The following is a 72,089-nucleotide window of genomic DNA, read 5'->3' as shown; positions in this document are numbered from 1 at the left end:
ACTATAAAGTTAGAACGGTCTGATAGAGAGCCACCGGTAGGGAGTCAGATAATAGAACATCCAAGGGCTGCCCAACTAGATGAACAGGTGGATGCTATAGGTAGTTCTGAATTGGCTTTGACAAATAATTGTTTACAACTAATATTGGAACCTCAATATCACTCTAGGGGACGATTTGATATCTTAAATAGAGGAAATATACTAAAAGTATTAAAAGCTATTCCTGCACTAAAAGATATAAAATCTACTGATATTGTCTCCATAGAGTTTCTACCAAGGAAAATACAAAAGAAAGAGGTTTAAACAAATTAACCCTGGTAACCTGGGGGTCATCACATTTGGTAAAAAGAGTTGTTAAAGAAAAATGCTCCTTCTTAAAATGTGGAATTCATTTTAGCATACCCAAACAAGTAAGCTATCCTGACCCGTTAGAGGAACAATTTGTCTAATCAATCTAAGCCAAAAGAGTTGGATAAACCTTTCTCAGTTCTTAGATCTGCAACTGGAAGAATGGAAGATTACCCCTTAGCGCGTACCATATCTAATACACGCTTACCACAGCTAGATTTAGGCTGGATATCAGAAATAATCCATCTAGAAAAACGTCAGTGATTTATGAGTAGTAGGGCGCACAATAAGTTGACAATTTTGCATGAAAACCCTCTCCAAGTTTGCTCCTGGAATGTAAATGGGGTTAGATTAAATACCAAACAAAAAGATCTATCAAGCTTACTAAGGAAATTTCAAATTATTTTTCTCCAGGAGACCTGGGCCACCGACTGTTTTTCAATTGATGGATTTATGGGATTTTTTTCCCCAGCAATAAAGGAGAAAAGGTATGGACATGCAAAGTGGGGAGTAGCAATTTTTATCTCAGCAGGAATAAACATATTATGTACTCGATTATATGAGGAAAACAAAGACTTCTTGCTAGTGAAGCTAGACAGGTGGGATAAGGAACATTCCAGCCCACTCCTGCTAATTAATGTCTATATCCATCCAGATGCAAGATCTAGAAAACATATATCTTCCAAATTGATAGATGCAATTTTAACTGCCCATCAGGATTTAGGATCCCTGGAGCTTTTAATAGCCAGGGACTTTAATCTGAAATTATTAAACCCCTTTGAAAGGGATACACAAACTATCTTGCAAGATCTATTATGGGCAGTACCACAGCAGTCCCTGGGGGTAACAGAGAAAGAAAAAGCCAGGACAGTAGCACTCTCTTTAGTAAAAGATCTTGAGGCTCTTGAGCTTAGACTTCTAAATGGAAGATATCCGCAAGATGATCCGCCGGCAACTACCTGCTACATCACTGAAACCTAAGCGACAATTGATTATACTGCGGCCTCCTTATTTTTGCTTACGCTAATTACAAAATTTTACATCAAAAAAATCAGATATGAGCGACCATGGCCAGCAATGCCTGGAGATAGGATGTGGCCTTCTTAACTTTAACCTTGCAGTAACTACACCAAGGAATATTAATACAACAAACTTTAAAAAACTCAGATGGACTGAAAAGTTAAAGAAATCCATTGGTGAACGGTCAATGGCGATAATCGACCAATGCCATATGGACATAACCGGGGACTCAATAACGATCTGGTCATCTTTCCTAGATAGATTTGCGGCTCTTCTTCTCACAGATTGATCACAAAAGAGGTATCAAAACCAGGGGCGAGGTGGGAAATCAAAAAGGAATATACATTTTTCAGCACACATGATTAAATTAAGAAAAGAATTAAATAGAGCTTTAAGATTATATAACAAGAATCCAACAAACTGCTATTTCAAGGCTGACTTAAAAAATCTAAACAACATATATCAGAAACAAATATGGAAATACAAGCATCAGGAAAACCATGATTTTTGGGCAAAGGCCCTATTCTTAAGTAAAAAATCAAATACACAAGGTTTTTGGAAAATGGTGAATGCCCTGAATAAAGCCCAGCTGACCCTGACCAGCTCTAATATCTTGGAAGCCGTCTGGTTTGATTACCTAAGTCACCATTTTGGTGAACAAAAGAGAGCCAGCAAAAATTTAGAAGAGAAAGCAAAGAAGTTAAGCCTAGAAAGAGTAAAATTAAAACCCCTCTCGCCCCAAAAGGAAACAATGGCTGAAATTATGAGCTCAATAAAAAACAGCAGAACTGGGGGTGCTCCTGGTCCAAATGGGATCCCAAATGCCTTGTTTAAACTGAATCCTCCCTTTTGGGGTGAAAAATTGGCTTTGACTTTCAACCATTGTATGGCGCTAGGAAGTATTCCAAAATCCATGGTGATAATCCATCCAATATTCAAAGGAGGTAATAAGTCACAAACTGAGAGTTATCGACTAATTACCTTAATGGATATAGAAGCTAAATAATATGCAGGGATTTTACTGGAGCATCTTCGCAGGTGGGCAGTCGAAAATAGCATTATTCCCTCTAATCAGACAGGTTTTGTAAAGGGCCTGGGTACTGTTGCAAACATTTTACCTCTATCCCTGACTATTGATAAGTACAAACAAAAAAATCAACCCTTGTATCAGTGTTTTGTAGATTTTAAATCAGCCTTTGACCTGGTACAGCGACCTCTCCTATGGGAGAAATTAGTCTCCTGGGGGATACCAGAGAATCTGCTAAAGGCTATTGAACAGCTATACACAGACACATGGATAAGAGTTAAGGTAGGGGATGGATCTTTCCTTTCAAGAGAAATTAAAACAAAACAAGGACTGAAATAGGGCTGTGTGCTGGCACCATATCTTTTTAATCTCTTTTTATCAGACTTGACTGCGGAACTAAATGAGGTAAATGCGCTCCCCCCAAAGCTTGGTGATATTACTATTTCAAACTTGCTATATGCTGACGACGTAGTACTCCTGAGTCAAACTAAGGTAGGGTTACAGCAGCTCATCATAAAGATATTTGAATATGCAGAGCAAAATGGATTGGAAATAAATCAGAAAAAAAACAAAGTAATGGAAATTAGCAAAAAACTTTTAAAGTTATAAAATGGAAAACACAGAAGGGTGTTTTGGAACAAGTAAACCAGTATAGATACCTGGGTGTACTTTTTGATGAACGGGGCTCCTTTCTTCCCCAGAAACAGGAGCTATACAGAAAAGGAAATGTTCTACTGTTCACTTTCCGCACTTTAAAAAAACTGCTTTCCGGCCCTAGCTACCAGCCGTTGCTTCAAGTCGTTGCAGCCAAACTAATTCCAACTTTAGGATACGGAAGCGAAGCTCTGTGTGGACAAGATGCCATCATCCTAAATAAAATCACTGGAAAGATTTTTAGGTCCTTATTCCAGCTACCGGGGTATACCTCCCAAGCACAAATTAGGCTGGAGTTTTGTTATCTAAACCAATGTATAGATAGGAAAGCCAGTTATATCAAAGCTTGGAAACATTTACAGCTAACAAAGGAAAATCAGCTCTGCCAAGCACTTTGGAAGGAGATTAGTGCAAACTCTAAAGCTAAATCTCGAAAGTACTTAGATCAGGCACTAACAGACTTGGAAGTAGTGGAATTATGGGACTCAAGCCTTTCCTACGTTGCTTTTAAAAAAATCCTAAACCGAATAACAAGGAAAAGATCAGTGAACATGGATAAGAGTTTATTGGCCTTCATATCGCATTCCTGGATGGTAATAAACGAGTATAAACTTTTGAAATGTCAGCCTTACTTGGAAGCTGGGTGGACAAAGTTAGACAAGGATCATTTCATCAAATACCGATTTGGCATCATTCCTGGTGGTGCCTACCTAGTCCCTTGGGAACACCCCGCAACAATCCCTCAGTGCAGGCTGTGTGCCCAGAGTAAGGAAGATATAATTCACTTGATCTGTATTTGTAATGGCCTACGAAATGATCGCAAATCTCTATTGAAGGCAGCATTCAATCAAAGGAGGATGCGGACTTGCAGGCAAGCGGTGATTGCCTGTTTTAAACCTTCTGACGTTGTTCTTAATGCTAAATTTACCAAGTTTTGACGCTTAACATCACAAAAACAATTAAAATAAGATCTTATTTAGTACAGATATATTAAGTTGTTGTACAGAATTTACAGAAATGTTTTAATTCTCTTTAAAAACAATAAATCACTGTACAGTATTCACGAAACGATTTTTAGGCCTAGTTAAGTAAGGTATTAGACATATATGGGTAGTTTATACTGACCTCGGAATAGGAGGTACTTATTAGAAAATTCTTAAATAATATTATTTTTATGCATATTAGATTTTATAGTTTGATATTCTGGACTGTATATTTTTTGATTTAGATAGAATGATGTATTGTTTTTTATTAACTATGTATCAAATAAATAAACTTGAACTTGGCCATAATAACTTAAGGCCTCTGATACATATGAAGCGCTGGGTGTGGGTGATTGAGACCCTGAATGCAGCCCGTTGGGGAGTGCATTAGAAGGGGCACAGGTCGTTGCTGTGGCTTCAGAACTCTCTACCAGACCAGCTAGTGCCTTTAGAAGTCCTATGCACCCAGAATATGGATCCTCTATGGGGCTATCTGTTTCCATGCATTTGTCATGTAAACGGGGAGGGTTAGTTATACAGGCTGCCGGTACTAGGGCGTTGCCAGACCCAACTATATTAGACTCCTCAAGCGTTGAACATTTCGAACGTGGTGGGCTATGTGGAACAGTCTGAGCCTTAACAAAAATTTTAAAAGACAGGTCTAAAGGCAAGGCTTGTAGCTCAGGGGTCTGTAGCTTCTTCTTGCAGTTCTTTAAGGACAACTGATTTATTTTAGGCTTATTGCACTGGTTAGGGTCCCAACCAGAGGTTCTACAAGGTACAGGATGGTGTGTGTCTGTAAGCCCTATGCTATCACATTGTCCAAACCCTTGTACATAGGTAGTTACTTTAGAATTGTTTGCAGTACTGGGCATAGCCTTTATTACTGTTGATGCGGTGTAGTTAAGGGCTGTACCTGGGCCATGACCGTTGTCTGTAGAGCCGATGAACGGTTTGTCCTGGTGTTCAGTGTTGTTCACAGATGCTGCTGGTACCATGGGGTTTTGAAGGGTCATGTTGCTGTCCTTTAAAGACGATGCAGTCTGTTTAGCCTGATGACCGACTCTTCCAGAACTCTTTTGTGCTGACTCTAGGATGTAAAGATCACAAAATAAATATTAGGTGTTCCTATAGCCGCTATAACTAGGGGGTGAAAGAGGTCTGAGACACACTAAGGATTGAATTCATCTAGCTCTACAGTTTCTAAAAACTCACCTGAGGTGTTGTGATGTGATGGGCCTTTCTTTATAATTGGACCTTCCTTAGATGCTGGGGATTTCCTTTTGCGGATTGTCTTGTTAATGCCCCATACCACATTCTGAGTCATTACCACAGGAATCGCTTGTACCGCAAGGGGGCGTTGGGTTGAAAAAAAAACAATGAAATGTTACATTTACAATATAATACACAGACTATACAAGATCTCTGAGGATTCCTTCTATGCTGTTTTTATGGGGGCTTTTTAGGTTTTCACAGCGTTTACACAAAGACTCCTTTTATCTACCCGCAAAAGCTGCATCCTGAGACATTATGGGGCATATTTATACTCTGTTTGCGCCGGATTTGCGTCGTTTTTTTTTACGCAAATCCGACGCAAAGCTAACTCCATATTTATACTTTGGCTTTAAACGCGTCTAGCGCCAAAGTTCTTGGAGTTTGCATCATTTTTTAGCGTGGACACCTACCTGGCGTTAATTATATGCAAGGTAGGCGTTCCCATCTAAAAAATGACTCCCAGGCCTGTGCGCCTTATTTAAACTCCCGTGCAAAAATGACGCACGGGAGTGGGCGGGTCAAAAAAAATGACGTCCAGCCGCGTTTGCGTCATTTTTTAACGCCTGCTCAGGGCAGGCGTTAAGGGACCTGTGGGCTCGGAAGAAGCCCAGAGGTGCCCTACCATGCCCCCAGGGACACCCCCTGCCACCCTTGCCCACCCCAGGAGGACACCCAAGGATGGAGGGACCCACCCCAGGGACATTAAGGTAAGTGCAGGTAAGTACATTTTTGTCGTATTTTTTTTGTGGCATAGGGGGCCTGATTTGTGCCTCCCTACATGCCACTATGCCCAATGACCATGCCCAGGGGACATAAGTCCCCTGGGCATGGCCATTGGGCAAGGGGGCATGACTCCTGTCTTTGCTAAGACAGGAGTCATGTCAATGGAGGGTGGGAGTAAAAAAAAATGGCGCAAATCGGGTTGAGGCAGATTTTTTGCCTCAGACCGACTTGCCCCATTTTTTGACGCCCAAGCTCCATTTTCCCCTGCGCTGCCTGGTGTGGGTAATTTTTTTTGACGCACACCAGTCAGCTCTGCTGGCTAACGTCATTCCATAAATAAGGCGCCCGCATGGCGCTTTGGAATGGCGTTAGCCGGCGTCAAAAAGTATAAATATGGCCCTATGTTTGGATCATCTTGAGCCTGGAGGATTTGTTGCAGAGCACCAACTGCAAGCTGTAGTTCCGCATCATAACCTGTAAAAGCACCCAAGCCATTAATGGTAAAATAAAAAAAAATAACAATCAAGACAGCTATGTTTATGGCGGATGAAGACATGGATCTCTGATGTCTAAATCTCTAGTTACATATACCTTTTTGCAAGGGCTCCATTTCCTCGGAGGACAATGTTAGATCTTGGGGATCCTACGTACAGAAGAGACAGAGAAGACTTTTAGCCCCTAGTGTTTTTTTTTATGCTACATTCATAATTGCAAGGTAGCCACGCAAATAAATATTAGTGGAAGCTTTACCAATCCTCATGACTGTAAGCCTTATTAATTATCATGGTATACCACACTTTTAGAGGTATATACAGCACAAATGTCACAGTCAAGACTTTTTACATACACATTTAAAAATAGAATTCATTTTAAGCATTCTCGCTCATGATGCTAGCTGTTAAGTATCCTTGCAATCCATGCATAGGTTCTCTGAAGTACAAGTCAGAAAAAACCTAGGTGGTCATTACAAGCCTGGCGGTCAGTGTTAAAGCGGCGGTAAAACCGCCAACAGGCCGGCGCTAAACAAAATGGAATTACGACTGTGGCAGAAACCGCCAATATAGACAGCCACTTTAACACTCCGACTGCCACAGCGGTACAAACAAACACTGTGGCGGTAACCGCCAACAGACAGGCAGAAGACAAGGTTCCGCCCACTGTATTACAACAGTCCAATCCGCCACCTTTTCCGGGCCGGATTCACCGCGAACAAAAACACAGCAGAAACAAGACTTGGAAGGGAAAACGCTCACCTCTACACACCCCACAAGGAATCAGGACACCATGGAACCCGAGCTCCAGATACTCCCAGCCTTTGTCTTCCTGCTCCTCTACCAGGAACATCACAGACCGCGGCGAAGACCACGGTGAGTACTGCACCTACGACACAGGGGAGGGAAAAAAAGAGTGACACACACACACAACACGAAACACTCCCACACACACCCACTACAACACACACAAAAGTACATGTTGATACATCACATTTACAACCCCTAACCCCCCTGGAAGAATGCAAGGACAAAAGGAAATGAGTTGAACGTTTGTAATCTATTAAAATACAGTAATCAAATATATATATATATATATTTACACTATAAACAAATTTATACACCAAGACTACAAGTCCAAGGTATTCCACCATTAAAGTCCGTGGGCCACTGTGCCCAAAATGCATAGGCGAGGCCCACACTCAATACCGATCAAAGCAGAGAGAACACTGCAGGGGCACCAGATCTAAATACAACAGGCACTTCATGGGGAAGGGAAGGGGGAGACCTCAGCTGGATGAGTGCACAACGCCAGATCCATGAGGGGGCTACATGCTCATTGATGTATTCTGGGGAGTGCAAAACCACAGTCTCACAAGTCTTTACAGTGGGTGGTTTGCCCACTGCTGCATCCTGGGGAGTGCAAAGCCACAGTCTCACAAGTGGATAACAGTCTCCACTGGTTCTGGAGGGGGCTTGGTGCCCAGAGTGCTTCATCCTGCCAAGGACTGAGGTAGTGGATGCCTTTCTCCACTGGTTCTGGAAGGGGGCTTGGTGCCCAGAGTGCTTCATCCTGCCAAGGGCTGAGGTAGTGGATAACAGTCTCCACTGGTTCTGGAGGGGGCTTGGTGCCCAGAGTGCTTCATCCTGCCATGGACTGAGGTAGTGGATGCCTTTCTCCACTGGTTCTGGAGGGGGCTTGGTGCCTAGAGTGCTTCATCCTGCCAAGGACTATGGTAGTGGATGCCTTTCTCCACTGGTTCTGGAGGGGGCTTGGTGCCCAGAGTGCTTCATCCTGCTCGTGGCGGCCTCAGTAGCATCAGAGCTTTTGGCGCTCATTGGCCTGCGGTGCTGGTCGCGGCGGTGTCTTGTTCAGCGGTGCTTGTGGCGGTGGTGTCCTTGGCAGCGGTGCTGGTGGCAGCAGTGTCCTTGGCAGTGGTTCTGGTGGCGGCGGTGTCCTGTTCAGCGGTTCTGGTGGCGGCGGTGTCCTTGGCAGCGGTGCTTGTGGCAGCGGTGTCCTGTTCAGCGGTTCTGGTGGCGGCAGTGTCCTGTTCAGCGGTGCTGGTGGCGCGGTGTCCTTGGCAGCGCTGCTTGTGGCAGCGGTGTCCTGTTCAGCGGTGCTGGTGGCGGCGGTGTCCTGTTCAGCGGTGCTAGTGGCAGCGGTGTCCTTGGCAGTGGTGCTGGTGGCGACGGTGTCCTTGGCAGCGGTGCTTGTGGTTGCGGTGTCCTTGGCAGTGGTGCTGGTGGCGGCGGTGTCCGGTTCAGCGGTGCTGGTGGCGGCGGTGTCCTTGGCAGCGGTGCTGGTGGCGGCGGTGTCCTTGCCAGCGGTGCTTGTGGCGGCGGTGTCCTTGTCAGTGGTGCTGGTGGTGGCGGTGTACTTGGCAGCGGTGCTTGTGGCGGCGGTGTCCTGTTCAGCGGTGCTGGTGGCGGCGGTGTCCTTAGCAGCGGTGCTGGGGGCGGCGGTGTCCTGAGCAGAAGTGCTGGTGGCGGCGGTGTCCTTGGCAGCGCGGCTTGTGGCCGCGGTGTCCTTGGCAGCGGTGCTGGTGGCGGCGGTGTCCTGTTCAGCGGTGCTGGTGGCGGCGGTGTTCTTGGCAGCGGTGCTGGTTGCGGTGGTGTCCTTGGAAGCAGCGGTGTCCTTGGCAGCAGTGCTTGTGGCGGCGGTGTCCTTGGCAGCGGTGCTGGTGGCGGCGGTGTCCTTGGCAGCGGTGCTTGTGGCGGCGGTGTCCTGTTCAGCGGTGCTGGTGGCGGTCTTGTCCGCTGTGCAGGTTTTCGGCAACTTGCCTGTTTTTCTGTGCCCCTTCCCCACCTTGGATGGTGGCGCAGCTGTCTTCCCACTTTCAACTGTACTCCTGAGAGAGGCTTTGGTAGTAGATGTTTTGCCTCTCTCCCGCCGGGCAGTGGCCAACTTTTTGTGCTTTTGAGGTGGGGGACTCTCCGTGGTCTGGCTCCTTGGCACACTGGCTGCCCTGTTGCCTGGTGCACTCCAGAAGCCGGTTACTACTGGCACCACTTTTCCCGCAGATGTTGTGGCTGAGGTGCTGGGTTAGGACCTGGAAAGGCGGGCCCTAGGGGACTGAAGAGGTGGGGGAGGTGAGGGGAAGAGGTCAAGGTTGGACAGGAAACGTTTTTTGGACACACTGGGACGGGTAGATGGAGGGGGTTTGGGAGTGGAGGAAAAGGTAGTGGTTGTAGGAAGTGTACGTTTGCTGACTTTGGGTGAAGGTGCATGGGCTGGAGGCTGTTGTAAGGTGGATGGCTGTTGGGTGGGTGTGTGGCTACGTTTGTGTACCTTGGGAGGTGGGATCACAGACACACTGGGAGAGGACACAGGGGATGTGTGAATGATAGTGGGGGTGGTGAGTGCAAGTGAGCGGGGTGTGGTGGTGGGTGTGCTGGTGATTGAGGTAGTGGCTGAAGATGTAGTGCATGCAGGTGTGAGTGGAGACGAGACTGGGAGGGAGGAGGGAGATGAGGAGGAGGGGGACACAGTGGAGGCAGTGGATATTCTGCATGGGTATGATGCTTGTGTGAGTGCCTCTGGGATGTGCGGTGCTTATGTTTGCCTGAGCTTCCCTTGTGTGTTGAGGTGTGTGCATGCTGGTCTGATGGTGTGCTTGGGATAGGCTGAGGTACAGGTGTTTGGGTCTGGGTGGGCGAAGTTGGAGGGGGGAGGCTGTACACAGGGACAATAGCTGCCATCAGTGCTGAGGCCAGAGTCTGAAAAGCTCGCTGTTGGGCTGCCTGACCAGAATGAATGCCCTCCACGTATGCATTGGTCTGTTGCAACTGCCTCTCTACACCCTGGATGGCATTCAAAATGGTAGACTGGCCAACAGTGAGGGACCTGAGGAGGTCAATGGCCTCCTCACTGAGGGCAGCAGGGCTGGCTGGGCCTGAGGTGCCTGGGGCGAAAGAGATGCCCACCCTCCTGGGTGAGCGGCCATGGGGCACACGCTGAGGGGCTGCTGGGAGGGCGGTGCTGGTAGGGGAGGTGGCGGCTGTACCTGTAGATGCAGCGGCACAGAGGGGCCCGCCACAGCAAGGGAGCTCCCATCAGAGGAGCAGTCCGTGTCACTGGTTTCAGCTCCTGTCCCTGCCGTGGAGCTCCCCTCGCCCTCCGTCCCGCTGGTGGCTTCTGACTCTGTTGTGTCGCCCTCCAGGGCATGTGGGATGCAGCTTCCTCCTGCTCCGGTGCCACTGTTCCTCCACATGATAATGCTAATGCACACAAGAACAGGTAGACCACAAAAAGGGGGGAGAAGACAGAAGAAAGACATGTTCAGTGCATGCAATACCGCTACCATTGGCAGACACTACAGACACAGAAGCCCCCCGCACTACGCTGTGCACTTTGAGTTCCCTAATTAATCACAGGGACACGGGGTACAAGGCCTATGCCCGATTGCTGCACACATTGAAGTCAGAGGATCCTGACTAGGTGTAGTTGCCTCTGAACACAGGTGGGGTGGGGTGCCCCATGGCCTGCCTTAAGAAGGGACCTTGCCTACTAAACTCGCCCTGGCCTAGGGGAACCCACAGCCCACCTCCTCCACCCAGACACCTACATTGCGCGCTGAATCAGCAGAAGGAGAGTGTATTCAGCCCCTTGTGGCTGCTGTGATGCCCTCAAGCGCCCATCCAAATCCGGAGATGCCACCGCCAGGATCTGGAACATCAGGGGGGGTCATGGTGCGACGGGTACCCCTCCCACATTGGGAGGCCATCCCCAGCGGGGCCTCCGCTGTCTTCTTGCTCCGGCGGCGAATGTCCTCCCATCTTTTACGGCAGTGGGTGCTCCGTCTGTGGTGGACCCCCAGGGTCCGAACTTCCTTGGCGATGGCACGCCAAATATCCTTCTTCTGGTGGGCACTGACTTACAAGAATAGTACAGGGGAAAAGGAGAAGATATAACCGTCCACACCGTCACAGTCATTGGCCCGCATGCCTACCCTTGCCATGACGCACATGCACTCACCGTCGTTTCATGCAGGCCTCATTCTCCCCCCCATCTTTCACCCACACCACTCCACACAGGCATTGCCCATTCGGCATGCTCACAGTGTACTTACCTGTTTGTCTGGAGGACCGTAGAGTAGCGTGTACTGGGGGAGGACCCCATCCACTAGTTTGTCCAACTCCTCCGTGCTGAAGGCAGGGGCCCTTTCCCCAGACACATGAGCCATTGTCTCTTCCAGACTGAGGTCACAGCAGCACTTGCAGTGTAGGTCCTCTCCTGTCGAAGATCAGGTATCAAGTGGGTGAACAGACAGAAAATGGCAGTGACGTCTGCGTACCATCACCGCCGGCGTACATCGTCATTGGCTCCTGGAACCCATAGGGTCCAATGTTAACCAATGCAGGATTGCGCCGCAGTCTTCGACCGCCTACCGCAACGGTGTACGGCGCCAGCGCAGTTACATCATATCCCCTTGACTCACCTTACAGATCAGGCAGCCGCCATTTCAGGGGGCCACATAGCATTAATTTTGACTGCGTCACACATATCTAGGCCTTGCATAAACCCTAATACAGGCATAGAGCACGTCCGCTGGGGCAGGTGAGGAGATGGCGACATCCTCCGGTGTACAGACCGCTGGTGGACCTGTTGACAATGGAGGAGCGACATGTAATTGTCACATACAGACTTGATCGTACCACAATCCTGGAACTGTGTGCCCAGATGGAGCCAGACCTTATGTCAGCTATCCGCCATCCCACAGGAATCCCCCCTCTAGTGCAGGTCCTGTCAGTACTCCATTTCCTGGCAAGTGGTTCCTTTCAAACAACAGTGGCCATTGCATCAGGGATGTCCCAGCCTATGTTCTCCAACATGTTGTCCAGAGTGTTGTCTGCTCTGCTGAAACACATGCGCAGCTACATCGTGTTCCCTCAGGTGGAGGATTTGCCTACAGTGAAAGGTGACTTCTATGCCCTGGGACATATCCCCAACATCATAGGTGCCATTGATGGGACACATGTAGCATTGGTCCCCCCCGCAGGAGTGAACAGGTGTACAGAAACCAGAAGAGTTACCATTCTATGAATGTGCAGGTGGTGTGTTTGGCCGACCAGTACATCTCCCATGTGAATGCCAAGTTTCCTGGCTCAGTGCATGACGCTTACATTCTGCGGAATAGCAGCATCCCTTTTGAGATGGGGCAACTCAAGAGGCTCCATGTGTGGGGCTATTAGGTGAGGACATGGACCCAATACAGTGTGACTAGGTGTCTGGGTCTGAGGATGTCCCTAAGAGTTAGTGTGTGTCTACCAGTTGTCCCTCGACATTTTCAGGTGACTCTGGCTACCCCAACCTGTCATGGCTACTGACCCCAGTGAGGAATCCCAGGACAAGGGCAGAGGAACGCTACAAAGAGGCCCATGGGCGAACAAGGAGGATTATAGAAAGGACCTTCGGCCTCCTGAAGGCCAGGTTCAGGTTCCTCCATTTGACAGGTTGGTTCCCTATTCTACTCACCAAAGAAGGTGTGCCAGATCATCGTGGCCTGCTGTATGCTTCACAACTTGGCTTTGCGACAACAGGTGCCTTTTCTGCAGGAGGATGGTCCAGATGGAGGTGTTGTGGCAGCTGTGGAGCCTGTGAACAGTGAAGATGAGGAAGCAGAAGAAGAGGATATAGACAACAGGAACACAGTGATTCATCAATACTTCCAGTGAGACACAGGTAAGAAGCCAACACTGCCTGCTACATCTGATTTAATTATTCTACTTCTCATCTGTCTGTCACTTTCACCCAGCGTATGGACCCCGATGTGTCACTTTCCCTTTCAAATTCACAGATGTGGGTCCCACTATGTGACATCTGGTTTGTTTCTGCATGGACTAGAGCTGTATGACATTGGTATGTTGACAATACATTGGATATGGCATTTTTCCACAGTTATTGCAAATACACATTTTCAAAAGCACAGACTGACTACAGATTGTTTTGTGATTTAAGGGTGTTTATTTAAGTGCAAAATAGTGGAGGGAATTGTAAATTGGTCAGGGGTGATGATGGAGGAATGTCCATGGCAGAGTCCAGTCTATTAGTCTCACAGGTGCATTGTCCAAAGGGGCATTAGTAAGTGGAGCTAGGGTAGTTTGAGTATGGACAGAGTGACAAAGTGGGACAGAAGGATGACATTCAGGGTGGTCTCATTTCTTGGTGGGGGTCTTGGCATTGTTCTCTGTCTTTGTCCTGGATCTCAGGGACCGTTTGGGGGGGGGTTCTCCATCTGCAGGGGGGGGGGTGCAGGTGTTGTGGTCCTGTAGCGGTGCCTCCTGTCCACTAGCGCCGGTGGAGGTGGTGGGCAGTTCATCGTCCAGGCTAGTGTCAGGGGCCCCTTGTTGTGCCACAGTGTCCTTCCTGGTGTTGACGAGTTCCTTCAGCACCCCTACAATGGTGCCCAGGGTGGCGTTGATGGATTTGAGTTCCTCCCTGAACCCCAAATACTGTTCCTCCTGCAGCCGCTGGGTCTCCTGAAACTTGGCCAGTACCGTTGCCATCGTCTCCTGGGAATGGTGGTAGGCTCCCATGATGTTGGAGAGGGCCTCGTGGAGAGTGGGTTCCCTGGGCCTGTCCTCCCCCTGTCGCACAGCAGCCCTCCCAGTTTCCCTGTGTTCCTGGGCCTGTCCCTTGAACCGTGTGCCCACTACCACTGCCCCCAGGTCCCTGGGGTTGTTGGGGTGGTGGGTTAGTCTGGGTTCCCTGTAGTGGTGGACACACTATTGCTTGACGTGTCCTGGACACAGAGGTATGGGCCCGCTGGGTGGGTGCTGTGCTGGTGTTTCCAGAGGGGGGAAGCTCTGTAGTGGCCTGTGCCAGTGTGAGGGGAACCGACTGTCCCGAGGTCCCAGATGGGCCGGGCTGGTCATCTAGATCCAGTTGGACAGAGCTGGTGTCATCACTGTGGGCTTCTTCTGTGGGTGGAGTGGACATATCTGGAACCTCCTGTCTGGTGAGTAGGGGTCCTGCAGGGGTGTAAAGGCATGATTATTGCATCTGTATGTGCCATGGTGTGCAATGGGTGGGTGACCCTGTACCCCAGTGCTTGCATTCTTGTGTGATAATGGTTTGGAGGTGTATGGGTATGTGCAGTGGCCATGCCTTGGTGATGGGTGTTCATGCTTTGGTGTTGCATGCAGGGCTTGGGTTTGGGATTTGTGGTTTGTGATAGTGGGACATGTGTGAGGAGTTGGAGTGATGGGGGTGAGGGCGAGGGTGGGGGTATGTGATAGCATGCAGGTAGGGTGGGGGATGAAGTAGTTAAGATTTTACTTACCAGAGTCCATTCCTCCAGCTACTCCTGCGAGGCCCTCAGGATGCAGTATAGCCAAGACTTGCTCCTCCCATGTTGTTAGTTCTGGGGGAGGAGGTGGGGGTCACCGCCAGTCCTCTGAACTGCAATCTGGTGTCTTGAGACCACGGAACGCACCTTCCCCCGTAGGTCGTTCCACCTCTTCCTGATGTCATCCCGTGTTCTTGGGTGCTCTCCCACTCCGTTGACCCTGTCCACGATTCTGCGCCATAGCTCCATCTTCCTAGTTATGGTGGTGTGATGCACCGTTGGTCCGAATAGCTGTGGTTCTACCCGGATGATTTCCTCCACCATGACCCTGAGCTCTGGGGTGTGGGTGATGTGTGGGGTGATATTTAGGGGTGTGTTGTGTGAGGTGCATGGATGTTGTGTGAGTGATGCTGTTGAGTCAATAAATCAAAAAAGGTTACACATGGTTCCAAAAAATACAGGTTTCTTTCAAGAGGGTGGTTCAATCAATAAATGGAAACCAAAATTTTCGAAGCAAGAGCCCTCACTCACCTTCCGGTGACATGCTTCATCATAGGGCCCAGCTCCTCGTCAGGCTGGCGCTGCAATGCCTGACGGGCCCCACAAGGGGGCTCTTTGCCGGAAATCTTTTTAAGAATGGTGTATAACCGATCAAGAAAAATATAGTGAAGGATTGGTATAAGGGAAAATATTAAAAATGACTAGAGGTAGCTAATAAAAATGGGTACAAATCTCATCTAGGAAAAGTGGATTAAGCTGGGTATACCTTTTCTGTGTTGCAATACCAGCACCTTGGCCAATATTTTCATATCTGTGTTTATTAAAGAGATGGGGTGGTAGCTGCCACAGAGAATGGAGTCCTTACCTGCTTTCAGTAGAGGGCTGATGATGGCTTTATTGAATTCAGGTCGGAACCCACCCTGAGCTTCAGCCTCCTTGAACACCTTACGTAACAGTGGAAATATCGTTATCTTCTATTTAATCCTATAGAATTCCATGGGGGATCCAACATCTCCTGGCACAGCCCGACATAGTTAATATGACGTCTAATATCTCATCCTCCGTTATGTCCTCCTCTAACAGGAAAGATAGTTCTACCTGGTGGTCATCCTCTGATTCAGCACTGTATAAGATCTCAAGAAATTGGGCAAAGGTATTAGCTAAATCCAACAGGTGGGTGATGAGACTGCCATTAGTAGATCTGACGGTAGGTACTGCCAAGCGAACTTCACACTGGCGGAGCTGCGCTGCTAGGAGTCGTCCTACCTTTCCATGCTGCTCGTAATGCCTTCTTTTTAAGTGCATGAGGGCACTCTCTACTTGTGTAGTGAAAAGTGTATTGAGAGCAAATTTCTTCTGCTTTACTCCTTTCAGCAATTGAAGAGACGGTCGGGTGGTGTATTCTCTGGTCAGATCCCGAATGTCTGACTCCAGTCCTGCCTGGTTGTCACTAGTTAAATGTTTCCGGAGGGCAGGATCTCTCATTAATTCACCCCTTATCATAGCTTTACCAGAAGCCCATAGGGGTTGTGAGGGTGACACAGACGCCTCGTTGTCATTGAAGTACTGATTCAAATGTGCAGTTAATTTCTTCTTGGCCTGGGACATTTTGTACTGCAATAATAAGGTGCCAATGCTTAAAAGCCGGGGCTACGTATCCTAGTTCAAGCTCTAAGAACATTAGGCATGGTTATTCCCCCCCTCAATAATCTTACAGTCCTGCAGCACCAGCAACGTGGAGTGATCCAGAAGAAAATAGTCTATTCTAGAGCTAGTCCCACATACTGGTGAGATACCAGTGTTTTATTATCACACAGATGTGTCAGGCGCCAAGGATCTGCCATACCATTATCCTTCATAATGTCTGGCAGCGCTGCAAGGTCTTGGGCATTATTGTGATCATATGGTCCCGTTCAATCTACATAGGGATTCACATCTAAATTCCAGTCACCTCCCGCCACGATTCGTGTCCTCCCGAACTCTGCAAGGAGCCTAGGAATGGATGTGAGTAAGCCAGATCTATCACCATTAGGCACATACATTAATGCCACCACTAGAGGAGTGCCCATGGTCTTCACCTTTGCAAAAATGTACCTTGCTATCAGATCAATCCATTGCTTTACACTGTGTATGGCAGTTGTAAGGAAATGCTTTCTTTGCATGATCACCCCCAAAGTTTTGGACTGATGCTGCTCATTTTTTGAGTGGACTCAAGCCTGCTAACCAAACTTCAGTGCCATTTTGTAACCCCTTACAATAAATATGTCGAATTGGCCACCCACAATTGGCTACAGCTGACTTACCTATAAGCCCCTAGTATACCGTACCAAGGGTGCCAAAGGCATGTAAGACAGAATGCACCCATTCCCCCATAGCCCTCCAGGGCTACAGCACTGATTGTGCCACCCTGTGTGACAAAGTACAAACATTCTACCAGACTGCCACTGCAGTCTTGAAGTTTTAAAACTGCTATTTAAACTTTGCCATTTGAACTAATGGCAAAGCCCCCATTTTTCTTAACAATGTATGTTAGTCTCCCTTACGGGCGGCTTAGAGCCCTAAGGCAGGGAGCTGTATATTGTTAAGTAGGACATGTACTTTCAATTTGTCTTAACAGCAAAACTTCCACATTGTCATTTTGCTGTGGAAAGGTTTGTAGCCCCATTGGATAACACAGAGTTACCGGCTGACCCTTCAATCAGCTGACTTCTGAATGGGACTACTAAGATGGGTACTTCAAGATATCTAACTAATTGTGGTATTAAACCCAACTTGATGCCCAAGTCGAATTTACAAAGTTGCCACATTGTTGCCCAGTTTGTCCAGTGGCCTTGTGTGATTGCTAGCCACCAGAGAACCTTCTTTCCCCCTGGGGAATAGTGTGAATTACTCCTAGGCTCAGGCACAATAGTAGCCTGCTACAGAGGGAGGTGTTACCTACCCAATGCAACAAGCCACTCGAGGTGTTGGCCCCAAAGGCAAACTTCAAGGGCAAAGCTGCTTTAAGTGGGCAAGTGGTGAATACATTCCTGCAAGGTTGCCCCTTTGTTCAGGTAGATAGGCTGGCGGCGGGAACCGAGAGGGGAGCCCAGTGTCCAAGCCAGTTTTCCCTTGGATGTGTAGCCCCCAGGTAACCACAAATCTAAGGTGAGCTACCAAGCTCTTACTATCCAAGGAAGGGTTCAGACATTTTGAGCGTAGGCAGAACAGTGCAAACTGGGATTGCTAGATGCTACACATAGCCAGACGTCGTCACAGGGTGGGAGGGATCCTGGTTGCTCATTGGCTAGTGACTGCATCTTCTCCAAGAGCAATTTCTATGCATAAATATAACACCCTGAACCTTAATTCACCATGGATTTGGAGAAAGGACCAAAGACAGTCTGCGGTGCTCACCCCTGGACTGGGCAAGAGAGGCTGCACCGACTCCTAGGCTCCACCTACTGCACTTTGGGCTAGCAAAGAGAGGACTGTGCCTGTGGCTCCTGGCTTGTGAAAAAGTCTCTCCTGAGGGCCAGACCAAAGAAGAGACTCCAAGAGTCAGTAGGCTCCTGGAACCAGCACCAGGGCCATCAAAGCTGAAGAAACCCACTCCGGCAAGTCAGTAGCCATAAATTTCAGATTGTCGCAGACTGCCACTGGGCGACCCTAGAGACCAATCCTCAATGGTCGAAAGTTGTACTCAAGTCTGCTAGACCCTGGGGTGTTGTTTGAGTCCAGATTGGTCACCAAAGAGGGACACCAGCCTTCACCGAAGGATATCGCTGAACCTGCTATGTATGGAGATTTGTAGCCCAGCCTCAGCTGGCCTTCTACTAGCTCAAAGAAGACTTCGAGGGACACCGACCCCTGTGGCCAAAGTCGACCCACCTTAACCATGGACCAAAAAATAACCGCAAGGACATGCCTGTCAACCGCACAGCACCCAGAGCATCTTTCAGCATCCTCAGCATACTGCGTCTCCAGCATTAGGACCACTTCATTGACGTCTATGGCGGCCGTGATGTTAAGTGTGGAGCTGGACTTAAGAGTACTTTGGTGGCCAGGTAACTGTTCAAATACTCCTTTTGGTCCTCCTGACCTTCTCTCTGCAGGAACCAGTCACCCCACTCAGACCGGAGTAGCCAAACACAACTCTTTCAAGCTTTTCAAAAGTTTCTTCACTTTAGGGTTACCTGTGCTTGGTTGTGCTCATCTTGGTGTCTAAAAAATCATAAGAATATAATCTATTTTTATAAATTGGCTTTGGATTTCGTTTGCTGTTTCTGACTATCTTATTTTGTTGTTTGGTGGTTTCTAAATGCTTTACACTAGTTCCTTTATTTAAGCCGCGCTGCTCGAAGCCAAGGCTACCCAGGCTTGAACCAAAAGTTTTGCAAAGGAGCCTGACTGGACCCAAGACAGGTTTGCAGGTGTATTACACAGTAAGGTCTCACAACCAAACCTTATAATACCCCACAATCCTCACTGCAGTGTTTTGGCGAAAAGAATGGCCATGCCACATTTCTTAGAAGAATGTCTCGTGATCTGAGTCACTAAGTGAGCGTCTGCATGTTTAGTTTAACTAGAACTGATGACCGGTCCCACCCAATCTCTCTCGATTTTCTATGATTCTGAATCTGATGAATGCATTCCTTGCAGAAAAGTTTTGTCAAGGGTTGGGATGGCCAGATATGCCAGAACCATCTTTTGTTTAATAAAGTGACCCAGTCCATGTACACTAAAGGAGAGTATTCAAATGGATTTCAAGTAGTGGAGTTGGCTGGCCATCACTGCGCTGACGCTGAAACTGGAATTGTTGAGATATGTCTCAAACAGAAAGGGACAGAGTGCACCAGGTCAAGAGATACAAACGAGAATAAAGGACAAAGCTCACAGCACCACCCTCCTGCAATAAAGCATGCCTTAGCAGCAGCACTGGCCTGCAGTGTAACCCACAAGAAAACTGTATGTGTGTGTTGGGAGAAGGGCACACACGGTATCAGAGCCTGTAAAGGCAAAAAGTTCTATTCCGGAACCCCTGAACTCGACAAACAGCTACTAACCAAAAACTTTATTAGGGTGAGCGAGCGACTTCCCTCCTGTCTCTTCCGGTACTACCATATTAGAACTCCAGCTCCCCTAGTCCTGTATAGACACCAACAGTCACTGGGGTCTTGAGGCTCAAGGTGGTATCATTGTAATGCCATTCTCCAAATTATTTTTGAGTAATCCCCAAAAATCAGAGGAAGTTCACAAAAATAAGGACAGATTTCACAAGGAGTGACCTAAGTGATATCAAAGTCCGTAATGCTAAAAATAGGGTTGTAACTACTTCCAATTGTGTTACTGCAATCACACCAATCAAATGTGGTTTTATTGGGAAACATGTTTACTATGGTACCATTTATGCAGGAGCCGTGGTACAGCAACACCTAAAACCGCAAAATTCTAATAAAAAACGCAAAGGGGCTTATTTAAGAAAAGTGGCGCTGCACTGTGTGCAGCGCCACTTTTCTTGTGCCCCGCCAACGCCACCATGTGTGTGCCGTATTTAAAATACGGCGCACCATGGCGGCAGTTAGGGGACTAGCATCAGAAGTTTTGATGCTAGTCCAGAGCTTTGCAGGATTAGTGTCAAAAACTTTGATGCTAATCCTGCAAAGCTCATTGGGGTCCATTCTAATCAATGGTGTGCCTCCTTTTAACACCTGCTCTGTGTAGGCATTAAAAGTGCCCAAAAAATGACGCAAAGAGATCTGTTATGTTCCTTTGCTCCATTTTTTTCATCCCCTTCCCATCCCCCAATGGGGGAATGCCCCCTTTGCATACCTTATGCCTGGTGCAGATATAATCTAGCGCAAAAGGTTACAAAGTGTCGCAATGCATGCATTGTGCCACTTTGTTAATAAGGCGCTGCGATTTTGGCCTTGTTGGGCCACATTAGTGAGGAAAATAAATGACGCTAATGTGGCGCTAGGGGCTCTTAAGTAGGCCCCAAAATGTCTTAGTTATTTGGTCCTGCCAGGAAACCCCCTGGCTCAAACTTAAAATAAAATGACCTTTTGATAGTAAACTATGTATTTTTTAAAACTCTCAGGTCCTGTGGTAATATCGGGGGACCTGGAAGAGGACGTAGAGATCTCACAGGAGTGATGCAGCACTTTTTCAGTAGCTCAAAGGGTCTCGCAGGAGTATCATGACGCCGATAGAAATACTAAAAAATAAAAGCAGGCATTTTATTGGCCAGTTGGAGAACACTTCTTTAAAAAAATAAGCCCACAGCATTTAGAAAAAATGACCTAATTAATTTTCTGAACACCATTACCAAGCTGATGTTTAGCAGAGCTACATTGCTGTGCAACCAATCAGTGTTCATCATGGCATCAGAAGATGTACACAGCAGAAGCCACCGCCCACACCATCCACCAGCTCCTCCACAGCTGGATCATCGCAGTATACCGACCCTATTGTTCTTCCTTTGACATCTGCAGCAGCACAACCGGCTAGACCTGAAAAACGAATAGGTGGTGTGGTATCAATAGTTTCATTTGAGCGGTCATCAACGATGCCAGTTAACAAGTCATGAGTGATTTAATATAATGAAGACATGAGTAGGGCACGCCATTGGATGCAAGTTCTGGGTAAATTGGCTTTCAAACATAAGTTCTTATCTGATTAAAAAAACTCACTCTGTTGTTACTTTAACCTTTGCTTCTTTCAATGAATTTGTTTTTTAACGTAATTTCAGATCTTGTTAAATACCTAACTATCGCATCACTTTAACCACACGCACACCCAAAAAAACACACATACAAAAAGGAGGTTTCCCCCTCAACTCTGGCCCTAACACGTGTCTCTCCACTGAGGGACAGGAGCATGACTCTAAGGCTGGCTGTCTTCATTTGATCTGGTGCATAAGGGGCAAGCTAAAGAGTTTGCAGCCGGCTATATCCTTTTTTTCTCTGATGCATGAGGCAGGCTCAGGAGTATGCAGCTGGCTATCTTATTTGGCCCTTACACATGGAGGACAGCTGGAGGAGACCTTTTAGGTTGGTTCTCCTCTATGGTTCTGGTTGATGAGGTTGGGCCGAAGGGAAGTGGAGAAACATGCTTAAGCTTGTTCTCTCTGCCTCCGCTGTATGAGGGCAGGAAGTACAGGGATGTAGGGACAGCATGTTCAGGTTGATACTTGCTTCTGGACCTGGCCAATGAGTGGGCAGTATAGGGAGCTAGTTACTGGAGGTTCAAATATGTTCTTCTCTGTGGAGCTGGGGATTGAGAAGGGAGGGGCTGGCAGTTCAGAGGCAATCTTTAGAGTGTGGCACTACATAATAACATATCTGTTTGCATCCAAAGAGGGCTTCAAGTACTCTGTTCTACCCCCCACACTGGCACTTGTATGTGTTCAGACCCATTAACCTTCACTAATGTTTTTCTGATTTCAGTGATTCAAAAACCATCACTGGTTTTCAGTCCTTTTGCTGTTTCATGGGAAAAAGCTGGTCCATAGAACTTCACTTTGCATAAGGTGTCGTTAGGCATCAAGGCATCTTCCTGAGCTGTGATATACATTATGCTGGTGACTCTCAGGGCCTTACAAGGCAAATACATGTTGACATTTTGATTTTGCATATCTTTTTTATTCAGTAGTTTAATGGGTCCCTACCATTGGAGGCAGAAACCAAGGGAGTGGATTCTGGGTAACCTCATTACTGGCTTAGTATCGAGTTGTAATTAAGCCCAAAAGTGGAGACTCTTAGCACATCTTAAAAATGTATAAGACCCTCATTATTGTGAGTAACTGAAGACCATGCCTTAGACTCACCCATTATGCCATAATCTACAATTTGTTGTAACTCCAAAACATGATTTACGTAAATCCAATTTTATTGAAAATGAATTATACAAAATCCATGTACAAAACGTAATCAAAAATGTACACAAAAAATTCAAATATCTCCAGTTCACAACTGTACAAAATATATACAGGATACTTCTCTATATCCACCATCTTGGACTAAGTAAACAGCTACCATAAGAGTGTGGGACCAGACAGAAACGTAGATTGTTTTCATGTGAATCATCCCCGTTCGTTCATTAATGCTTTGAGGCCATTGTGTAGGATTCGCCTTTAGGAATTCGACAAAGGAGGCAAGGAGAAGTCATGGGATCGACAGAACGCTTCACACCCCTGGGAATGGGAGGATTATGAAGGCGAGAATTCGTACTATGGAACAGATTAGATGGACCCCTTTTCCCTCCCGTTGTCGTATATGATCAGCGCTTCTCTTAAACGTATTTGGGTGAGGCAGATGTTACTGAGAAACTAACAGCTGTTTATTTCTACAGTTCTTGAGATTAATTACGATATAATCAACTGCCTCCATTGGCTGAAAGACTGTACTTCAGACATTATGAATACACTAGATTGGAAGCTGACAACTAAATAATTTTAACAGTCGCAGCCCAGTCAAGCTTGTTTGTGGGTGAAAAAGCTCCCTAGCATAATGCAGTTTATATTAAATGTAACCTCCAATCGAAAAAGCATCCACTTCATGAGAGGAATGGCCTTGATTACTCTGACTTCCCCCCACGAAAAACTTAAATTCAGTTTGAGCCCTTAGAAAAAAGAAGCAGGAACACACAGCATATCACATACAAGACCGACTTGCTCTCTCTGATATGGAACTACACTTTTTAAGTGTACAGTGCGGTTGCATACCTGAGTGACTTGTTCTTTGACTGAAGGGAGAGGCAGTTGATGCACTCCAAAGTGTTGCTTTTTGAGAAAGGGAGACTTTTGGGATCGAAGACACTGGTTTATAGCCCTTTTCTCCCCCTTTAATGTGTCCCCTCTTTCTGAATGTCCTTGTACACACAATATGTCAATTATTCAGACAAACCCAGGCTGAACACCCCATGTCAACTCTCCTTGCTCAGTGCTGATGTACATTCGAAAGGCAGAGGCATGTAATGCAGACCTAATTTTCCTCTCTGTTTGTGGAGGAAGAAAAAGTATGTTCTCAGTTGATGCAAAAACCTTCTATGAAAAAATGCAAAATCTAGCCTCCCCAAAAAATAAACAAAAAAAAGGCCGCTAGAGGTTTCTATTTCTTGTATTTTTTGTTTATCTTTGTATTTACATTGTGTGCTTTTAAATTTAGAAGATTTTTTTTTTTATTTAAATTTTTGGTAAAAAATAAATAAATAAATAAATAATGGCTGAATGCCTTAGTGGGAGGACAGATTTTGCTTTTTGTCTGATGTTTCAGGACGTCATTCTCATATGCAGTATTATGAAGGCTTGGCTCCAGCCCATTGCAACGCAGAAACAGAAGGCACTTTTAGAAGTGACAATACACTAAGATTTCTATTGATTGGGCGGGGGGCAGGGATTAGGCCGTTTAGCACTGCTAACTCTATGACTGCCTTATCTTTGTATCCCTTTAAATAAAGTTTTTAATTTTTAGATAATTCTGGGATTTGGCCACATTTTTGTAACTGTATAAAAATATGCAATTCAATCAACGAGATCCATAATGCAAATGTATTGCTACATATATCATGCCCTGGCAACAAATAAAAGAGGAATGCTCATGCTACTTTCCAATACTTTTCAGCAAGCATGCAGCAGTTGTTTTGTTCATGTGGCTATGAAACTCTCTGTTTAGGTTGGAAATATTTATATAGTTTTTTTCTATAGTAATCCAGTTTCTTAGAGCTTAGCGAAAAGATAGTGATGCTATAGTCTTTTAGGTTTACTATAAATTGTGCACAACATCACATTATGTGATAACTGTGATTGTGCAATAAGTTACATTTTTGCAGTTGTTTCACTGTAATGTTCAATTTCACAGACCCACAACTGGAAAATGAAGAAATACATTGAATGACAAAAAATGAGCATTTGTTCCCCCTTTAGGATGCATCAGGAGTGCATTTTATATTTGATTGTCTATGGTTTGCAAAGTTTTCATAGTGAAATTACCCGGTGCACAAGTGGAAAATGTAATAGTGGCTAATTTTTTTGTTAAGTAGTGGCTATACCGTTTAATGCAACATAATTGTGCTAATATCCAGTAGTTAGGTACAGTTACAACCATCTAACAAGCTCATCACACCATCATAAACCCCTCGGGAAGACAGAGCCTTGTTGACATATATTCACATTATAAGCATGATGGCATTCAAAATCCGAAAGACACTGAGAGATTCAGAGGAAATATCGCTGAGCAGTGTATTCCACTCTTGAAATATGAGCGGAACGCTCAGGTTTTTGAACCCACGGCCTCTATTTGATCGCAATATCTCACATAGGTAGCAAGGAGAATATTGCAATACATGTTAGAGCATTTTAGTGCATTGGGTCCTTTCACATGTATGTGGAGTAAAACCAAACATTCATGACTACCATTGGACTCTACATTTCAACTCTTGTTTGGAACAGAGGTCTAATAATAAGATATTGCTTTCACATTTTACATAAAAAAGTGAGTTCAATGCAAAAAATGTGAACATCCTAATTTGTCAAGAGCCTTTTCAATGGCAGTCACGCACCTACGTTTTACCAAACATCTAATCAAATGGCTGGTCTTTGGAGGAATGTGGAGCACAACTTCTGGTCCTTTCCTTGTGATTACACACTTTTGGACTTGTAACTTATGGAAACTGTTTACCAAAGACACTGATTAACCGGCTCAGCGGATATGCACCATCAATGGCTTTACATGTACAAGTCAATCTTCAGTTTGCTACATTTCTTCAAAAGAATAAACTCTCCTCTTCAATTTCTTTCTGTTGTTGCCTGCTTCTGTCCCGCAGAAGTAAAGTGTTCTGAAACCCGTTCTGTGATAGAAATTTTTTAGCACCGTCCGGGATTCTGGTTTGGCTCTTGCTATGGCACAATGTCACCCTGAGGGTTGAAGAACACAGCAAGGACCTGGGAGATGAAGTGGTAGACGTGCCACATGAGGGGTACCCGGTGCCCCTGTTGTTCCATTGCCTGGAAATGAAAAGAATGATAAAAGATTAGACTAAACAGGCAGAAGTTTGTTTATGGCAAACACAGCAATTAACATTCTGTAACTTGTCCAAAGCAATGTTTAATGTAAATAAGCAAACTTTTAATTAGCAAAGAAGAAAGTGCCCCTGAGCAAACTACCATCTTTATTAGCCTTGGACATACTGTCACACAAGATTGTGCTCAGGGAAAGAGCAAGGAGGCACTACTTGCAAATGGTTTCAGAAGGCTAATAGACAGCAACAACTGAGCAACTGCTGCTATAACATGACATTAAAACCGTTTCTGCTTGTTGTTGAGCAGATTTTGCAGTTGTTTATTGTAGCAAATGTGTTAATTGTGCGCTTTTGTATATGACTAAAATAACAAGGAAGAGGAATATCTCTTGTTCTCTGAGGGCAGCAAAGGACTACCTCTTACGAGAAGATACACACGTACCTTGATGTTCTAAGTGTTGGTCATATTTTACTGAAGCTATATTATATACAGTGTAAATATATTCCTGTTCAGAAACACACCTAGTTTCTAAAAAGAAGTCAAAATAGAAGAATTAAAAAAAATAAAGAAGTAAAAAAAGGATTTGTCAAGTGGGAAGTAGGTCTTGAATGACAAAAACTCTGCATTCTGCTCGAGCTACTTATGCTTAGCGACTGGGGTAATTAAACCACTTACCAAAATGGCCACATATGCTTTCTTGCTCTTAACACTATTTAATAATATCTAGATTCTATTCTAAGTGAGTTACTTAAACTACTAACATTCTGAAAACTCATCTTTTCAAAGAAACCTTTCACTCCTGCTCCGCAAACTGTCCTGCATTATCACTCGATGCACCCAACAAACTAGCTAAATTAATCTCTTTAGCAACCACCAACAGCTCCCTTCCAAGCTTTTATGATTTGCCTTAAGCTGTGTTGTTGCAATATCTGTTAGCCTCTATATGCTTATGTACTTATATCTGAAGGCTGCACTGGCTACAGTAAACAAAGGACCTTGCTATGTTGTTGAACTGGGCTGGAGTTTGCTGCCAGCACCTCACACCTGTATTACACTCACACACGCCTTGCACCATACCTGGCAGTCCTCCAGACACCTGGGAAGCTTGGATGCTGTTACACAGTCTCCTTGAAGGTGGCTGCCAGCAGAGTTTGCCAGGACCGCAGGGCAGGGTGAGTAATTTGCGCATAATGACTGTATGCACTGGAATTATCTAGTCCTTATCTGCTGGTAATGTCTCTTCGGCAAGAAGCAATCCACTACTGAGCTGATAATTAGAGTGAATAATATCACCCAGTTCTGACAGTTAACAGTCATATTTAGAAGTAGAATTACTAACTCACGAAATATGGGGTGTGGAAACAATAACTGGTGACTGTGACCGGTTCACACTTTTCTCAGCCATCTCCCTTAACTCTGATATCTGCATACATGCTACTAAGTATGAAGAACTAGACTGTTAGGGCACATCAGTGAAATCTCAGGCCTCTGTATGAGAATGTGGAAAGCAAAAAAAAAATAGTATAAGATGCCTCACTTTACATGGTCAGTCTTCTGTTAAGCATCTCAACACTTGCCTCTTTAATAGAGACCAATTCATTGTCTATGTTATGAATGAAATAAGGCATGATTCTCTGGGCTCCTTGTGCATGAACCGTGTGACATGCCCAAGTAACACGCTGTGGGTATGATGAGAAGAGTTTGCAATCCTGAGTTGCTTCTATGATTGTGACGTTCAGGAAGGTTATGGTCTGGGACTTCTGGTCTCTGGAAACCATCTATGTATCCAAATGATGCGTGCTGTATTGGTAACAAAAACACTGTATGGCGCAAGTGCCACCTCCATGTCCTTTTCCATGAAAGGAGGGGCATAAGTGTCAAATACATGGCACATGTTATGAAGTCAGACCTTTCACTGCTTTAAGGCCGTCTAATGGTGCCCCTGAAATTGAAGTATTTACCAAAACAAACGTCAACTGCAAGCCAGACTCAGAGAACACCAACATATCCGATAGTGCATGTCTTGAGTATGATTCATTGGCCACTGCCACCATGAGATGTGAAGTAGAGATGATAATCTCCATGTCATCTTCTTGACTCATTTTTTGGGGGGGTTAACTGGGTGTTAACATTAAAAAACTGCAGAGCTGCAGACTAAACTGCAGTAGCTGACGTCCACTAGAAACCATTTCAGACTGTACTGGTTAAGGCACTAGGCCTGTAGACTCCTGCCGCATTCACAATAATGCCATTAGAAATTACTGCTCATTTCATTTCTCCAGTCACACCTTACATTTTCGTAAACAAAATCGGGTACGAACTACAAAAGTTGACTGTGGAAATAAATCTCTTCTGCAACCTCTTAGATGGTTTGAGGTGACCATAAGTTGACAGAACAAAGCACTCTACAAATACTGAACACATTAAAATGAAGACTACAATAATAAATAAATAGTACCACTGAAAATGTTTTTCAGAATTGGAGGCAAGTAGTTGCTCTTCGTCAATTCAACGGGATTTGTGGTCGATAAATAAACAGAATACGAATAATTGAAGTGAATTTTCAGCTGTGTGCACTCTTTTTCTGAGGCCATCATTCCACCTTTACAGAAACAGGGCACTTTGTGGTGTTTCCAGACAGTGGGATGTACTTTAACCACCCTGATCATAGTTTATAATGGGAGTTTTATAAAGATGTGGTGCACAGGACAAATATGTATGTGTGTGGTACTCGTAAGGCACAAACATAGCCAAAAAGGCGGGGTAGTGCTGTACATTGTTAAATGCCGACATACAGTCAAATAGTGTTGAGAGGTCGGCAGGTATAAGATTGTTACGCCATTATGATGTAGTGTTCTTTTAAGGGGTGCGTATTGAACTGTTTACTAAATTGGAGAAGCGTTGCATATGCATCCTTATGTATATGGGGATGTTGTTCCAGAACATGGGTGCATAGAGGGAAAGTTTTGCTGCTTTGTTTTCTCTATTTATTATTACTTTCGATAAGGAGGACTTGCACTGAATTGTATTTTTCATTCTATTTTTCGGACGTAGGCATATTTGAATGTTTTGGCGCTATTATTTGATTATTAACGCATAAACGTGTCAGTACACTTTCTTGGGCTCATGTGCAGTCTTTACACATTCAGGCTTGCATGCAGATTTTTTACGATTGGTATGGCAGATTCGGACAGATGGCACGTCTTGTGTTTTCTTTATCAATCCATGCAGATGGAGCTGCCGCTAGCTGCCAAATTTCTTAAGCGGAGCACATAACTTTATTCTAGTGACATGTTTGCTAGTGTGTAAAGCATAAAATGTGTTCTTAACTTGTTTATATGGACACCTCCTTTAATACTTCTCATAAGAGAAATATCTTCTGTCAAAGGACAAGAAGACAGCTTAACATTAGATAGGGCCTGCGCTAGTTTCTGCCAGGAAACAAGGGGCTTGGCCTTGTTTTGCAAGAGAAACTGCTGGGAGATGTTTGCAAATTAAGCGCACTTTCATTCAGTAAATAAGGAAATGCAGGGTGGTTTACGAAACTGATGTAATAAAGAATATATGCTAACATAGATACCACTTTGGTGAGAGTAAATGCACCTCGTAAACCGCAGCAGAGGGACAAATGCACCTACAAACACAGGTATTGACTTTGGGCAAAAAGGTAAGAAAACTAAATGCACCAATAGACTGAGCAATATAACAGTAATCCTTAAAGACTCTAGTTGCACCAAATGTCAAGTCATTCTATGGCAGTGGTTTTCAAAAAAATAATCAGGCCACCTCTCAGAATTATTCACAATTATTCTACTAAGTTGGCAATGTTTAAATATGTCTAGATTTGATAAACATTGCAGTTAAGTTATGTTACCTTTTTAAAAATGTAATAAATATTTGTTTCTGCTTAAAACAAAGCACGGTTATCTGCATAATGCTTTCTTTTGGTCAGAGCCTGGCACCAACCCCCCCCCTCCCCCCCCCCCCTTGGGTGCACTCTGAACATGGGCCTATTCTCGGTGTGGTTTATCATGTTATGGGATGCAGTGCACTGGATGATGAAGTGTAAAAGACAGACATAAAGTTTATGGTTTTCATGTTAGCTTTAATGAGCCCTGTATTTATTATATTTCGTTGATATAGGGCCCCATTGCGATTTTGGCAGATGGAAGAGCCCATCTGCCGAAATTAAGACAGGTAGGTTGCCGCCATTGTGACAGCCTCCCTGCCTGGCCTATTATGAGTTTCCCACTGGGTCAGCGGGCAGAGACCTCAGTTTCTGCCTGCTGGCGCAGCAGGAAACACCTACAGCATTGCCTCCAGCTCATAACAGAGCAGGCAACTATGCTGTAGTGCACAGGGTGCACCAGCACCCTCGCAAAGTTCCCTGTCTGCAAAGTAGACAGGGAACATTGCAAGGGTGCTGGCCTGGGGGTCTCCTGCACTGCCCATGCCAATCGTATGGGCAGTGCAGGGGACCCCTTGCAGCCCCCCTGCACCTGTTCTCTGCCAGCCTTTTCATGGCGGTGAAACCACCATGAAATTGCTGGCGGAGAACGTAGTTATAATCCCCAGCGCTGCCCTGGCGGATTAGGACCGCCACGACGACTAATCCTGACAGTGCTGACGGTCCAACCGCCTCAGTCACAATGTGCCATTCAGACCACCGCATTTGGCAGCGGTCCATATGCCACTGCGAGCCTTGTGGTCAAGAGAACGCCAGACTCATAAGAGGTCCATAGTCTATTTAGCTTAATACTGAACTAGGTAGTCCAATCTTGGAATAGTGTGTATAGCTGTGGGCCTGAGCGGCACGGTTGGAAGGAGAGATAGGTGGATGTCAGAATGACCAAACTTAAACACTCTCATTGACAGACACATTTTAGTGACTAACAGGAAGAAGTGCTTAGAAGGCTTCGCGTTAATTTAGCATCGCCTCTACACATTTTGTGCGTGGGTTTTATGCCCAGAAGGAACCAGGCCCCGGGGACCACGTTTTTGCCGGCACGTGTCTTAAAGCACGGAGCTGTAAAGTGAATGATTTACTGTAATGGCTCACGGGCTCGCTGCCTGCGACTCTGCAGTCTGCCGGCAGTGGGCGCTGTCCCCTGGAAAAACAGGCGCGCCGAGTGTGGGAAAGGGCAGGTGCCGGAGGCCGCGTCTCAGACCACGGGCAGGCCCTGTGTGCGCGTCACGGCGGTGTGGGCGGGGCCAAGGCCCGAAGCCACGGGGCGGAGCGCGGAGAGACAGCACGAGACCGGGAGCTGACTCACCAGATATTAATAGCCTGGGATATATAACCGCGGTTCGCAGCCGGCACAGCGTCCGTGGTCCAGGGTAGGTAGGAACTGTTCCGGCCCAGGGCGGTAAGGTCGGGTAGGCCCCTCTTTTCTCGGGCGGCTGTTCCGCTGCCAGCATGCCTCTCTGCGCGGGCTGTCCGCTCCTCTGCGCCTTCCATCAGGCCTTGTAGTACTGCGATTTGAAATCAGTCCTGTGCCCTCCACTGGCTTTTGGATTTGTTTTTAATGTACGCTAGACAATGGTTTGGTGTTTGCACGATTTAATTCGACGCCCAAACAAGTTTTAAAGTAAACAAACGCTGACAAAACGTATACGTGGGCTATGGCTGCTGTTGTGAACTTGTCCTAAGTTTTCCTGGTCCTGTGGACTTTATCTCCCACTTTCTGTAGTATACTAACAGCGTGAATTGTATGCGCCCGTAAATGTGACCTGTCGACATATATACAACATTATTGCATCTGCTCACTCTATATTTTTCCGATATGATGAAGATCTGATTTGCCATCCGCCGTTTGTCATGAGGAAGCAATTCGAAACGATTTTAAAAACTATTTCTTGGGACGATTGTGAGCTCGTCACTTGCCTACCTCTAAAGCACGGATATTATCAATGCCCTGTGGTAGCATGACATCCTGAGATAATTTGTTCACAACTGCAGAAGATAATGCTCTGAAAGCAAGGTAATATAGGAGCCAACTAAAAGAATGCCTTATAATTCTTCATAATCAGATTCCTGTCAAAACATGTATACATTTGAGTGCTGTACACATACGAATGTGTACATGTACCGACTGTATCACCTGTGTTCTTGTGCCATGCCACGAGATGCTCAGGAAATGTTATCCTTTACATAGAATATGTACATTTGACTTTTACCTACGTTCTGAGTTCTCACTTGCTGGGCTTGTTAGAACCCATTTAATTCTGACTGTGACTCGGGAGGTTAGTTGTGGGCACTCCTGTGTGAGACTTAATAAAGTCTCCATCGCTTATTTTTGCGTCTTCCTCTTTATTATTTGGAACTAAACATTTGGCAACGAGGATAGGACACTTGTGGGCTATATACACAAGAGAGAAAGGCCAAAACTGCACCCATATCAGTCAAAGCTGCTCAAGTATCCCCATAGCTGAGCCTCACCGCCCACAGTACTGCACATTATAAACCTCCAAGGGAAGACCGTCGGAATAATGTACAATACAACCAACATTGCTAAGAGGCATAATATAGGTGGACCACATCGAACTCACTACAGTACTCCACTTCTCATAAAATAATACACCTCTCTAAGAGACACGTAACACACTAAGCAAGCATCCCAAAGCTATATTTGTTTTATTGAGATATTGTGGACCCCAACAAGGCACCAAGTCTGTTTTTATTCTGATGAGCATAGGTCAGTCAATGCACTTGCCAGTATTTCACATGGCATGGCTCAGAGATAGTAAATATTTCTGACCACACATGTTAAACACCAACCATTGTAACACACAACCAGAAACTTAAGTATTAGCCACACCAACACAATTGACGGTTCTACTTAAAAAGAAAACATACTTTAGTCTGTGTAACGGAATCTGCGATTGCAGATGATAAAGGTTCCCACTCCCGACAGCATAAGGAGGTCGTATTAGTAGTGGTAATACAGCACTATTGAAATTTATGTTAAAGTAACAAGCGTTCATATTACACAGAATTTTGCACTTTTTAGCTATAAGAACTCTGTACTCTGGGAAAGACTGGCAAACCCGTACATTCTAATAAGTAGATTGCTTGACAAATATTTGCTCACCTTAACCTAAAGGAGTTGCTACGCGTTAAGGTGTATCTCTTAATGGAGCAGTGAGGCTGGGACCCAGAGGTATAACCTGACCTTTGTACCCAATTACAGCGGTCTTGTAAAAGCAGGATCCCATTTTCTTTGTGTGCAATATGACCTTTTGTATATTTGCTACATCACTGGTTTTATACATACTTTTTATCCTCAAGTCAGTGCCACCTTTGAAAATTATGGAGATGAGGTAAGAAACAAGTTAGGCACCTTTACCAATAGTAATATTCATGACTGTATTCCCTGCAACAGTTTATATAAATACTAACAGGCTGCATAGAGGGTACCCATTAAAGGCCATGAAGAGATTAATTTGGGTGTAGGTGTCCCATGTAGATCCAGCAGGGATGGATCCAAATCAGATATTAAGGCAATCTAGGTAAGCAGAACTTAGACTGACTGCCGCTCTACTACACAGTGAACGGAAGGTCATAAAAGCTCACAATTTACCATTTCTTCAGAGGTTGGTGATCTGTATAAATACATCTCACGCAGACAAGATTATCAGAGGGATTCCTGCCAGATGCCATCAATGCTATTCGTCGCCTTAATGCAGACCTAGCCTTCGTGTCCCCACGGAGTCTGATCTAGAGACCTGATTCCAAGGTAATGAGGTTTGGGGGTCTCTTCTCATGGACATGGTACTGGCAGATTAGGCTTAACGCACCTAACTCTCTTTAGGTTAGAGATTAGGTTCTCCATGCTAGGGAATTAGGCCCTATTTTACATCCCATGTTGTTGCAAGATGGTGAGGGTCTTCATATTCACGACTCTAGTTTTTACAGTTCTGTTTCATGCATTGTTTATTATCATTGCAGCTTATACATTTTACAGTAGATTGCAGTCTTGTTAATAAACCTATTGAAAACTTTACTTCATCTCTTTCATTGCCTGTGTATGAAAGAGACTTGTTGCTCATGTGCGAAAAGGGTAATCACCTTTTAACAATGACTCCCCCGAGATTTCGCACTCTTGAATCCATGGGTAAAGGCTGCCGCAAATCACCTTTTACTATTTGGGTTTTTGGTGAGGTACTGCTTGTGAGCCAGGAGGGTAGGGCCGACAGTTGCGACTTATTGTAGGATTGGCTTAGTCACTTACAAACAAAAGTGCTGTTATCCCTAAAGCAGTTTTGCTAGAGCAAGAGTCCAACTACGACCGGTATCATTAAATTGGGTACCTGTAATATCTATATTTTATAGTGCTTAGAAATCGCATAAGTGCGTCAGGAAGCCCAGTATTAAAGTTATTAAATTCCATAGGCAGAGTCTTGTTGTCTTAAAAATCTGGCATGGCTCTGGACTTTCTGACCCTACAGCAGCCATCACGGAATTCGAGTGTATTTAAATTCAAAAGCAATGTTTTCTGTGAGGCCAGATCTACTTAAGTGTTTTTGATACTGCCTTGATTTTTCCATGAACTGAGTCTTTATGAACATTAAATATTTCTGCAGATTGTTAGAGTATATCTGTGAACCCGTACTATGTTATTGGCACGCATTCTTGTTTCTGATCTGAGTGATCAAATCTACTTGACATCAACTTGCAGTTCAGGCTGCGAGCTCTTAAGTACATTTAACTTGAACTCCTGCCCCCAACTCCTTCGCACAACACAATCTTGGACAAGTTATGATCTCCTTGCACCCTGATAGGAAACTGCATTTGACTGGCATAAGTCAAGTAAATACATACGTGTACACTAACGCATAACCCCGGGGTTCTTTTGTTTGCCTACTTTAAGAGGCAGGATACAGAAGAAACAACTGTTTCACCAAAAATATTTCCTTCCTTACCTCAGTTCTAGCCACGCCCAGCTCCAAGCAAGCAATCACATCATTGCAAAATCTGACTTAAATAAGGACCTCCGGCTGTAGTATCAAGCCAGGATTCTAAAAATAAGCAATCGGTTTGGATGTTACAAGTACTAAAACTAAGGCAGTGGTTACAAATCTGCCTCTGGGGCTTCAAACCAAGGGTGGGTAGCAAGTGCAGTCAAAAGAGCAGGTGAAACCTGGAATTTTCCAGCTCATTGAGACAGCAGGCAACACTAAGCACTGCAATATACAGGGAGTGCAGAATTATTAGGCAAATGAGTATTTTGACCACATCATCCTCTTTATGCATGTTGTCTTACTCCAAGCTGTATAGGCTCGAAAGCCTACTACCAATTAAGCATATTAGGTGATGTGCATCTCTGTAATGAGAAGGGGTGTGGTCTAATGACATCAACACCCTATATCAGGTGTGCATAATTATTAGGCAACTTCCTTTCCTTTGGCTAAATGGGTCAAAAGAAGGACTTGACAGGCTCAGAAAAGTCAAAAATAGTGAGATATCTTGCAGAGGGATGCAGCACTCTTAAAATTGCAAAGCTTCTGAAGCGTGATCATTGAACAATCAAGCGTTTCATTCAAAATAGTCAACAGGGTCGCAAGAAGCGTGTGGAAAAACCAAGGCGCAAAATAACTGCCCATGAACTGAGAAAAGTCAAGCGTGCAGCTGCCACGATGCCACTTGCCACCAGTTTGGCCATATTTCAGAGCTGCAACATCACTGGAGTGCCCAAAAGCACAAGGTGTGCAATACTCAGAGACATGGCCAAGGTAAGAAAGGCTGAAAGACGACCACCACTGAACAAGACACACAAGCGGAAACGTCAAGACTGGGCCAAGAAATATCTCAAGACTGATTTTTCTAAGGTTTTATGGACTGATGAAATGAGAGTGAGTCTTGATGGGCCAGATGGATGGGCCCGTGGCTGGATTGGTAAAGGGCAGAGAGCTCCAGTCCGACTCAGACGCCAGCAAGGTGGAGGTGGAGTACTGGGTGGGCTGGTATCATCAAAGATGAGCTTGTGGGGCCTTTTCGGGTTGAGGATGGAGTCAAGCTCAACTCCCAGTCCTACTGCCAGTTCCTGGAAGACACCTTCTTCAAGCAGTGGTACAGGAAGAAGTCTGCATCCTTCAAGAAAAACATGATTTTCATGCAGGACAATGCTCCATCACACGCGTCCAAGTACTCCACAGCGTGGCTGGCAAGAAAGGGTATAAAAGAAGGAAATCTAATGACATGGCCTCCTTGTTCACCTGATCTGAACCCCATTGAGAACCTGTGGTCCATCATCAAATGTGAGATTTACAAGGAGGGAAAACAGTACACCTCTCTGAACAGTGTCTGGGAGGCTGTGGTTGCTGCTGCACGCAATGTTGATGGTGAACAGATCAAAACACTGACAGAATCCATGGATGGCAGGCTTTTGAGTGTCCTTGCACAGAAAGGTGGCTATATTGGTCACTGATTTGTTTTTGTTTTGTTTTTGAATGTCAGAAATGTATATTTGTGAATGTTGAGATGTTATATTGGTTTCACTGGTAATAATAAATAATTGAAATGGGTATATATTTTTTTTTGTTAAGTTGCCTAATAATTATGCACAGTAATAGTCACCTGCACACACAGATATCCCCCTAACATAGCTAAAACTAAAAACAAACTAAAAACTACTTCCAAAAATATTCAGCTTTGATATTAATGAGTTTTTTGGGTTCATTGAGAACATGGTTGTTGTTCAATAATAAAATTAATCCTCAAAAATACAACTTGCCTAATAATTCTGCACTCCCTGTAGAAACAGCTCCAGACCAGCGCCCCTCGAAATGTCTGGGGGTTGGTTCAGCCAAGGTACGACCCTGTGATCTATCCTGAGCCCACTGGAGTGGAGTTTCACCCAGAGTTCCCAACTTCCAAGCCCAGGTTTGAATAACTCATCCCATCCTGTTTTCTACACATTCTGGAATTTATAGTCCAGATTTTATAATGGGGTGAAAGGGAAACTTTAGAACTTAGACAATCTGTATTGTAAACACATCTTTATTTTACATCAAAGAAGTAACTGCAAACATCAGGAGATGATCTACTTACTGTAGGAGGCCAGCCAATAACACTCTCTGGCCTTTGCAACGCCAGTATGTCTCTTCTATAGATACACTTTTAGCAGTATCACAGGCTACTTGAACAAACAGCTGCCACAAAACACAACAGACTAATTTCCCCGAAGTTAATTTACAAAGAACTGCATGCAATGGGAAGTTAGGTCACCAGTGGGCCCTCAACATAATTTTGAAGCTTTCTATCGAATTAGTCACCTCTTTTCTTGCCCCTCGGCCTCCACACTCTATTACTCCTCTAGTCATAGTCATAGTCATAAAATGTTCGTGCATACTGTATGTATGATGTTAGTGCTTTATTGTTGTACACGTTAATGTGGGTGGTTTACGCACTTTCCTAGCTCTGCAGTTCTGTTAAGCTGTTGCCCTACCATTTCCAATTCGCGTTATCTATCAAACATACCCACCGCCGGAGGATGCACACACGGTGCATGGCATTACTAGCCCAGTGCAGAACTTTATACTGTGCCACATGTGTGGTCAATGCGACAGAGGCCTCAACAGAACATAAGTCAGAGTGCCTGCGGCTTGTGGTGTACGGCAGCCGGAATGACCACTGGGGACGGCCTTATTATAGAGATTTACTTGGGACACCAAATGTCCAGTTTCTTCTGAACTGACGGGACGGGGAGGTGGGTGAGTAGAGTACACGATGCGGGAATTCCTTCTTTGCAAATAGCCACTTCCGACTCCAAAGAAACAGACGATAACACGCGAATGAAGTGCTGACGACCAGACAAAAAGAAGCTGCCTAAGAACACACAGTGAGTGAGGGGCAAAGGGGTACCGACTTCAAGCAATGTTGTCACCGGGCTTTCTCTTAAGTCGATCCTGTTATTCTGTTCACTCAGCCGATAATATCTAAATAACGCGTGAATAACAAAGGTGATTAAGTTGTGCAGAAAACACGAACAAAACCTTTCCGTTGGGTCAAACTATTTTAGTATTCGTTGTGTTGAACAGGCTGATACCTTTCTCCGTTTTAAAATTCCTGACAGACCCCCAGTCTCTTATCGGTCCCTGCTCGAGATAACCGGGCCTCTTCTGGTTACACAGTCATTTTAGTAACTACTTGACAGACCTCAGCCCTGACTGAACTTCCAAAGAGCTGCCAGACAAACATGGTACGAACAGAGCTCTCCCCTTATTCCTCCAGCCACCTCAGCAGACAAAAGTCCTCCCCCAAGAGAGCTGCCTTGTTTTATGAAGTCGAGACACTAATGGCGCATAATTACACCCAGGCAGAGATGGTGAAATCATTTTAATTAGCTAAGCAGTGAAGACGAGAAGACATGAGCTTCGGGTCAGGCCGCCCCAGGGCTCGGGCCTTGTTCCCTTCTTAAAGTGAAAGCAGGGGTGGGAGGGGTGAAGGAGTTAGAGGGCGCACACCTGTGGCAAGGTTTGAGTTTATGAAAAGTGGTCCGGTGTCGAAAACTGCTGGTTTCAACAGTAAGGAGGCAACATAAGCCCCAAATATCCTGACTCCGTTCGAAAGCTCTTGCTCATGCATCTTCCACAAGTGTGGATGAATAACTCGCATCATCGAAATAGCCATGCGTACGTACATTATCTAACAAAACCTACGTTAAGGAATATGATGGTTCCAACTGGAAATTTAAAAAATCCTGAAATTAGCTACATTGACGACCACAGCCCTCCAATGCACGCTGTTTCCGCCTCCGTTTGAAAATGAAGGTGTCACGGTTCTGGTAGTGACCATACCCACAGACAACCAATTTCATTTTTTCATTCTTGTTTCTAACCATAACATTCCTATATTTAAGTTTTGTAAATGTATTTCGGGGCTTCTGAATTAATAAACGTATGTAAGCTTGACTGCAGAACTACATATAAAATGTACTGTACTTCATCGGTGAGGCCCTGAAGTGCATTCATTTAGTGCAAGTCATAGTTAGCGTGACTGGTTGTGATGTTCAGTATTGCTTTAGGGACCCTTCATACAAGTAACATAAGAAGTCCTCCACCCTAGAAATGAAATATTCTATGTTTTAGATGTTCAAGGAACGTGGTACTCAAAGCATACACTTTTTGTAGCACATTTTGCCTTTTCCCACCCTTCTTGAATGCGCAGTCATATCCTCTGTGGTAGCTTAAGTACCTTGCATGTCCCACACAGGCCGTTCCAGGGACCCTCACATTTTTTCTTCAAAGTCCATAAGCTTTAAACGTGGCAGAAAAAGGGCCTACTCAGTTCTTAACAGTCAATCAGTTCCTAGTACTTCATTACATCTCTGGACAACCATTGTGCATTGCTGTTGCCAGCGCATATCTGTAACCTTGACTCAAAACAGAAATCATTGAATGGGTCATGACGCCCCTCCCCTCCCCCAACTGCGGTAAAAATAGTATTATAACCATTTGCAATTTTACACCTTGTGTTTACACCAGTCTAAGTGACCTGTGGCATTTAAACATAAAGGGTTTGCTAATGGTTGGGTATGTGTTTTTGTAAGCCAGAGGTCTTCAATCTGGGGAATGGAGCCCCCTTTAGGGAGCCTCAAGTGATTCCTGGGGGTGACAGGCTCTGGCTAAAAGAAGCTTAATGTTAATAACTGGGCTTTGCTTTAAGCTGAAAAAATGAGCAGCCATAATGTTAATAACTGGGCTTTGCTTTAAGCTGAAAAAATGAGCAGCCGTAAATTGCTCAGTAATGGGCCATCACTAATAGGGTTTGTCATTTATATCCAAACAGTATGTGTAAGAAGGGAAGGGGCTCCAAATACTCTTCAAAAGATCCCACCCTCACTTCTAATAATCACGCTGTGAATACTTTTACACGTTTACGAGGCCTGCCTGACCAGAATATACATTTTAAAGTTTTCTTATTTTTTGTGAACCAACGTTTACATTCTAACTTACATTCATTATATAAAGAACTGTCATCCTCCTAACGAGAAGAGCGCCACAGTAGGATTAGGAATGAGGAATACTAAAACATAAAGTTTGTGTGATATTAATGATCTGATAATTTTTCTACAGCAATTGTTACCACAGCTTTGCCACTTCATGTAGTGGTAAATGGCAATGCTACTGTTTCCAAACTCAGTAGTACTATTATAATTGACCTTAGAAGAATGGAACATTAAGCCACCTCCTCAGGGATTCAATTCGGTGACGTGCAAGTTGTACACAGCTACAGCAAGGTAACACTAAACTTTCAGAGTCGACTCAGTGAGCTACAGTTGTATGAGATTCCCATAACAGAGGAACAATGCTATATTACATGATATGGCGAACATCAGCATTAGTCAAATTTGAAATGTATCTGTCTTCGCCTTGTTTGATGGTCACCTCTGCAAACTGCTGTTGTAAATCTGCCTGACTGCCAACTGCCCGTTTTGATCAGAAAGAACATCTTCATTTTCGTAAAACGGAAAGCTTGGGAAATGGCCTTTATCTCGATAAGAAATGAGTAGGAACTTCTTCAGGGCAAGAACAGGGTTTGGGAGAGCCAAGAGGTTTGATTTTCATTTTGAGCCCTGACTAAACTACTTTTTTTTTTTTAAACAAAAAAGCCTGCTTCAGTGAAATAAAAAACAAAATAATAAATGAATGTTGTCTATAGGCAGTGCATTTCTGAAATATATGATTTAATGCGTGACGTTTCGGTGCATTTTTGAGGTGTAAAAAAGCCCCTCATGTCTCGCATTGCTGCCACTCCAAAGAAGGTGGAATGATACAGCAGACACTCAAACAGCCAACAGCATAGAATGAGCAAGAAATACTGCTCTCGTTAGAACCACAGGCCCAATTGATGTATTTATTAGAAGAACTGGAAAAAAACAGGTCTTGGACACAGAGGAACTGTAAAGCCACTTACAGAAAGGAGAAAATAAATGTGTGGCAGAGTTATAAACCTAAGGTTTCATTTACAGTTTTCGAACCCTGGCCTGGAGGGTACATGTCATCCTTATACTACGCTGAGGGGGTAATGAGCAGCTCTCAGAGCTTACAGTGTTAAATTAGAGTGGGATACTCCTTGTGTGTGGCACTCATCCATCGCCTTGGCACAGACATCTGTTTTTTCAATGTCCCACAACAACTGGCGGGAATCGCCAACAATGGAGCTTTACAGAGAACCCGCTGCAACAACAAGCTTGGTGGAGTGCTGAGGCAGATCTACCCCGATAACCCTTTCAGAAAATCCTTCTGGCTTGCTGCACTCTGCTACTTCCCAACGACCAGACACAATGTGACAAACTCTGGACATGGCCGACTGGTGGAAACAGTGATCACGGCCAAGTGAAGTTTTACAGCAGAAACCCCTTTGTCTTCGAGGTCATGGCCAGGGCTTTTCCGCCCGGGGACACGCTGCACTTCAGAGCCTAGTTGGAGCATGTATGTGGCAGTGCAGGGGGACACAACAGGTACAAGAGGAGACAATTGCTATTATGCTGCTCAGCTATCAAAACACTTGAGCTGGCAAATTTCCAGCTGCAACCATTGAAAGCCAAGTTCCTGCTGATGCAGCGTCAATCCAACTAGGGACATGTTCTCAGGTCACTCAGTGTTCATTGAAACAAAAAAGTAATTGATTACACCTTTTCAAAACTTACACCACATTGTAGAGCTTAATGTGTAGATTACATTTTTGGAAACAATGTGCTTTGGTCTAGAGTTCTGGCGACATTAACAAACTTCTCAGCTTGGACCTTTGAATGTTAAAAGCATATGGGAAATTGGCAATTTAGTACAAGTTACCACCACCTATAATGACTCGCTAGGCAAACAGCAACTAAGAGGCTTCTCCCCACCTTGCTACTTATCCAGACAGCACTTAATCAATCCTAATATCACCTGTATACAGTGCTTCACCCTACATAATATCCATATCATATCAAACGTAACCACTGATCCACAATGCACCATTTATGCCCATGAGGCAACAGAGTAATTTCTCATATGGCCAGGTACGGCAGATGCCTCAGGACAGCTTAACACTCACACCTTCCCCAAGACACAGTCCCGGTTGCCCCCAGACCAAAGTCACTGGTAAGACACTGCAGTTTTCTTTTTTGGAATATGGTTCATAAACCCCCAGACGTATTTATTCACACATTAATATATAAACAAAACATTTTAATGATTATGCACAGTAACTCATCACATTTACAGTTTTATTCAGAGGTATTAGATGACTAACCTCGACAGAAATGCGAATACATTAATTTTCCTAACCATATCTTAAAAACTTGTTCCTGCGCACCCAAAAAATTTGCTTCAAGTGAAATCATGACTGGTCTCAGTATCTCTTGCTCTAAACCTCCCTTTCCCAGTCATAATTTGCCTGGATGGGTCCCTCCTTAGCGGAGTATCCCACCCACCCAAATCGCTTACCGGGGTACGCCTGTGCAAAGAGCCCACCTGCCTGCTAGGATACCTACTTCTACCACCCCTACACTTGTTATTCCCCCTCCCCCTGTACTTAAGAGCTGCTTCAGTTCCCGCTCCAACTCACCTAGGGCCGATTACTACAGGGAAGGTGGGTGGGGAAACAAATAAGAGGATTCTGTGGCAGCTGAGTGGGGCCTTGGGGAGTGGCGCCTGTCTTGCTGTCAGGTGGTGAGCAGACTCGCCCCTCCTCGAGAGGGAACAACCCCAGAAGCACTACAAGTGCTTCCTGGACCGCACCCTGGCCAATCGCCACATGCCTCACTGTGAGACCGTGGCGCATTGCACCGCAATCGTGAGCTCCAGCCCTGGCTTGCCGGTTTATGTGGAGTTCCCGAGTTGGGAAGCCTTTGTCATTAACAGTTTACAAGCTGTTGTGGCCTACAAGACACACATTTGTATGCAGTGCATAAAACTATACTCCATATCTTGCCTGAGCTTCCTATTGGCCACAAACAGGCATTTGAGAGACGCTCTATGAGGGCCATGATAGGCACATTGTCTCCTAGCTGCCTCTAAAGCTTATTTAATCAAATCCCATTTCAATCATCCTAGCCATGTGTTGCCCTCCAACGCTGACCCTTCCTGTGGCAGAAATACCTTGATCAGGTGTGTACCGAAGGGAGAGTCACGTGATGCCATCCTTTGATATTAACAGTGCCGAGCTTCACTAGACAAAAAGTTGAACCTAGTATCTACAGTCTTTGAGGACCAAATATTTACCAGTTCCGTTTCATTTTATTTCTTTATATCCTTTTTTTTAGTTGAGTTGTTATTTTTTGTATAGCAGACCACACAGCAATGCATGGACCTCACATCAAATCACTTTAACAGCAGATAAAAAGAGCTTTGTTGAGAGGGACACAAGCAATTCCAGTGGTGACTACCATTGTGTTAGGAGCGGTGTGCAAAGGACACCCTGGTTCACGAAGAAAGTCTTAACTTGTAGTGTGTAGTGCAAGAATCACCACAGCCAAACATGCGAGGGTGCAAATTGGAAATCTGGAGGATCTTATGGAAAAGCGCCCCCCCCCCCCAACATGGGGGGGAGCGTGGCTCCTTAGGGGTCGGAGGCGCCAGGGGCTGGACCCTTGCACTAGTTATGCGCGGGCTTACCGGCTACTTCCGCTCTCACGCCTCGCGAGGTGTGGGGGGTGGAAGTGGCGCTGGGGAGGAGAAACGTTGGTCCGACGCTGGGGCCGGACCTGTTTAGGCTGCTGCGAGCCAGTGGGGGGGCTTAAAAGCGCCCCCCCCCAAAAGGCTTGGCCTTCTTATTCTTGGCGCGGTGGCCTGACCGGTCAGGCTCTCAGTTGACTCACCCACCCTCTCCTTAGTATTTGGCAGAAGAAGAAAGACTAAAGTAACCTGAAGCAACAGAGGGGTCCCCAAGGGTGGGGCCCCGGTATAACAACAGTGATAGGATCCTGAAGTCCTGGACCAACCTGCGGATGGACACACCAGATTGGGGGTAGGGAGCCCAGATCATTGGGGTGGTCACGGGGCTCATGCCCTGGGCCGCCCCGGTACACCCCTTGGCTGATTGGTGTTTGGAGAGGGGGCGGAACCCTGAGCATGGGGGCAAGGAACAGAGGAAGCATGGGTACCGCCCCCCCTAGGGATACAGGTGACGACCAGTCCCTGTGTGGTCCAAAGGAAGTTCAGGACAGGAAGGGATCCTGCCAAAATGATTTATGGTTACAAATGTAAAAATTACGTTTCAGTAGTTAGGAATTTTGGATTTGCAGTGAAATGTTTAACAGAGTGATTTGCATTTAAGATGATTTGCATAAATTGATTAATGTATTTGATTTTGATGAAAGTATATAAAATAAATACTTCTTCCAACGAAATGAGTGTCTTGTTGGTTGGTGTATGACCGGTGTTGAGGTAAGGGCCTGCTGGCGGCTTCCGAGTCCTAATGATACAGGACTAAAGGCCCGTTAAGTGGAAGGCATTTTCATTCTGTGACGTGACAGTGCATCGGGACCAATCATCCTCCAACACTATGTTCTAGATGTTCGTTTCCTTCTCCTTGGGTGGCTCGACTCTCTCCATTTCTAGTTACAGTTAATATCTTTAGAGTAATTATGTGACCCAAATAATTCAAACTCCTAGGCCTCCTCAGCCACCTATACAAAAGTGTTAAGAAATAACAAGAAAAAAAGGACACCCCCTCATTTTCAAATCATGGTGGAAGATTCCATGTGGCAATATGTTCGTTACTCAGAAAAAAAACACCTATTTCTTCCCTGCATGGTGTTCTGAAATTTAAGATTTATCTTTGGAGAGAAAATCTGCCTTTTTACTTGTTCTTTTTTTTTTATCTTTGAGCTGCCCGCACTACGGATATTATGATGATAAGAGGCTTCGGTAGCAGGGATGAATGTGATTAAGGTACAGCTTAGTTGGTTCTGACATTCTGCTGCAGTTTCTTTAAAGTAGAACACTGCACACTTATTTAAAAAAATAAATTGGGGAACTTTCCCCGATCAACGAACATACATGTGTTACACCATAGGAAAAGGGACGGGGATTATCTGAGAGGCTGAACGGAGTTAATTGTTAAGCAAGAGTGAGTAATGTCTTTTTGAAGGGCAAGCGAGGAACGGCGTACAGGATGTACATGTATGTCATCACTGCTTGTTTGTTTTATGTAGCACAAACAAGCTTCCATTACGCAGTGCCAGAACACTCTGAAACAATGTAAGCGTAGCAAGGCAATGGGAAACAGGAATTCAGACAATCACAGAGGGCCGAGTGAGCAATGCCATCAAATGATATGTATCGGCCGGTTGTCCTCTCTCCATACTAGGCTCTTGGTGATATATTAAGGGCCCAGAATCATTGGGTTCCCTATGTACGTAGGCCTTATGGGGCTAGGAATATATTCAGATGAGTGAGCTTGGGTTTGAGAGTTCTTTAAAAGCATATGCCTTGTACAGGAGCTGCCCACAGCATTCGGGATGGACAGTGGCCAAATGTAGGGACGGGCCCATCATAGGCCAGGGTTGGGATTATGGGGGTTACCTGTTTTGCCACCTTCTCTCACTCTGTTCCCTCATTTCTGTTGTGGCCACCTTCTTTTTAAAAAGGATCTCAGTGTGTCCCCTCCACCACCAGTAGATTCTTTCGGTATTAAGCACCTCGACCAGAAATCATAAGCTTTTGCATTACCACCTAAATCTAAATCAGCATTATGCTATTTATAGGGGTCTCTGGTTTCCAGGAAAACCTGCTGGACGAAGGGGAGAAGTGGAGTGAATGATTCAGGCAAGAGTGGTTTGAGTCTGAAAAAAAACTGTGTTTTTCACTATCTAAATGATTTGTGCTGGTTCTGTGTCTTTGATTGGGCTGTTTCTTCAGTGAGACACAAGGTCTGCAACTGCCATCCTTCTAAGCTTTTGTGCAGAAGATGTACATTTAGAGATTGTCTGGCTTTAAGGCAAAGTTACATTTTGCCAACTCTGCAACCCTCCACGACATGTACCCTATGTTTAAGTCAGTGGTGTCATTTGAACTACTGAAAGATTACTTTGTCAAAACGAAAAACCATCTATTTTACAAATGTTACTTGATGTTGAAACGATTCTTAAGCACCCCGTTATATATCCATTCTGTAGATTATTTCTTATTACTTTTGTTTCTACAGCATTGAGACTTACCCTCTGCAGGTAGATAGTGTTCATTTCGTCCCCGATCCTCCGGAGTCGGGCTGCGATTTCCCGCTCTATGTCCTGCCCCGGCTGCTCTCGATGAGCTCTGCCGTTGCCCACCATCTCCTCTTCCATTTGCCCAGCCAGGCCCGCCATGGTTGCCGGTTCTGCTCGCAAGTGCTCTCCCCCAATGGATCGGTGATCTGATTGGGGAGCAAGACAGATTATTTCAGATTAGAGTGCATTTTTGATAAGCCTTAGACTGGTATGCATGGTTCTATTATGTATTCTTTTTGGGATGCTCACTGCAGCAAGTGCCTCAGTCTTCTCATGCCCCAAATTCTAACCATTGTTGTATATGGAGAGACTTTACCAAAGGACAAAACCCTCTCCTAAGGCTCAGATGAAGGTGTGCACCCAGAATATTGACACCAGAATATCAACAGGACACAATACAGAGGATAAAATATCAAAAATAAAATATTGACAGGTATGTAGTCTAGATTTTCTATACTGACTCCACATATGTGTACTTGGGAGATATATATTTGAGGTGGAGTTAGGAATAGTAAATATAGATTTGCATATAGGCTCTTAACCTTCGATATTTTCCTCCCTCAGGATTCTTGTACCATAATCTGGGGGCACTATTCAGTAGTGCTATTCCAGATGAGGAAGCGTGAGGTCATGTGGTTTTAGTCTTGAGGTTTTCTGCTACAAATCATTGTCGTCAGGTGTGCCAGTCTTTTTTAGTTCAATGGAAGTTCAATGGAAGTAAACCAAAACTGTAACTTTCAATATGTCAAGTTGTCAAAAGAAAGAGTGAGAAACATGGTGTCCTGATGACTTGAAGCCTGGTGGCATCACTACTTCGTCTGGTGATGACTCGCTGTTTGTTCGCACCGGCATTCACCAGGAGCTGCTTTACCTCTGCTTGTCATGCATAAACCTTATCTAGTATGGATCACTGTGAAATCCTGAGGGTGATTTGTTAAGTTTGTTCTTGAGATAAGATTGCAATTTTACATTTTCGTGAGTGTACAATGTTAAGGGATCAGCTTGGTAGGGGCCCTCGCAGTAGCTGGCAGCATAGTTTAGTCGGGTGTGTTTCACGAGGTTAAGTGTATAGTTTGAGCCAGAGAGACTGGAGTGCGTTGCTTTGAGATAAACTAAATTCAACCTCAGTGTTATGTATGTGCAGTGTTGAAGAAAGTGTGTGGGTCAGCACAGGACGTTTTCTCGTCAGTGAATGATTGGCTCTCAGTGTCTGAGAACAGCAGTATGAAGACCGAGCAGAAAATTATGAGATGGTTCAGTTCTGGGGAGTTATGCTCAGAGGACAGAGGATTTTTCGAGCAGGTTGTTTGCCTGTGATGATCCTGTGTCTGGAGTTTTTGGAGGAACATTCCCATGGCATCCTTCCCCTCAGGAATCAGACATCTCAAGCCTATGCAAATGCCTGTCAGGCACTGCCCCAGCCCACCACCTTACCAGTTAGGAGGAGAGGGTGGCACCTTGCTCGAGGGCTGGAATGAGGCCCTAAACTCCAGAAGTTCTTCAGGTGGTTGAGTCCAGGTGCTATGTTGATGCTAGCCAAAATGTGAGCTCCCCCTTACATATTTCTTTGCTCTGTGGGGAAGTGTGGGACTTGCCCTGACCTGCTGGGCTTGAATGCTCTGTCTTTCAATGAGATCTGCCCTAGCTTGTTAGGCTCTGTCCTAGCATGCTAGGCTAGCAGTCCTTCCCTCTGTGTAAGAGGGAGCTTTACTGGCATTCTTCCTGCCCTGTACGAACCGCTCTGACATGCAAAGGCAGAAGGCCCTGCTGTTTACTACTTCTGTTATAAGGTTTCTTTGATATGTCCTGACCTGTTAGAGCAGGATATCCCTGCTGCTTACTGCCCTTTACCACAGGATGCTTTGGATCCGCCCGGACGAGCTAGGGCAGGCCCTTTGTCATCTTAAACCTCTGGGAAAGAGGCTGTAAGCCCCTTTAGGCTGAGTATGAGGGCAGAATACCGGGACACACTATCATAAGTGGGTGTCATTGGGATCTCCAGTTTGAGTTCGTGGTTTTCGATATTTTACAGTGTGGCCCCTTCACAAGCCTTCTACACAGAAGATTTTGCCCAGTCAATAGACTAGGGACTTTCCTTAGACGCTGTGTCAGAAATTGATGAATCTTGGAGCTGATGTGTTCCACGTTTGGTAAGTTGTGGATTTTGTTAGTTCTTCAGTGTGTGTACGACTGCGAGAACGATCAGGAGTAAACCAATGCAGTGCCTACTGCATGTCGTCATAAATCATTTGCAGAAATATATCCAGAACTAGTGGTCACCTTCTGTTGTGGGAGGCAGTGATTTCACGATTTGTCAAGTTCTTTAAACATTTTGCTTTAGTTTTACATAGTTTAAAAGATGACCGGCACACAAATATGTACTCTGATATGCAAATCAGTTGCACCAATCCACACCCTCCAGGCACTCATAGTGACTCTTGGTAAAAAGGAGAGAAGGAAGTGCCTTGAAAGTTAAGGTGACGGAAACACTATGGCCAAGGAGTTTGTGACTGTGATGCCCTGTTGGGTTGGTGCACCTGTGCCTTTCACCAAATGAACAAGGAATAATGCAGACATGCAGATTAAACGGCCAATGATGCACGGTCTACTCTCTTAACAACTCCAAAACAAAGTAACAGAAAAACGATCTTATTTGTGTAGGTGGTTGGAGGTGGTGGGCACAGGCACTCATTCTTCGGGTCTGGGACATATTTTTCACCATCAGACTACGTCCTACAGCAAGACAAATACAGGCAGTAATGGGGAAAAGAAGAAAGAAAAAGATGGTAAGACAGTCACAGGGAGAAAGAAAAAGTAAAAATGAACCTGCAAGAGTGAAAGAAGGAGATAAGCAGTGAAGAGTAATAAGAACGAGGCCTGAGGTGGAATCAAAACAAGACAGACTTGGCTTTCCTTCGGAAAAACACGTTGGGCCATTGCAATATTTAATTTACAAAGCACGCAGGGCAAATGTAGCTGTGGTGGGTAAAAAAGATGATGATGTTACATTTCCACCCTAATGTGATTCCTGGGGAAGAGGTTGGAACAGCTTTGTCACGTTCACCTCTTGTGCTAAACACTATGCAGAAGCAACACCTTAATGGCCATCCACCCTCCCAGTCTTTTTAGTCAATTATTCTTGCGCCAGTAGTGATGGGGTTTGTGTGATATGTAAATTTATGACCTGCTTTCCCTATTATCTCTTCATATATACAAAACACTGTTCCATAAGGAATCATTCAAAATAAATGTTCTATTGATCTGCAGGGGGTATCTTACTCGTTAACAATACTACCACAATCAATGTGATACAGATTCATGATATTATCACTTTATTCTTTTTAATGTTATATATGTATATAAGGTTTAATGACAATTCCAAGAACAAATGGGTGCTGCTCGTGACGGTGCAGAAGCGAGTTGACAAAAGAAAAAGATTACAGCACGCATAATATATAAATTCCTTAACCATGGGGGTATAAATTCAAATTGGAATCCAATCGAATGAGTCTTTCAGGATTTTCCAGCATCATATGATTCAGCCTGACAGGTCAACATTTCGACCTCCTTAAGGATATTCGAATGGGATCTTCCTCGGGACATAATGCTAGCAGCTTGACCAGAAGGATCATGGACAAACACAATGTCTCTAGTAATCCTGAACAGTATGCCAATAGACACCTTGCAAACTTAACTGAAGACTTGCGTACACATCCAAGTAGCACCCTGAGTGTATCAGTACTCAGTCCCAGAAAACGAATAGCCACAGCAGGAAAAAAAATCAGCCTCTTTTCTTTGGCAGAGTTGTAGGGTAGTCCGAACTCAAAAGTGGGAACAGCAATAGAGGTAGTTCATTTGTAGATGTGGTGGATAAAACATGATACTAGTGATGCTGGAGCCGGGGATAGTGAATCACCCGTGGAGGACATGAAATACTGCACACCACTCCAACCCTCCTTCAAGAGGTGCAAGCAAAAGCAATGCTGTTGTTTTTTAAAAATTTGTATTACTAATGGCCACAGTCCTGATCCTACAAGATTCACAGTCCAGCGAATAAATTTAGTATGTTGCGCACAACTAAGCATGGTAAGTGTTTTTACTTACCTTTAGGCTAAGTTCTACACAGCAAATCTATACATTGTTAACACAGACTCATCGATCTGTCTTGAAAAATATATTTGTTTGGACGGGTTGTTCGTTAAGTGCCACCTCTTCTCTGCACCTTAAAAGCAATCTGCTAAACCCACCCCTTCTAGATTTAAATACCAAGAGAGTAAACGGATTTCCCCTTCTAAATGTACTGCAGGGTGCAGTTGTTGTTAGCAGGCCGAAAGGGGAAACACCTTTTTGCTGAGATACAGGGACGAATCGCCACAGCTGGAAAATGTAGGATTTCAAGTGTTAAATATAGCACTCACTCCCACCCTGACATCCTTGCGCTGTATTGACATTTGTTACTACCCCCTAACCCATTAGTACACTTCTTATCGCCCTTTGGGGGACGAAAGGCTAAGCCCACCCTAACCACGCTTAGCAGGTGTTCGCTTGATGATGTGAATGCTTAGAGAGCCCTATGAGGACCCAAAGCTGCCACTTGCCGGTGGCATACGATTCTTTGTACTAGGCTCGCAACACATTGAGTCACCATCCCAGCCATACGGCTGCACAGTACCGCAGGAAGAAAGGGTATCCGAGGCAGGAAACCGAACCAGCAGCCCTTAAGCTACTCTACATGGCCTCCTGGAGCACGGCCAGGTCAGCTGGCTCTGGGGCACGGGCCCACCCTCCCTCCGGCCTAAGATGCCCTGCTAGCGCCGGCCCGAGAGGGACCAGGACAGGATGCCACTGCGGCCGCCTGACTAGAAGGAATACTTGTCAACAGGAAACTAAAGAACAATTCCTACATACGAGCGGCTACCAGCAGGACTTGAGATGGGGCCGGTGAACTACCTCAGCGGGTTTGGTGCCTGCCGCAAAGACAGAGTAGCCTGACTGAGTCGGCCATCCATCCTTCCTAAGTTAACAAAAGGAGTATATCTGAATAGGACTGGGGTAGAACCGTGTACATCTTAGGCTACTGGAGACATTAGGATAATTTGTCTCCAGTAGCCTAAGTCTCTGTGGGGTTCGGGGGGTGGGGGGGCACCAGGCTAACGCTATCCTACCTCTTCCCTACTCCCCACCTCCATTTCCGATTTTCGACAGCCTCTGCTCTCAAAATGCTGCAGAACATTCTGGTTAAACAGGTGTGGGTCTTGGATAATTCTGAACAAAAATCAAAAGAGGCTGAATTGGAGCCACAGCCCCAAACCTTCACTCGGTTGTACCTGTGCACTAGAAGTTGTGCAAGACACTCTGTCGGATCCTTCAAGTTGACCGTAAGCCCACTCGGTAAAGACCGCTTAGGCCCCACTGCCAGGCCAGGGCCTGGGGTAAAGCCCTGTTCCAAGGGACAGTGTTTGAAGGGTCTTTGTTGAAGTGTGCGGTAGGTGTGACTCGCCGTCGCTGCTACGCCCCTGCCATTATTTGAGTCCTTTGCAGAAACTGGGACTCCTTGGGCAGGCCACTGGTGAATCAGAACAATCCGATAATTTACTGGGCAGATTCGACGATTTAGCGAGAGGTCACCCGGCTATCCCAGGAGCAGGCTTGCGCACACATCATTTAGAAGTCTTGCTTGTGAATCTCTGGCAGGCCTGTGCTATGTTTTTTTTCTGGAAAAGACGGAAAGATTCACTGGGACAGACTCGGGCAGTTACTGGCTGAGCTCGAGCTGTCCATGCATTCTCTAATACTTGGACAGGGTCGTTGCAGCAGGTGCAGGCCCACATTACTCGATGAGTGACTTTGTTTTGTGATTGGGGCATTTTCATTGAATGTATTAACACCTTGTAACGGCCCTGGACTCCTTCAGTAGGGTAATTTCGGTCGTACACCGAGAGGAACTGAATCGCCGGAGATTCACTAGGTAGACTAGCTCTGCGATCCCCGGGCCAGGCTCCCGAGAGATTCACACTAGACTGTGAACAAGACAGCCATAGTTCGCGGACGTTCACCAGTCACACATCCGTTGCCTTGCTTTGCTGACATGTTTTGAGGATAACGGGTGACTAATGCTCGGCAAAAATAGTGATGCAAGTGACAAATCGGGAATTCCCGTCCAGATGAACATGCTGGAACACTAAAATACCCCGACAGCATGCAGTACCCCGCTTCGTTGGAGTGGGACACGATTTCACAACCCCAGAATGATGACATCAGGCGAAACAGTAGGCATACAATTCCTGCCTTTTGGGTTATAGATGCCGTGCGGGTCCAGTATGAGGAAATACACAAATAATGTGGGAAGGTACTTGGCGCTGGCGGGTTCTAAATTCCCTGCAGTAAAAGGAGCTACAATTGCTGCACTATTGTTCACACACTGCATTTCGATCTTCACTCTGAAGTTTGCCTCGGGCCTTCAAGAAAGGTGCTCCCAGCGGCGCACGTGTAATGCTCGAGAACTGTGAGCGAAGCGGTTCAAAGAATCAAAAACAGTTCTCCACAGTTTGGAAACGTTCCCCGCCTCGCCCACGGGGCAATCGTGGATGTAGATGAAAGGAAGAAGATAAGGATACTGAAATCTGGCATCCCACCCCTGAAGAGAGATGACAAATAAACACAGTTGCCACATGTATTGGTCAAATACGTCTGCTTTCATCTCCTGACGAAGTTTAACACACCTCTCGGAGTCGCACCGAATTTGAATTGAAAGCGTGGAAGGGGGCTTTGCTTTTCCTCCCCTTCCTTGACCACTGAGAAATGTACCCGTATCTTGTGCGTGCTACAGGCGTACATGCAGTGCTTAATTTGTAAATAAAAACATGCTCCGAGCCCTTGTTTTAAACACACTGCTCCTGCAATTAAATGTGCGAGCACGGATTACGAGGCAGCGTAATCCTGAAGCCATCTCGGGCCTCTTGAATCCATTTACAGCCACTCCCTGTCCCTTCAGTTCACTCCTGCAGCTTTCTGCTTTCTCCCATTGTGACCCTTTTTCGTTTTTCTCTTCCTCTGTCTTTCCCATATGTGCTTTTTGCTCGCAGTAAATGCTTGAGGCAGAAAATAAGCGCCGGCCTTCAAAAATAGGTGCCGGAATCAACAGGTACAAATTAAGCACTGCGTACAGGTGAAACTTTAGATGACGCATGGGGTGGGGGCATCTTAGTTTATTGTGTGACTAACGGTTGTCTCCCCTAGCTGCCGGTTTGAATAGAATATTAACTGTGACTGCTGAATATCCATAAGTTATGTCTGCCGTTACGCATATCAAGGTTAATAAATGCATACTTGCACATTCTTCATGTACATTAATTGTAATATTAACTATTTACCGAGCGCACACCACAAACGTAGTTGCCTCGAGACATTCTTACCCAGCTCAGTGAGAGCCAGTTTATCAACTCCGGAATGGTGAAAGGCCGAGTCGACTGACTTGAAAACATGTGGTAATGTGGCCCACTGTTTTACTAGACGCTTGTGTGAAATTTGCTGTACAGGGGTTTAGGTGTGGTCCCATTTGTTGTTTTCCCTAATTGGCATATCTCCTATCCCCCACCGCCACCCAAAAAAAAACAATCTAAGATACATTGGTTGGGGCGATGCGCAGCCTGGGCAGCTGCTCGCCGGGTGCATAAAACCCCGCCGTTTTTTTAAAGAATCTGCCTGGGACAAGGGGCTTGACCCAGAATCGGTCTGTGGGGCGACTGTGGGGCTTGGGGAATTTCAAGTTAGGGGTGCAGCTGCCTTGATATAATGGTGGCACGCATTTCAACACAACTTTCTTGGAAGACCAGTTTAGATGCTATGTGCAACCGCCGGGTATCGTGTGGCCTGTTTTTCTCTACTTCGTGTACCGCGCCAGGGTGGTGTGGGCCTCCACGGTGTTGCAATCGGTGGGTGCGCTGTGGCTTTAGCATGAACTCAGAAAAGATCAGGTCTGTGCTTGTCCAGATGTACACATGCATCAGCTGTCAGCGCAGTGATAAGAGGGTAACAGTGAGGAGTCGCAGTGTCTATACATGAGCCACTCAAGGGCAGGACGCCGGAGTACACCTCTGTCAGTCACGACTCACCTTCAATTGCCATGGTGGCACATATCAGACCTCCATTACTTAGTATGTCCTGGCACCCGCGCAGAAGACTCTTCAGCGCCAAGATGCCATAGAATACAAGACTTGGCGTAAAAACAAGTATTGTAGAAGCCAACAGGTCTGGTTTTAGCTGCCTTTTTTTTTTTTTTTTTAGCTTTGCCGGTGCTTCTTTTGTCACGATTTTTGCAAAACGTTATTTTCGGTGGAGTAGCCGAGAACTCGCAAATGTTTAACTAATTTAGCTAAAACCAAAAATATTATTTGGTCTCAAAAAGCACGCATTAGCAGAGTAGGCATTGATACTAAAAGGAACTACTTTTGTGTGGACAATATCCTCGTGAAAGAGCAAATTGCCATCACTTACAGGTAATGCCCCTTTCTATTTTTTTGTTATAGTTCAACAAGATTAATGTTCAGGCTCAAATCAGGGAATCGGAGGCTCGGCAGATCGACCCTGTTAGCTGGAGCCAGGCTTCCATCCTCGAAGAAGGCCAGTATATTGAGTACCTTAACTTGGGTAATACTAACATGTTAATATTTACAGTGCTAAGAAATGCGAAACTGGATTAAGAAGCGCTATATTAAAAAAAACGATACCAACCACGCCCCACCCCCATTCCATTTTTGTCATTGAACAAAATTATGTATGGGTACGTGTCCCCTTTCAGAAATACTGACGTCGAGGTAGGCCGATTTTTATTAAATGCCAGGGCCAGGTTATGTGCGCCTCGTAATTTATACGCTTGGAGCCCGGTGATCCAACGTGCCCCCGTAAGTTTTACGTGAAGCGTTACAATGGCCGCGCAGCCTGTCTCAGGGCCAGCTGCAGGTGTGCTGGCGGGAAAGTAATTCTCCAATTACATGTTGTATTTTGGCATGTGGTGTGTGCATATCACTTCGGCTGTGGTCTTCGGAGGCTACCTGGCACAGAGCTAAGAGGCGTTTCCAGGTCTGTGCCCGACTTCCAACCTATCCGCAGCGCACAGCGAGGTCTAAACAGCACTGTGAAAACATCCACTGTGCGGCTGAAAGAAATCTGTCATTACTTCCCCTGCAATAGTACTAATACAGTGGCAAGCTTGCGACAGCCACGACAGATTTGAAGACTGGTCCATTATATTTTTTATTGTAGTTTTTTCGTCAGAAACACAAACAGATCCTACTGCCTTCAAATTCTTGAAAACCCAGGCTCATTCAAAGGCAGGTGACTTTAAACCGACTTAAATATAATAATATTCATTACAACAACAATCTGTGTTTCCCGCCCCAGTCTGAACAGACTTCAGTAACGGGGGTTATTACAACCACAACTCATTGAACGGCTTTTACTCATGTTTCCTAAACCACTCTAGGCAGCGTCCTACAGTATCTGCACCAAGCATTCGCAAGGGGGAGGAGGGAGGGGTGCGTGACTTGAATACACTTCAAAAGGCCTGCCTGTGGCTGGATGCGAAGTGCAGCGCTAGAAAAAGCGCCAACACGTCCCTTCAGTGAACGTCACAGGGAGCCGCAGTCGACAAGACATGCCTGGGCATGTTTTCGAGTCGGACTTCTCGATTTATGCAGGTTTAGTACAGTGACTGAGAACGGGTACACCTCCACTATCTGTGCAAGACATCTGCCACACACGGCGATCTGGAGGTTGGGGGCACACGCCAACTCTAGGCAGCCGGGTGTCCCCTTCCGTGAGATCAAGAGAGCTGGGCACCATCCAACTAGGGCCTGTAGACGGGCCTCCTTCTGGAGCTGGAGGTGTGGCAGTGTCGTGGCTTTCAGCAGCCCGCTGGCACTGATCACCGCATGAGGCCAGTGATAAGCAAAACAAATCTCCACTCTGTTGTGGGAAGTGCCTTCCTGTGAGCTGAGCTGGGTCAAAAAAGGCAAGTGAGGGCCAGCCGTGCGATCTGTTTGAAACGTGCCTCTGAGTTCCATATTTTTGGATCAGACGTACAACTCACTAATAGGTCCAAAAAGTCACGAAGATTCCGGTTGCTTGTAATTCTTATTTCTCCCCGGATTTTCTTGTGGTTGCAATTTTTAGTTCACAAAAACGACAGTGGGGTTCTGGAACCATTGCAATTCTAATCTATTACCACGAGCTGCTTAGTTGTTTCTGCCCTCTGGATGCCAGTGGTTTCCGTTTAACAGGAGCCTTTAGGGATTTCATCCTTTCGAGGTCGAGAGTGCAAGTTAGTTCAGAAAGAGCAAAAAGTGTTGAGTAATAAAATGCAAATCTGTCGTAGCAAGTGCAGACATGCAAACTCTAGGAAAAGCAATCGGTTGTTCGAATGCAATAGAAAGAATGGGTTGAGACCTTGACCAGGCTGAAATTATATGTAACAAGTCAGCAGCCGCATGCACTGTGTCCTGCCCAAGGGGACTTTACACCTAAAGCACAAAAGTTAACAAATGTACACCCCCTCGACCAGAACAACACTATTTGGTAAAAAAATAAAAAGTCATGACCTTATTTACACCCGCAATTTGGGCGGTGAGAAGTTAAAAGAGAAAATACGGCGAGAGAGTGCAAGCTGTTAATGTCTAGGCAATATAAAGAACCCAGTTATTGGATTTTAGCGTTAGCTCACTGATGGTCGAACTTGGCCGGTAGCCTTGGGCCTGTCGTGCCAAGCTACGAAGACAGTCATCTGCCAGGTGATAAGCGGTGTTACAGCCGGAGACCGGGTCGGCTTGCCCTGGTCAGAATCTGCTGTGACTGGGCCAACGCCTCAAACAGTCACAGTGTGCCACTGTGTGTATCCGTTAACACATTCCCAGGGCTGCTGCTGATTTTAATGCCGGCAGCTCCCTCTAGAGTCCCGCGTGCACCTGTGAGTGTGACCTTGTGTTATATTACGGTGTGTATCACAGAGAGTGTCGCGGTCTGCCAGCCCCATACGCTGCAGTGTCTCTTCTGCATTAAAATCAGCGCAGGTGCAGTTCGCTGACGGGGCACGCTGTTATACTGGACAACTCGGTGCGGTGGAGGCTGCCGGGCAATACAGACACGGGGCACTCAGTGTGGGTGAAGCTGTGGCTCGTGAGAGTCGAAGCCCCAACACACACATACATTTATTGTTACGTTTGTTTGCACTATCCAAGGTGCTGAAAGGAAGACACTTCCACCTTCGCATTTATGAAAGTAGATCGTCACTGGTTGTGGCCCCCTATAATATTTTCTAAATCTGCGGTAATCATTACATACTACTAATACACAAGTTAATTGTGGACGTGTGAGGGAAATTAAGCTAATTTATCCTCCAGCCATTCCATGGACGCCCACAATTTAACAGTAGCCCTTGTAATATGTGTGAGGACAAAACGTGCACGGCGGAGGAAGCAATGTCTTCAAAGGTAGCACCTAGTACATGAGAGCTTTGAGGACTGGCTTCTAATAGTTCCACAAAGCCACAAGGCTCAAATTACCTTGGTGACCCCTGAGGGCCAGTGAGTGACTGACGTCGGAAGGTTTTTCAAAGAGATAGGAGCGATACTCGTAGGCTGCCCATGAGGACCACAAGGCCATATCTGAGGCTGTCACGATCGCCTGGTTTTAATACACGTCTGTCTCGAAGAACACGTAAAAGCTTGACTTCTCAGTCTCGTCCAAGGGACGTTGACGCTACTCACGAAGGCCATAATGTTCACAGTTTATGACATTCTGCCCCTTCTGTGACGAGGCGAACAGGTGTCTCACAGGGGACTATCTAGGCTCTTCTAGTTTGACCACCTCTTTGTATTAGTGACGCAAATTGATATTGCAAAACCGTGTAAACCACCAATAGCTGTGTTTTCTCAGTTTCATTTTCATGTATATATTTTTGTTATTTAAATGTATATCACCCTATTTTACTAGAGCAGACTCTCTTTCCTGAATAAGTGAGCAGAATGCCACAGACAGCACAAACCTTCCTAGGACATAACATTTCGTATTTATGAGCGGGTGTCATGTTTGTCCTGAGATCACTTCCTATTACAATGTCCTGCTCGCTATCCATTTACCCATATCCAGCCTTTAACTGGAAAAACTGGCACAGTTTTTGCTTATATCTTTCATCTGTTTGGGCGGATACATTATACCTTTACTTTCTCTTTTCTCATAGAGAGGGCTCCTAAGTCGCACTATCGCCACCATTCACAAAACAAGAGAGACTGGAAATTCTGTCAGTGCCCGTTACTGCCCCAATGATGGAACTCATGCACTAGGAGCCAGGGGTGGGTAGGCCAGAGCCTCTTAGAGGCCATTGTGGTGGGGAAGCAGCAGAGTCCCTTCTCCCCCCAAGCTCACATCAAGCAAGGGCCCTGCACTGTACAGAAACGCCAAAAGGTAGAAGCAGCTTAACATCTTAGCATTGCGCACCACTAAATATAATAACTACAGTTAAAAACAAACTGAATAACCTCACTAGTTAAGATGAACATGTGCGCACTCAATCTGCAACAAATCTCATACAAAACGTCATCTCTTTTCATTGGTTTTCCTGAGAATTCATTAAACCTTCTGAGTTGGCTGTTTCTCAACAGGCAAAAAAACTATTGACGAAGGCAGCGTCAAGTCAACTTTAGCCCTATGGCCATGAGTATTTCATGGAGATGCCCAGTGAGAAATAAACACCACCTGTAAATGAAGAGTAACCGCTGTTGGGATGCGGACATTTCAACATTCAACAAGGGCAAACAAGTGGAAACGGTTCAATGTGCTTATTGCCCACCGCAGGAAAGAAAAGGGCAATTGATCTGTAGTAAATCATTTTTGTAAGGCGGTGAAAAGCCCTACCGTAAAGAGTGTGGTCAGCTCGGCAAGTGGCCGGAAAGCTGCAGAGAGTTCTGGTGGAGGTCGAACACCCAGTATGGGGCAGCTGGTACCCGTGGCAGTATGAGCGCGGATCCTGCCCGAGGGGGTCCCGCAGCAGTGTTGGGCTTGGTTCAAAGTCTTCACAGCAAAAAGAGTGAGGCGCATGAATCTCTGACACAAGTGGTCGCGAACCATCGTTGGGGTGGCTCTCTACCGGTTCTGGTGGGCTTCCATCCTGAAATGGTCTTGCCATACTGCCCTCTGAACTCTGGGGAAAGCGGAAAAAGAAAAAACAAGAAGACAAGATTACAACATAGAAATCACAATAAGTGTTCTGTACTTTCTGAAAAACGCAAAGAGTGGTTAATGGAAACATCTATCACCTAGAATGTCGGTGTCATAACCAGTGCTTAATTTGTAAATAAAAATATGCCGGTGCCCAAAGCACTCCTCGAAAAAAAAAACACGCGGCTGCTGCAGTTAAATGTGCGAACACGGAATACGGAGGCAGCGTAATCCTGAAGCCATATCTCGGGCTTCTTCGGTCCATTTAAAGCCACTTCCTGCCTCCGCAGCTCACTCTTGCAGCTTTCTGCTTTTCCCCTTTGTGACGCTTTTTCGTTTTTCTCTTCCTCCGTCTTTCCCGTATGTGTCTTTTGCTTGCAGTAAATGCTTGGGACAGAAAAATAAGTGCCTGCCCTCAAAATTAAGTGCAGGTGCTCCGCACCGGAAACAAGTACAAATTAAGCACTGGTCATAACACTATAGATTACTGAGATTTCTTTTACTGCTTCCGCGTTTTCTATACAGCCAGCAAGCACTGACTAGTCTAGCATAAGGTTGCTGTCATCATAAGAGTATGAAAGGCCATTTGTCAGTGTGTCAGGTGACCTAGTGAACAACTGCCACAGTGCTGCTGAGGTCCGAGATTGGCTCCTCAGATTGTACATGATGGCTTTTGTGCTGACAACTCAAGCATGCTCGAGCACCACACCAACATACATCTTAGAACCATTCAGATACATTTAGCTTAAATGTACCACACCCCCACATGGCGAACATAAACATATTTTCTATTTACAGCCAGCAATGTTGTCTAGAAAACATACGTATTAGCCAAGCAATGGACAGCTGACCATCCTGTCTCTGGCGCACCCATACAAACATATAACACTCCAAAGATTATAGCAGGATGAAACTAATTTTAATGGTAAGAGGCACTACACAAGTTATGCTAGTTTAACATTTAATTAACAGCGCCCTTTCTGCCATGTTTATCACATACCTGGCAGTAGTGCATTCTGCAACACCGTGCTGAACACAGAGTACTGAAAACTCAGCCTGGATTCTAGGCACCCCAGTTTCAACACACACCTTTACCAGTCGGCAATTATGACTCTCTCCTCCTCCTCCTGAGGCTATGGACTGCCTTAAATAAATACTGGAGAAAAAGCTATTCCTGAGATAATTTATACCCCATTGTGGCACACTTGCAGTACTACAAGAATGTTCACCCCTAAACGTACTTCACTGGTTCTTCTTCATATCCAGTCGACTGCAGCTCGTTCACATGGTCACAGCCATGTCCCAGGAGATCCTGATCATCTGCAGAGTTCCCCTGGGTTCCCTCATCTTCGCTCTCTAAATGGAGTTCTTAGGGCTATACTCACAGATAACAAAAACATGCATCAATACACTAATGACACACAACTGTAGATGCAAGTCTCTGCTGCAGCAGACATCCAATGTCTCAAATACTGCTTACACGTCATCCATACTGAATGTACAGCTCCTACCAAGAGCTCCCCAAAAATGATTTTCTAGCTGTTTGCCAAGCAACAACTACTCTAAACCTGGCTGAATGACTTATACCTGGATGGATCTGAGTCCCAACTTTCAAGCAATGACAAGCCTCTACGATTCAGCCTAGACACCAATCTTTCCCTCAAAGAACACATTACACTATTGCCTGGTAACAGCTCTCTTTATTAAAAAAGCAAAAGTATTTCTCCCCAAAAAACACTTCAGAACTACTGTTTTGTATTCACGCATCTGGGTGAGGACAGTTCCCTGCTATATGCCTCAAAGGGAGCTGGGAGAAATATGATTACATCACTCTCTCCCTGACGGAATGGCACCGACTGCCCTTGCCTGACCCTGCAAAACCTACTCTATGATCTGGAAAGCCACCATGAAGAGCAACACTGTCTACCTCGCTGACAATTTTACCATCACCGGTGGCTCCATACCCACATTTGAGATATGGTCAGAATTGAGTCGTAGACATGCAAAAAAGGAAAACAAGCAACAAGACTTCTCAGTCTATCACTGAAGATCTGGAACCAATCAGTGCATCCCTCTTGACTGCCCTAATCCTGCTCCAACTTAGAACAGAGCTGAATTCTGAGCTTCTTAAAGACCAGCACATGGTAATGCAAAAACTGTCCACTTCACTCTTGGAAATCCGGTACCCTTCCAACCACATGTTAATTGCACCTGTACAGTGCTCTGCTGCCTTTCGACTAGGCTTGAGCTACCACATGCATACAAACACACATGCCTGAATAATAGGAAAGGCAAGGACTGCGGTAATAATGACAATACCACCAACAGTCGATTCTGTAACACGTACCATAAACAGGCATAACAAGCCTGATTATTACCTAGCTTATTAATAACACTTGGACATTTGAGTCTGCTTTGATGGCCTGTGACCTGCAGGTGTCTGCAGCAGGCGCAATAACCGGGCCTGCTATCTTACAGCCCTGTAAATAAAAGAAGCACCACCTTTTTGCTTTTGTTTCGCAACATATTTCAAGCAATTGTGTCTTTCACCCTTCCCCTAGAATGCAAAATAACTATAGGCTCTGTTTCTGCTGCAGACGGTCAATGCAGCCTGCCCCCTCGTTCCCTGCCAGACAAGCGTTTATATAAATCCATCCCGTTCGAGTGCGCCTAAGGCGGCCTCCTTCAATCCCGTTTTCTGCAACTGCTGGCGTGGATATATTCCTTTTCTTTTTTTGTTATTAAGTATTATATTGGCGCGAACTAGGACGCTAAAAGGCGCCAGCGCGCCTCGAGAAGCGGGGAGTTGCACAACTCTGCCTGCGCCCTGCACACATGCCTGTTCTTCCAAACCACAATGGCCTGCGTACTGATAAGAACCAAATAAACGGGTTTTGGAAGAATTAGTCAGTATTGTCCTGTAAACTCTATATGGATAGTCAGCCTTTTACACCGAAGCCACAAGTCAGAGGGATTCTGGTAAGAAGGAAGATGTAATTATTATCCAGTCAGATTTTTACTAAAAAAAATCAGAGAACGAAATGGCACGATGCAGCATCGCACCGAACTACGCAACCCACTGCCTCTGTGAAATATGAGCAAGCCACCAAAACTATGCTTGCTTGGCAAAAGTAAGTAATTTCAGAGGGTGGCTTTAAGGGGTTCGGTTCAGTGGGATGCGTTTTACCCCATCTGTTCACTACCCCCACCTCGGAACGTAAAATACAATTTGAGGCTTCTTAATCTGCATATTGGGAGCGAGGCACTTTGGGATGTGGCTGCAAGAAGACATGAGTAACTGCTTAAAGAAGCGGGTTTTAGTGCTTTAAGGATGAAATACAGCGTGTTAGAAACAGTTGCCACTTAAATAAGCCCTAAATTCAAGCACAGGTTGGCCTCTACATAGATACCAGACTATTTAATTTGACAAATGCAGCACCTCACCCACTGCTCTTGACCTCTGAATGGCCACACTGCTGTCAGTGCCTTGACAAATGTAATTGGCGATGTGTGTGTGTGATTGCCAAAAAACAATGAGCAGGCTGTTTGAGGTTGTGTATCGATCACTCTGAAGCAAACATTTAGAGAACATGGGGCATTACGCCGAGTTTTAACTTGGACTCGTGAACCTAAAAAATGGACGTTCACATTCTCACACCTGCTGCTGCGCGTGACACAACGCTAAAGTAATCAGAGGCAGGGGGTAGACTTAGGACACCGTAGCTAAGGCAAAATGCACTAGAAAGACTCGTTTATTGAAAATGAAGATGTTCCCCACACATTTTTTTCGAATGGCATGGTGTGCTTCAATCAGTGGCGGGAAATAATTGGGGAGGAGCAGCGAGAGGGACGTGTGTGTGAAGTGAAAAAATGTTATTAGACCCGCTGTATCGATAGCTCAGGCCAGTGTTGTATAAAAGTCGCGGCGATGCCATAAAATACAAAAGTCGATTACAAAACCCCAACTGTGGTAGTAGTGAAAGCTACCTGCCGTAGCAGCAGCAATACACTACTGAGGGGCGGGCGCAGTACCTCCAGCGGCCGCCGGGGGTCGGGCAAGAGAAGCTCCTAGTGTTTGTAAACAAAGCTCGGGCGGCACCTGCTGCGCAGAGACCTGGGCTGAACCCGGCGAGCCGGGGCCAACAGGGGGCAGAGACTCAGGAGAAGCCTGGGCAGAGAGAGGGGCTGACAGGAGGGCCTTTACAAGGGGACTTTCCAGGGCAGAAAGACCAGCCTTCTACAAAAAAGTGGGGCAGGGAGGGGCGCAGACGCCACCAGTTGAAGCGTTGAGGCAGAAGTATCGATTACGCTGGGGCACAGTGAGGGCAGCTATGGTGGAGCTGGAGACTGAAGTCTGGCCAATAGACTAAGGGACGGGAAAGGGGCAGGCTCGATGCTCGTCATTTTTTCGCTGTCAGCTTGTATAAATAAATGAATATTATCATGGCTTTGTAGGGATATTTTAGAAATAAAAAGGATAAAATCGAAGGCAGTGTTGAAAAAAACTAGACCTTGCCCAAAAAAACAAACGCATTGTTAACCTGCCGGGTTTACGCTGCTTTTAAATGCTTTTTTAATGGCAGCACTAATGAAAACCGCCGGTTTTACTTTCACTGCGAATCCCGCTTACATCTGAGCAACATCACTGCGGAAAGTGTGATGAGACTGGATTTCGGCGACTCCTTCGCAGAAGCTCTTCAAGTGGTCGATTCCGTGTTTCATGCGGCGTCCGCGGTGCTGGGGCGGATCTGGCAGCCCGTGGCTGCGCGTCAGGGGAGGGACGGGGAGGCGCTCGCGCTGCAAGCGGAGGGTCTCCCCCTCCCCCTCCCCCACGGCTGAATGTACACAGCCTGGCCATGTGCACCGGCTGCTGTCAGGCGCCCAGTAAACACTGGCACATGGGCTGCTCCCTCGCGCGGACAGGCTGCGGGAGATCCGTCGCTGGACCGGACCCGTCGCCTGTCCCAGCTCCCTCGAGAGGAGAGGCTGCTGGAGATAGGGCGGCTTTCGCTGCTGTGTTTCAGGGGCAGGCTGAGGGGGATGCATCGCCCACTGCACGGAATGGTGCAGGATCCCTAGCGAGATCTGCAGTGCGGCGAATCCGTGTGCATTGCACCCCGATGGACCCGGCAGACACAGTTCACACTTTATATTTGAGATCTAGACAGTTCACCCACACACAGAACCTTCCACCACAACGGAAAAGGAGATTAAAGCAGCGCTGCAAGTGCACGAAACAAGCCACACAATGACAGCCTCATCAGAACCAACGTTGAATGTAGTGCCAACCGCTGCCAATCAACTGCTTATAGTGCTAACTAGCCGTTCCTTGACAGTACCATAGTTTCAGCCCCTTCTGACCACTTCAGGATCGTGTTAGCAGCTTGCTGCCCTGAGCCATCACGCATGCCGTCCTAGACCTTACCCAGATCAAACACTGAATGCAACAAGAACTTGTGACAGTCGCCACAGCGTGCTAAAACATACACCTCCCACCGCCACTGAATGTAGTGACAGTCACAACACAGCAGTATAGAAAGCAGAGACCGCTCTGCACATCAACGCAGTTAAGTAGCTTCTCCTTCACGACAGCATAACGCAATGCAGAACCAGTGCCCACACAACACCACATACAGCAGGCAGATCCTGCCCTGTACACCATGAAATAACACCTCCACCATAATAGCACCATGGAAGGCAGTACCAGTACCTGCACATCTTCAGCATAGATCTAAGTGCCTTCTTCTTCACAACAGCACCACAGACAGCCGAGGTAGTCCCTGCACAACACCAACACAATAAAGAGTTACCATCTTCATAAAAGCTCCACAGAAAGCACCACCCGCCGCTTTAAATCACCACAGGACGCAGATTTCTCGGAACATCACTATCACACACTGAAGTGCCATCTCCTCAATAACAACACCACAAAAAGTTGTGCCTGCCCCCCCCCCCACATCACCTCCGAAGTTAATGGACGTCCGTGCACCGCATCACCACAAAAAAGGCAGTCATTGCCACGTTACAATGAAACCACATGGTGCAGTGCTTAACGACACTTCCAAACCTTGTAGAATTATGTGAAGGACAGTAGCATTCCACATTGTGCCAGCACCGCAGAAAGCCCTATGTGGTAACCGTGTCAATGTCTGTGCGGTGCAACACAAGATGTAGTTGCAGGCAAACAATGCAAAGCTTGCAAAAAGTGAGGAACCCTTCCCAAAATGCAGTTGCAGCGTAGCAGAAAATGCAGGGCCGTGCACCGAACGTTCTACCATGGCCAGAATGTAGTGCTATGCAGAAGTGTAGTGTCAGGACCAGAACATAAAGACACGACTCTAACGCAGTGCCCCCTCACCTGACTGCTGGCATGCACCGTCCCGCTGCCTCCTTCTACGGCTTCTGCACTTCAGGAATCCAAACTCAGAAAAACAAGCAACTTTGATCACAAATATCCAAGGAGTCTCTGTCCCTTTAAGATCTCCCTGGGGTCTCTTGCCACTGCCTGATGCTGGGCACGCGCCGTTGTTTCTCCCAGTCCAAAGGTGTGCGCGTGGACCATTCGTTCTGTCATCTGAAGCGCCTGGATCTTGAGCCGCTTGTTTTCCTCGTGAGCGGGGCCGCGCTAGGCGTGACGTCAGCGTTCGGCCGCGCGCTCCCCCTCTCCTTTGACAAGTTCGGGCTTGTAGAAAGTGCCACCGAACAGCGTTGCCCCTGAACCAGACGCAGCTTTTTCCACAGCCACACGAGAACTGCCGTTTATGCCGAAGGTCGGTAGGCTACGTACGAAAGGATTAGAACACTACCCTACTCATAGTCAAAAAGAGTGTGTTTCTGTCTAAGATGTGCACTCTCCCGCGCTTTCGATTTTTTTTGGCTCCCAAAGGGCGGTGCGTGTCAGCCAGCTCCGCTACGTTCTGGCGGGAAATAGTGTTTTCAGTGCGCAGGCTCCACCTGTAAAAGAATCAGAAACCAAAACTGACAGTTTTGTATACGCTTTAGTTGGTCTTTGACAGAGCAGTGGGCTGGCCTTAGTAGTCTACGTCCACCCCACCCCAAACACACATGACACGCCCACGCCCGTCCCTCACACAGACACTGGCACCGACCCTCTTCCCAACACCCGCGCCCGCCTTATCTCCACGTTAAGAAGGAGGCCGCGCCAACACCAGACCGCACAGGACATCACGAGAACTCTAACAAATGTTGCAGCTATCTATCCATCGAATGTGGACGCAGATTGGGCGGTTTTGAGATGATATGATACTTTGCTGTTTTAAATGATACAACGCAGATTAATTTGAAACGTACGCACCCGAGTTTTGACATAAACGCTTTTGTCACAGCTTTCGATCCGACATAAGCACTCCCTTTAAAATCAAGACAATTTTGTAATGTTTAAAATTAAAGAAATCTGTAATTTCTCCCCAGCAATAAAGCAGAGTTGAAGGAGAAGGACGCACAAAGTAAAGAATAACCTTTCAAGGTATGGGCAATGTGCATTTGCCTAGAACCCCCACTTTTCAAGAGGTCCCCCAGGATCTGAACTTTGTCTATATTTAACCTCTGTCAGTTCAATTTGTCCATCTAAACCCCTCTCCCTCTCTAACTTTACCTCTTACTCTGTTGCACAACCCAGTGTCATTTAAGGATTTTTGAGGTCCCAGGCAAGACCCAGTTTAACTTTTTTTGTGTGACCATGTAAAAGTTTAATATATAATATAGTATTGTTGGGTATAATGCTGACTTGAATTAGCAGGAAAGGGGTAATTCAAATTCCCAGTTCAGTCGTGGCCGTCCAAATATGTCTTTCCTGGGGGCCCCAAAATCCTTACAATGACAATGTTACGGAGGGTATAGTTAGAAATAGCTTAGCAGATGCAGTGGCACTGGCCCAGGGATGCGATGAACATCCTGAATATGACTTACTTTTTAGTCCAGGTGTGATAGGGGCAGTGGGCATTTTCCTTGCTTGCATTTTGATCCATGGCATCCTTAATACATCCTCACTAAGCCTCTGAAGAGATATGCCACAAAATCGTAATACTCTTTTAAAACACTGCATCTGTAGGCCCAAGGAAAGAATGGGAAACATTTAAATGTAAGAAAAATCATTCTTTGTCATATTAACATCTCCGCAGGATTGATAACCGAAATTCGGCTAATGGACTTTATCACATCACTAAAAAACTTACAATGGGTAGTAGTGGTTTAGGTAGCTCACCTTCTATTTGGAATGCAGCATAGGGCAAATGTAAACAGTAACGTCAGTCTGGAGGGTTGGTGCTACTATGGTATTATGTATCCTACCACCCTGGGTACAGAAGACAGCGGACCACAACCCACTGTACTACAACTTTATCAAAATCAGATACCGCAGGACACAAGAATAGTAGTCAAAGAGAAACTTCACAGTCCATAATGTACGTTCCGCAGACAGTAGTTCCAAAGCCAAAGATTTATTTGATAGTAACAAAGTCTTGTTAAGATCCAGTAAATGTCACATCAAATAAACAGCCAGCCAACACGTATTTCGTCACAGAACGTGACTTTTTCAAGGCTAACGTATAGATGCTGAAATCCAGCTTTGAGTATGTAGATGGAGGTACTTCAATAGAATAGATCTATGTGGGCCCAGCTCCATTGTGATCCTACTGAAAGGTGTCATGTTTGGTATCAAACAACTTTTCTCCTCCAACCCGACTTCTTCCCCAAGTCGGATTGAATGCAACATGCACACAGGAGAAAACCCTTGGAGGTCTCCCACTTGGTTGCCCCAGGCTTCCTGTTTCCTGACTGACAGCCTGTGAACTGATGCACCCAAGACAGGAATCAGACCCCTTGCCAGGAGGTGTTAACACTCCCAGGAATCCGAAACAAAGGCCTACCTGGACAGGAGGGGCCACCTCCCTCCCTGGCTGGATAACTAGTAAAGGGGCCCATAAAAGTGGTGAGCTTCAAAGGCCTCACCACATCCGATATGCAAGTGGGCTACCTCCCATAGGAGGACAGAGCCACCCCCTGCTCCCAGGCACATTTGCACCGTGGCAGGTGTGAAATGTCGACAGAAGGCATAAACCTCCAGATGGCTAACCTTACCCCTAGGGTGCGCTACCTCGTACAGCCGAAGATGGGTTCTGTTATTTTTAAAAGTGACAAAATAGAGGCTTCTGGGTAGAAAATATGCCACCCTCTACAGGAAGTGGTCACTTCAAGGGGCGAATTAGCCACTCGTGCTAGTAACCCATTGGCTACCCGCACCCACACCCCTAGTGCCCTTACATCTAGGATTTATGGGGCTAACCTCACACCAGATGATCAGACCCAACAAACCTGCAACAAATTACAAAGAAGAGACCCATGACTGTGACTTCAGAACCTGTACAAAATAAAGGTGCGATAACCTGTGGCAATTATCCTGCAAGTGCACAACCACGACTCGTCCTGGACTAGAGACTGGCTCCAAAGGAAGGAGGAACCACTCTGCAAGCCAAAGGCAGCTACAGGACTCCCTTGGACTAGAGGTGTTAGTCCCATTGCAGTCCGCAGGCATCTCGCACTCCCGAACCAAACCCGAACCAAACAATCACTGGCAATCGGGCCCATCGAGGGATTGCCCAAAAGTAAATGGTCCAGCGCATTGTGGGAAATGTAGTTCTGAACTCCAGCATGTTTCACATGGCTGCTGTTTTCCCTTGGATTCCAGGATTTTGAGACTACCAAAAGCTGAATTTGCTTCTACCAAGGCCAGTACCTATGTTCGAAGCTGCACCTCAAGGGAGTCCCACATCATCTTCAACCCATCACCCCAGTGGCTCTGTTGTCAAGATTTTGCACCCCTTTCCTCGCCAACACCGTCCAAGCAGCAAAACCAGCACCTGTGGCTTCTGCATTCAGCACCAAGGACAGTCAGGACAAATCTGCCTACGGGCTCCACAAGCCAGGTAAAATTGTACTGACTGCTGAACCTTGGTCCAGGGACCCACATCACCTTTACCCTTCAGTGGGTTAGTCTGAACTCGACCTGCAAGTGCCCAATTGTCACTAGTACATTTCTCCATTCACCGTAGTGTTAAAGCTTTGGAAGAGCGAACTTCACTGATTTAAAAATCTATAACTCAGGTTATACTAGCCGATTGTCTTTGTCTTGGTGTCTAAAATTATATAAGAATCAGCTTTATTTTAATAAATTGGTGTCAGATTTCTTTTGAGTCGTGGTAATTACTTATCATCCATGTTAGTACTGTGAAATGTTTAACCTGTTTTTCTAGTAAAGCTTGACTGCTCTGTATTACACTAACAGGACCGAACTAAGGATTTATTGGTGTAAATCCAAAGGACCCAGTTGGAGGTTTCTTGACAGTATTACATAGTGAAGTCTAATCAGCCTTACTGCATAATACCCCACTTTCCTACATAACTCTACATATGCAACAAAGTATACCATACAAAATCAACAACACAGTCCCCATTTAAGGTTCGGGCACTAGTAGTTGTCCGACAAATTCCTGTCCCACCCTCCTTCATGTAACATGTTCAGGGTTATTAGACACTCATTGATGGCCTCATCAAGTAATGCAACCTATCAGGCTCTAACCAAGAGTTCTCCCTTTGACGCTTTGGGAATTTAGTCAAAATTGTCTATGTTGCCTCAGCACCATTCGCAGTGAGTCCCCTGGACCACACTTAATATGCATGAGTGTTCATCACTGAAGCTTTCTTGTCTTTAACCAGGGTGTGTTATTTACAAACACACACTGCCAGCACAGACTCACTATGTGCGCTCTGCACAACACTTCACCCTTCATGTAATGTATTTCTGTAATGTATTTCTGTCAGGCACACATACACCCATTACATGTACTAACCACTAATGCATTGTGCTGTGCTGCTCCACCATTGTACTGTACCCTTCTCAGGCACACATACAACCAACTCAGAGTCACCACTCCTGCGTAGCACTCCACACCTTACCTGATGTAGGGCAAGGGTGAGGTAAGTACATAGCAGCGGAACATTTAAACAGATGAGTGAGCCTGTAGGCCCCACTCCAGTGACACAGGATAAAAAGGTCCTGCTCACTAATACTGTTCTGTACATGGTATGCTGCCACTGCAGCACTCATGCTGCTTAACTTCTGGTGAAGGCACTAGTCTTCCATCACTATGAGGGTGGTGCTTTGGGTGCTCCTCCTGGTCACAGTGTGTGAAACTTACTTATGTCATTGCGCACATGCATGATCGATGTTCGCCTATGACAAACATTTCAGTATTAGGGACCAGACAACAGTACAGCAGGGCACTCAGGGCAGGGGTACATGTCTTTACCAGGCAGAGGACATTTCCGTCCCAACAGGTGTACATTGTCTATTATTAACTCCATTGCCCCAATATTGCTGTAAACAATATTTAGGAAACAATATTTTTGTCACAGTATTTATGTCATAATTTTTGGGCATCATACCCAAAAAACAGCATTTCAAGAAGACATTTACCCTAAAATACAGCTTGCCAAGGAATGCTCCCTTCAGAATTTAAAATCCAGGCCAAATATCATCTGTGAAGCACAGCCTAATCACTTATTAACATGATTATCAACTCACCTCAGCGATCTCACATAGATGTGTTCCTAATTATCTTGCCACTTTGGGTTGCTGACCAAATGTATATATGCTCTATCGGTGCCACTAATACATATGTCCTGTTTACTCTTTGTACCAACACACTTGATTATCAAACTGAAGCATCCTATTGACCTATGTAGCCTCATGCTATTTACAGCATGCTTCTGTGTACAGTTTTATTTTCCTTCTACGGGCCCAATGATCTATGACTGGCCTCTCTTTGTGTCTCATTATATGTTTATATATGGGATAAAGTACTCCTTCTATGCATTATGAGGATTTTGCAAGTCACTGAGGAGTTCATGTCTACATTGAGGAACAGGGCATAAGGACAAGTTCCTTTGCAAAGTAATGAAACTCCAAGGTGACTTGCAATATTCTTTTAGCATATGGTAGAAAGCATTTTGTTCTTTAAAAGTCATTGCTACATCCTCACCCTACATAAATAACTTAAACCCTTTGTGTCTTGATCCTTCATATAAAGGAAATGCTAAGCTTACAGACATGAAGGATACAAATTGAATCTGTAGTGAAAAGGTAAACCCTCAAAAAGCAGTTAGGAATTTGTTGCAATTCTTTTTGGAATCAATTTAATGAAAACCAGATTACAAAGAGCTGTGGCAGAATGAGGTGTAACATGGATAGGGATTCTTTATTCCTGCAATGAATTGAAGCACTAGAAAATAAACATGTTATCATGAGTGTTATAAATTGAGTCTGTAGTTGGCAGTGGTATACACCCTTGTCCAAGTAAAGACCACAATCCTAGTCAGGGTAAGTCATAACACAATCCAAATTATCCTGTGCTCACCCTCTAGTAGCTTGGCACAGAGCAGGCAGGCTTAACTTAGAAGGCAATGTGTAAAGTATTTGTGCAGTAACTCATACAGTAACCCAGTGGAGACATCACAAAAGTACTCCACACCAGTTCGGAAAAATAGATGATATTTATCTGAATAAAATCAAATCAAAACAACAGAAATCCAATGTACACACGCAAAGTTATGATTTTTAAAGATGAAATCCCAAAATAGCGCTTAAAAACTTAATTGCTCAACTAGGGCTATCACAACGTCTTTGATGGAGTTGTTCCCAGCAGTCCGAAGCCACTTGTGATGGAGTGTGGCACTGCACATGGAGACACATTGCCCCCCAGGCACCGTACCTTTAAAAACAATGAACCGTGGCCGTTGCACAGAGTCAGGGAGGTGAGGCGTTGCTGGAGCCAGTGCGGCGTCGTTTCCTTAC

At 45.5% G+C, this 72,089-nt stretch overlaps 1 protein-coding gene across 2 annotated transcripts; it reads right to left on the bottom strand.

The window, feature by feature from the left end:
- Positions 1 to 22,660: 22,660 nt before the first annotated feature.
- Positions 22,661 to 65,794, bottom strand: BBC3 (BCL2 binding component 3). 2 transcript variants are annotated; one of them, XM_069207580.1, is made up of 5 exons: positions 65,577 to 65,794; positions 64,929 to 64,998; positions 58,916 to 59,201; positions 45,959 to 46,152; positions 22,661 to 25,793 (listed from the first exon to the last, which is right to left on the bottom strand). In XM_069207580.1, exons 3-5 carry the CDS (start codon positions 59,184 to 59,186, stop codon positions 25,686 to 25,688), a joined length of 573 nt encoding a protein of 190 aa, XP_069063681.1. In that variant the 5' UTR covers positions 59,187 to 59,201; positions 64,929 to 64,998; positions 65,577 to 65,794; the 3' UTR covers positions 22,661 to 25,685. The 2 variants fall into 2 exon arrangements, with proteins under 2 accessions (XP_069063681.1, XP_069063680.1); XM_069207579.1 differs by lacking the exon at positions 64,929 to 64,998.
- Positions 65,795 to 72,089: the final 6,295 nt, after the last annotated feature.

The sequence above is a fragment of the Pleurodeles waltl genome, chromosome 9 (assembly GCF_031143425.1).
Source record: "Pleurodeles waltl isolate 20211129_DDA chromosome 9, aPleWal1.hap1.20221129, whole genome shotgun sequence".
Classification (NCBI taxonomy): domain Eukaryota; kingdom Metazoa; phylum Chordata; class Amphibia; order Caudata; family Salamandridae; genus Pleurodeles; species Pleurodeles waltl.
The sequence above is the reverse complement of the archived record's forward strand: the minus strand, read 5'-3'. Positions and strand labels throughout refer to the sequence as shown.

Excerpts from the sequence above, each read along its gene's own strand:
- BBC3 (XM_069207580.1), bottom strand. The coding sequence starts at position 59,186 with ATGGCAAGACCATTTCAGGATGGAAGCCCACCAGAACCGGTAGAGAGC. Across the intron at positions 46,153-58,915 it reads AGCTGACCACACTCTTTACG|ATCACCGATCCATTGGGGGA; the intron begins GTAGGGCTTTTC and ends CTCCCCAATCAG. Across the intron at positions 25,794-45,958 it reads ACACTATCTACCTGCAGAGG|GCAATGGAACAACAGGGGCA; the intron begins GTAAGTCTCAAT and ends TTTCATTTCCAG.